Below are 72,089 nucleotides of genomic sequence, written 5' to 3' on the forward strand. Positions count from 1 at the left end.
TTAATTTTTAGAAGGCAGAAAGAAAAATTAAACTGAATCCTTTTTTTAAAATCTTAATTTGATTAAGGTAAACTAAGAATAGATAAGAGAAATTTCAAGATTTAATTGAGAAACTGAAAGTAAAATTCATTAAAAAATTTGAAGAAAAAATTTTAAATTTACGTTTGAAAATGCAATAAAATATTAGTAAACGATTATAATGAAATACGTTCAAATACAATATTTTAATTTTTAAAAAAAGCTAATTCAGTCAAGATATTTTATTTCAACTTTTGATTTTCTTTAATTATGAGCGTGAGAAGCTGTTCTTAAAATGGTGAAATTAAGAATAGATTATAAAAAAATAAAAATAATGAAATAATAAATTTACAACAATGTATTCACTATCGAATTTTGAATTTGAATTTTTTTTTTTTTGATCATGCATTTCACTTGTTCCCTTCAAAACTTGTATTTACAAAATTAGACAAATTGAATTTGTCGTTAAAAAGCGCAGGCGACACCATTTTCAACTGGGATAATAAACTTGCAGCAATGGTACGAAATTTAGACTTTATTCTTTAGTTTAAAATAAAAGTTCAGCTATTCTCCTCAAATTAAGTAAATTCGATGAAAATATTGAAAGGGAATGTAACTGATGAACTCATTTTTGATGATTATTTTGCTAATCGAAGCAATGTAAACAACAACTGAATTCCTTATGAAATTCTCAGATTTTTCTAAATTTACAGGGGGAAAAATAACTCATTTTGCCATTGGGTGAAAATATTCCATTAACTTCTTACTTGTTTTTTGACTCACTGAAATTTATGTATTATTTTGACATAAAAAATTTTTTTTATTACTTTTTACACATCATCAGGGCCGGATTAACCTATAGGCACACTAGGCACGTGCCTAGGGCCTACGAAAAACTTGGGAGAAAAAAATTTGTTGACATAAATAATTTAGCCTTAAAAACAACAAGTGTATTTTGCACAAAATTATGAAGATACAAATAAAAATATAATATTTTTCGGTAATGAATTATTTTGCAGAATCTTATGATCTAATACAGCGGTTCTTAACCTATGGGTCGCGAAGCATATTTCTTGGGTCGCGCTGAGTCGAACCAAAAAGGTTAGTAATACACCAAATAATAAGTAATGCCAACACCTCCTAGAAGAAGTCATTGTGGCTTACTCAGCCTAATTTTGACTTTTTTTTCGGGTCGCGACATGAACATATTTCTCAAATTTGGGTCGCAGCTTGAAAAGGTTAAGAACCACTGATCTAATATATTACTTTTTTGCAATTTTTTATCGATATCGACTGCAATATCGGCAGTATGTCGGTATTGCAGATAAAGTTCGATAAACAAATTTGTAAATTAAAATCCATATTAATAAAAATGTAAAAAAATTTTAGCATATATTTTGAAAAGAGGGAAGGGCCCAAAAACGGCTATGCCTAGGGCCTACGAAAGGTATAATCCGGCTCTGCACATCATGAAAATTACTCGTAAGATAAATGCCAAAACTAATCTAAGAAACTATCGTCCAACACTTCGGCGTTTACCACTGTTTTACCTTCATTTATGCACTTTGCTTAATGTTGTTTTTCGAAGCTCTGTCGTCAAAGAAAATAAAAGAGCTATAGTTTAAGTTTATAATCTCGCCTTGTAGAATTATCTGAACTTTATTAGAAGAGATAAATAACTTAAATATTTTTAAAGTTATTAAAATCGCCAATTCGGCGACATTTATCTACTTAGAGGAAAATTATCTAAGTCACTGCCTTATTCTCAGTTTTTGTAAATTTTTATGAGCCCAGGTAAGGCAGCATTGGAATAAGTTTTTAAATATTATTTGTTGTTGTTAATTTACGTCGCACTAAAGCTGCACAATGGGGTATTGGCGACGGTCTGGAAAACATCCCGGAGGATGATCCGAAGACATGCCATCACAATTTTGATCCTCCGTGGAGGGGATGGTACCCCCGCTTCGGTAGCCTGACGACCTGAGCGCGAAGTCGAGCACTTTACGGTAGCACAGTTTAACGAGGACCAATACCGCACACCCTCGGTCCCTACGCAGACTGATACACTGACCGCAGCCAGTGATGCTTGACTTCGGTGATCTGCTGGGAACCGTGTCTTAACGATCAGTCCACTGCGGGACTTTTAAATATTAAAAAATTAGACCCCAAACGCTTTTCATTTTAACAAAACTGTGGTCTTTCTCCATATTGACGTTTTGCGCCATTTTCAAAATAAGCGTAGACAGCGCTGGCTTAGGCTAAACTGGACTTAACAGTCATGAATAACAGTTACAAACTCCAAGCAGTTATAAAAATAGCATATTATTCGCAAAAAAGCATCATTTTCTATTACGACGGAGCCATTGAAAAGTCGTCAAAAAATGTAGACCTTCTCCAACTGTTTTTTTAAAAAAAATTTTTTTATGTCTTAGTTGGGAAAAAGCTCCTTACATTACTTCTAGCTCACTGCTTTAAATTAATAAATTGTTTTGAATTGGGGAAAAAACATTAAAATTTACAATACTTTTCACCTAACATATCTAATAATTCAACATAAAAAGTAATAACTAATCTAAGACTGAAACTGTTACACATTGAGCCAATTATAGAGTATACAATTAATTTAGAAATAAATTAAAATAAAACTCAATAGAAATGTCAAAGATGACGTCAATTCACATACCTGCACACTGATAATCCATGAAATGATCAGTTAGATTGCAACCAATAGGAATACGTTTCTATTGGAATGGGAATACATTTGCGTTACGTGGAGGATAAAACCATGAAAACCTACCACGGTAAATTCGACGGCAATGGGAATCTAAAAAAAAATTAAAAAAAAAAAATGAACCATCTGCCACTGAGTGTATTTTACGGCAGGACCGTGGTAGGTACAAGTAGAATTTTTATCAATCAGCCACCGCTCGGATTAGAATTAATTAATCATTGATAAATTTTCAGTTGGCAGGTAAGCGAATTAATGTCAGCATTATAGACATTTCTATAGTAGGGGAGAGGGGGGCACATGTGAACATGGTATGTTTTACCAATATGATTTGAAATAAAAAATCTTCAATTGATGGCAGTACTAGTCCTACCTCTCTGCGAAACTTTCAGTACAATGAGACATTTTGTTGTTCTATTCTGACAATTTCTTTGTATCAGCTGGTGTTGTATATATTATAATCACTAGCTTCTTCAAGTGAAAGCATAGTATAAATCAACTAATAAACTAAATTTAACTATTGCAGACCATTATATGAACATTCAGGTAAGTTTATGACAATTAATTTTTTTTTTACTCAATTAAAAGTTCTTTATTTTTCAAGTAATGTTTAAGAAGGATGATGGGGCACTTGTGAACAAATCATCTGATCAATCAAATCAGTTCACATGTGCCCCAACATAGTATTAATATTATTATCCTCATGATATTATAAGTTTAAAAAATATGTATGCATTTAAAATCATTATTATTTAATTTATTCTTTAAAAGAATTTTTTTTTTATTAAATGGTTGATCGCGCATATTAACTGATACACCTGAGAAAGATAGAATTGCTAAACTACAGATGAAAAGATAGAAAAATGAAAAAAAAGCATGAAAGAGTATCAGAGAAGAAAGAAAAATGAAAAAAAAGCATGAAAGAGTATCAGAGAAGAAAGAAAAAGGCCCATTACAACTCCTGAGGAACATGAAGTTGCGAAAAACCCCAAGTGAAAAAATTATTGTACAGCTGAAATTTTTTTTCCTTATTGACAGTACTGTTGTACAGTTTAAATTCGCATAGTAAGCTACAACCCCTTCAGTATAATACGTATCTATATCTGTCATATTAAAGATTTTTTTCCCTTGAAATATGATGATTGCTTTGTGTTTTTAATCTTGTTCATATGTGCCCCCAATAGGGGCACATGTGAACAACTGAAGTCATTTTTCTAAAATATCATAAAGTAAAAAAATATTTTATTAAAAAATCTCAAAAAATTCCATAAGACAAAGAAAAGACTAATTAAACATATGAACTTCCTTACAGTGAGAAATTTATGATATTTTTCGAAAAATGAAGAAATAAAAAAAAATTGTTCACATGTGCCCCCCTCTCCCCTATACATATTTTTTTAACACTGATCATGAAGTGCCATTTAAAGTTTTAAGAAATTTTATTTATTACTATTAACTAATGCTTTTCAAAAAAATAAAATGGGTTGTTATATTAGTTAAGGAAAAATAACGCTTAATATTTTTTAGAATTTTCCTCAAAACTTAAAAGCAATAAAAATGTGTTATTTGTGGCTTTAGGTCAATCAATTAAAACTACAAATATGCTAATTTTTAGATATTTTAAAACTTAAATTTTAATGCATTTCAAACTTATGAATTATGATGATGCTAAACAATTCCTATAATGTAAATGCACAGAAACAGATATTTATCGAAAATTTAAAAACAAATGTATATTTANTTTTTAGAATTTTCCTCAAAACTTAAAAGCAATAAAAATGTGTTATTTGTGGCTTTAGGTCAGTCAACTAAAATATGCTAATTTTTAGATATTTTAAATAATGCATTTCAAACTGATGAAATCCGATTCTGATGATGCTAAAAAATTCCTATAATGTAAATGCACAGAAACAGATATTTATCGAAAATTTAAAAACAAATGTATATTTATTATTAAACTCAGCACTCGTTTTATCATAAGGTCTTAGAAGCGGAAACCCCCTAAACGTTACAAATAATTTATTGTATTTTTCTATTAGAATTAAGAGTTAACAAAAATTGAAATAAATGTAAGCTCAAATTTGCCTAATATATCATAGTTTACTCAAGTTAAAAATAATGCAAAAATACATGCATTGTAATACACATGTAAAAAATACCTATAATTACATAATTAAACATGTAAATTTGGGTCGATGTAACGACCCTCGCATTTCTCGATCAAGTTCTGATTAAACTAATTTTTAAAAAACAGCTGATTGCGGAACTGTATTAGTGCAATTCCGTAAGAAAATTATACCGCACACTTTATACCTCAAATTCAGATTAGGCGACAGCCTTGTGTTCCATATTCCTTCTGTCTGTGGAACCCTAAAAGACAGCATCGGACTAAACAAAATTATGAGAAAAAAAAAAAAATCTTTTTTTAAATGTTTTCCCTGCTTGCATGAACGGTTTACTTTAAATATGAGAGGCAATTTTCAGATTTTAAAATATTTTTATTAACCCTTAAAAATAACTATTTTATTATTTCAGTAAGAAAACCAATGGGAAAAAGTTAGTTTTTCGATAGCGACATCTGTGCCAGACCATGAACAAAAGGCAATTTAAAAATTGTAACACTCACTGGGTCAAATATACAGCATAAGGCTATACTTAGGATTTTTGTAATGTGGCTAAAAATCCCACTTTAATCAAATTTAAATTTCTGATTTTAATGTTGAAAAGTGCTACTAAGTTTCTGGACTTTCAAGAAACAAGCTTTATCACATTTTTTCTTGCACCATTTAGAAACACCTTAAAAATTACTAAAACACTTAGCACTCAAAAAAGAAACAGTGGAATATTACCGAAATTAGCTATTTTAATAATAGATTTCCCCCTTAAATGATGGTTTATTGTTTGGATAAAAATTTAATAATAGGTATAAAATTGTAAACCCCATTAAAGTTGCTGATCTAAGAAATCAACGGTATTACCGATAGCTGACTGTCACTAACTCCAATTTTTTTCCCTTGTGTTCTTATTTTTAGATCCCAAATTAATTCCTTCTATAATTATTTCCTACAATTAAGAAATGAATTTAGTCTTAACAAATAAATTCTATTTTTTTAACAATTAAAATTTGGAATGCATTAACACTAGAAAGACTGATGGGGTTATTCTTGCTTTCTGTTGCTCTGAAATTCAAAAAACATACAGAAACTAGTGTATATTTCCGACGTATCAGAATTTGATCCAGTTAAGGGTTTATTTAATCATTCATGTGTTAGCCTAATAGGAACGTATATATAGAATAAGCCAAGTAATTCGTATGCCTAGAAGGACCCTACAATGGTACCATATAACCAAAGGTAGGTTTGATAGATAGGGTCTCATTACCTAGGCTAATAATAATTAAAAATAGTGTTGTGAGCAGGTGTTTATATAGCTGCATATTTATCCCTAAACTTAAGATTAAAATAACAATTATGAAAAATGCTTAGAAATAAAATAACAATATCTATAAGAATCAACTTTATTTACAAATATCAATACCAGCTAGGTATTTTTTTCTTCTTCCTAGTTCGTGATTCATTGGAAATGACAGCAAACAATACTGTAACCGATAATAAAAAAGTACAATCAAAATATACATTTGTTGGTATAAAGTAATATTTCCTGTTAGAAACAATAGTTCATAAAAAAAAATCAAAATCTAGGTATCATGAAAAAGAGAAAAAAAAGACAGTAAAATTAATGGGGCACCAAATATTTCATTTAGGCAAGCAATGGGAGAGAAAACTTCATAAAATTCGAAAAGGCTGAATAAATAATTAAAGTTGTAATGTGAATGCAAATACTCTAACCTTCATGATTAACACAACAAAAGTAACTAGGTTCAATTAAAAAAGATTTTGTATATTAAAAAAAAAGAAAGGCTAAATAAGTTAGGAAAAAAAACAATATAATTCATCATTAAAAGGATATGAAATGAGTAAGTGCCATTCGTTAATTTAATATAACTACAAATCAACTATATTTAGAGAGAATGTGTACTAGGTAAAATGTTTTACCTAATTTTAACTTAGTACTTAAAAGATCAATGTCTTAAACATTTTTAGTTAACACAACAGGATTGTAGTCATTTCTTAACAATGCAAAAAATGCTCAAAATTAAAGAAAACAATTTTAATTTTTCTTAAATACAAAAACTAAAGATGATGAAAAGGTGGTAGAAAATCATGTTTTGTTGGTTAACAATTCACTTGCAAGCATGAGAGACACAAATTCAAAATAAATACAACCACACATGGTGCAGTTAAAATGAGGTAATTTCTTCAAATAAATCCTGATTTGGACAGATTTGTATACAAATTTTTTCTTTACACTTCTGTACATGCTTATGCTATTTACATATGATTAATTAATCTACTAAAAAAAATTCTAAAGTTATCACATTATCTCCTCTTTTTCTCTCTGGAATGGTGGTTCTCTTTAACCTTTTCTCTACGATTTTTATGAGATTTCTCGTGCAATGAGTTTGTGTGATGATGGTTGCGTTCATGTGACCTGGAACGAGAACGTGCATGATGAGATTTATCAGAATGCTTGTTTTTGTAGGATTTTTTCCCACTACTGCTATGCTTAGTTGGCGAGTATTCAGGAGATAGACTGTGTTTGCGCTTGTGGGATCTGTGCTTTGCCTTCTTTGAACTCCTGGTTTTTGATCTCGATCGGGATCTAGATCGATGAGAATCTTTAAAGCCCCTAGGAGGTGTCTTTTGCTTTCTTTTCGGACTAGAGCTATGACTGCTCCCACCACTACCTGATGAGCTGGTTTTACTGCGTTTCTTATTAGGCTCGGGACTTTGATAATTATCATCCAGGGGTGAAACGCTACGGCGTTTTCTGTGGTTAGAATCTCTGTGGTACCTATAAGTTAACCATAACATTACACTAGAGAATATAATAAAATATTTTTTTCAAATCATAAATTTAAAAATTAATTGAGCAGAGTAAAGAATTAATAGATACCTAGGGCTTGTGTCATTATGTTTTCCATCACTTCTATCTTTTTTGGAATCACTACTGGGAGATTTTACGCCATTTCTAGGTGAACCTAACAAAAAAAAAAGAAAAAATATATATAATTATACTCATTAGGAACTAAAGCCTGGAGCTTCATAGATATCTTTAAATGTAATTCTTTGATAAAAAATAGTGTACTTAAAATAATGGCCTATCCACATAATACCGAAGAGTATTCTTTGTCTTCGGAAATTCACTTAAAATTTATAGCTTGTAAGAAAGACTACTCAAAAAAAGATAGGGAAATAATATTCTTTGCAATTTGTCCTCTTTTCGTGCATCTGTTCCTTGTAATTAGGAATTCAGTTTTTAACTATAATTTTATGTTTTGTATGCATGTTCCATGATATATTTACTGATTATTGCCAATGCTCAACAAAAGGAAAAGTATTTCTCATGACGATGTCCTCCTGGAATTTTTCAAAGTGGATTCAATATAAGCCGGCACCTTCCATATAGCTTTTGAAAACTTAAAAAATTATTGGCTTATACTTAGAAATATATATTAGACAACATTGTAATGACCCTTTGCCTTTTTATTAGGTGCACCATAGAATCCACAACACAGTATAAGAAGTATGCCTGGCAAGTACCAGTTGGGTAAAAGAAAATATATTGTATTTTGAGTAGAAAGGCAGCTTAGTGGTGCAATTAACATTTAGCCAACTAGAGCATGTCCCCCTTATCAGGTATAAATAAAACTCAAATATATTTTTTACAATTGCAAATGTAGTTATTATGCTAAAATACATGTCAAACAGATTTTATTACAGTGAAGCACATATTAAGATTTTTAATTTCTCTCAAGTTGCTACCCGGAAGTTATAGTAATGCTTTTATATTGTTGAAAAAAATTCACAGAATTCTGCAAGTTTTAGTTTTAATTATCAATCTCTTGATCAAACATCAACTTTACATTGTTTAATAGTTGTGGCAATTTTTTTAAACGTGTAATTTCAGTAAGCCATTCTTTACGAACTGGAATATAACTTTATTTTCACATGTTAGCAAATAAAATAAAAAGCTTCCAAAATCACACGTTTCAAAATTTGTGCATGTGACACACGGTTAAATCAAGGCTAATACCAAACAATATTTCCTTTTCACTATTGGTTTTCCAACACCATACTTGGATTTTATAATCCAATTACAGGAGAGGGGTAAATAAGGACAAGATCTTTTTCTAAATTTAGATCCAACTCAAACTTTAAACTACTCTACAATAAAATAAAAAAAGGCTCAAATTTCTAACATTTCACATTAAGCTTTTTTTTTCCGCAAGAAAATCAAAAACTTAACCTTATCATAGAAACCCTGATTTTAGGAAAGCAGGAAAGATTATTTTCTGAAAATTACTCCAAGAAAATCAAAAACTTAACCTTATAGAAACCCTGATTTTTTCTAAAAATATAAAATAAGCTATAGCGCCTAGTGTTTCACACTCCAACCTAAGAGAATTTAGTATAGCTATTAATAAATATAATGGTTGTAATCATTTATGTTTACCCATAAGAGATGCAGCAGGTGAGCTATTTGGCAGGTTGTTTAATTGAGCTAACCCTTTGGCTTTAAGTTTGGCATCCATATGAGACTTTTTCAATTCTTCAACTATTTTCTCTAACTTCTCAGGATCAGGCTGTAAAATAATACATTATTAAAAAAAATAATTCTTACATAAAAAAAATCAACAAAACAATTGATTTAGTTAACTTTTCCTTTGATATTAGTTTATTACCTTCTTTCGAGTGTAGAGAAACAATATAGAGCCGCATATATCACTTATGTTTTCTTCTGAAACTCCAAAGACTAAGTACCAGGCTGGTTTGTTTGGCAATGGAATCTAAAAAATCAAAACAATAAATAATTATAGTAACACAATGCATAATTGAAGACCCATAATTATGCATTGACAAGAGGAAAAAAAAAGATCATGCCTTCCTCCTTCTATTAATGACACGCTCATCTACCAGAACAAGTGATTACAGCTACAGTAAATTAGTTTTACAGATAAAACATGAATTTCTAGGTTTGTATTAAGTTTTTGCAACCACCTTAGCCTTAATTTTAATGTAGCCAGTTCTTTTCTTCTTTTCTTTAAAAAGCAACTTCAGAGATCTTAAAAGAACTAAATTTTTTCCCTTATTGTTAAAAGTTGTTCATATACATACTTAAAATTAACATATTTGTGGAGTTCAAAATTATTAGTTACCAAATTTAAAAACGTTGTTAAATGTATTTTTCAGAATTTTAAATAAAAATGACACATATGCATACAAAATAAACTATTTTTTAAGATTAATAATTTTGATCACACTGAATTAATAAAGTTGAGAATAAGCAAACAAAGATTAATTTCATATTGCAAATATAAATTAGTGAATGGCATTCAAATTATTATTAATCTATAATTCAGTTCTAGGTTCAGCAATTTTTCTTAATCAAATGATGAGTATTGCAGCTAAACATATTTTCCACAAGTACATTAAATCAAATGATTAAGAGATTAATGATTTTTTGATTAGATTAATGAACACAAAATAACTAAAATGTATTTTTAAAATTCATAAAAATACTAAAATATGAAACTTGCTTATGATTCAATAAATAAACCCAAAGAAGTAATGTGTCACTAATTATGCCTTGCTATTTATGAAATATTGACATAAAATGAGAATTTATTAATTACCTGTAATAATCTAGCACTGAGATGAATACAGCTACAGGCTATTGCTTCTGGATCATATCTTAGAAACACATTTGTGCGAAGGCTATCATTCATGTAATTCCTATAAGAAAGAAAAATTAGTAAAAAAAGAAAACAAGAAACTTTAAGAAGTTCACTCAAGACGATAGATTCAGGGGTACTTAGATAGGAGGACACAGGAGGTTGTTCAGATCCCCCAAAGATTTTCACTATTCGGAAAATTCTGATAGGCCATTCGGCATATTTACAAAAATTCCTTTTCTCTTACATTTTATCAGAAAACAAATTAACCTATATATTAACATACAGCAGAAGTATATCAGGCATCCATTTCACGATTCTAAAATTTTTAACAAATTTAACTTCTCCTTGCCATTGAAAAGCCCATTTTTCAAACATAACAATTGTCATGGAGCTCTTATTTTTGAATAAGAATGATCCAGACTCACTCTTTTGAGATGAAAGCTAAAAGGCCTAGTAGCTTTGGTTAGTAATGTTGCATGAAGTTAAAGAAATATATAAAAACAATTGCATAGTGCAGATACTGTTCATTTTTAAATGCATAAAAATTTCTATGATTAAAAGACTGTAAAAAACATAAAGTTGATAGTTAACTTGTGGAAGCACTTGATTATTTCTCGTCAATTAAAAGAAAGTTACTACCACTGTCACTTTTCTATTCCAGAAAATATTCGCCAAATATGCCAGAATATTTCCAGAAAACTCTATTTGTTACCAAAATGTTTTTGATGGATATTTTCCCTTTTTTTGTGTGCAGAAACACTTTTATGTCTTTAATGGACAACTCTTCAATTTTGAATAACTTTTCATTAAGTAAAAAAATTATTTTGTCAGTTATTCAGATTTTAAGAAAAATTTATTCATGTGAAATTATAATTTATAGCTTTGCACTCTTAAGACTGAGGGTAAACAAAAGCGTTGACTCCTTTTTAATATTTCAAATTTAAAAGATGTTAAAAAAAAAAATGCAGAATTCTGAGAGGTTAAAAATAAAATTTTTTTAATACTTATTTTGGACGTATCAACTGTTAAATGCTCTCCTTTCTCTTTACTTATTTCCCAAACGGTTAATTTATTTTACTTATTAACTAGAATAATTAAATGTATAATCATCAAATCAGCAACTTGAAAATATAAGCAACAAAATATTTTTTTAAGTCAATGAATTGCATCCTTACATGTATACTTTATTGTAGAAGCGGTATGCCTTTTTTCACAATGATTATAGCTAATCTATCTCCCTAACTGTTAAACTTGATTTTATTAGAAATTAGACTTTAAGCAAAAAGTAATTTCTTCAGCACCTAAACCACATCATTGATAATGAATAATTGCAAGCACTCATTTAAGAATCGGTTTAACTGGAATTTCATTTGGCAAAATTGGAATGTATCATCCCAATAATATAAGTGTGCGACGGACTCCCTCGCATAGACTATGAGAACTAAAGCTTAATTTAAATTGTCGCATGAGAACACTGCCTTCAAAATGTTTAAATCTGACAAATCTACATGCCTAAAAAATGCAAAATTTAATAATTTTAAGCTGATAAATATATGAAGCATATGCAAAGAAAAACATTTATGATAAAAACTTCATTTACTTCCTAATCCACAGAAAGTGCTATTGTAGATATAAAAACCAGGGTTTGAAAAACTCAGACTTTTAATTTTAAATCTTTAATTCTTTTTACTGCCACTGAAGTAGAAATTTTGGAGTATAATTTGTTGTCTTTATCTGTATGTAATGATTTGAGAAATTGTGATAAGTAATAAATAATAATTTATGTGAAGGCCATCTAAATCCATAATAATAACCAACCAAAATACATTAAGCAATAGATTTCAAAAGGTTATAGAGGACAGAAAATTGCCTCAATTCCATGTTAATTTAATGAAAAATAGAATATGATCAAAATCACTTTATTTAGGTTATTAGGACCAATGGAATATATTGAATAGGAAAGAAATTTATTCACTTAGTAACTAAGAAATGTTGTTCTTATTTTCTTTAAGTTAGCATAAAGAATCCAGATTTGATTGATCTTTGAAAAATTTAAACAATCCATATCCTATGCTTGAAATCATGTTTATTACTCAATATATGCACCAATTGGCAGTACCAAAAAATTTCTAATATGTTAAGATAGTTTATTTTAAACCAGATGTCAATATTCATAAAAACAAGTAAACTTGAAAAATAGGCACTTTTACTTCAAAATGTGCCCATTACAGAGTTAACATGTCCAGATAAATAAAAATCTGACGCTTATTGTTGATGCATTATGTACAAAAAAAATTATGAGACAAAATTTCAACTAAGCCTTTACCACAGTGTAAAAAATGAAATTAGTTGCATTTATGAATAGCTGAAAAGAACTTATACTTACCAAGCAGTTTGCATTAGTTTTCTATTCTTAACCTTCAAAACTTCAAGAAGGGTCACAATGATCTGTAAATATGTAGAAATAAAAATGTAATGAATAGCTCTTATTTCCATGAGCCAGGAAATAAGGGCTGCAGCGATTCAATTGTAAAGAATCCGGGAAATATTTCTAACAGAAAAGCACCCCATTCTGAAACTTGACTTGAAAAATTCCTCTATGATTAAAAGAAGCAACACTTACCTCATCAGGCTTATTAAATATATTCTACAGAGAACAAAAAAACATTTCCTAAAATGAGTTTACATTGTCATAACATTTGCTTTATGTCAATAAACACCAGATGTTTTTCAAATTAACAATTTAGGTGAGATCAGTAAAAAAGTTAACACTTACCATTTGGAATATCATTTTACTATGAATATCTGAGTTCTAGATTTGTAAGCCTGTAGACAAACAGAATAATAAATAACAAATTGTAAAAAGAACAAGATCTTAAATTTCATATAGAAAAAAAGATACCCAATGGTTTTATATACTGACTTAATATATTTAAGCTCTTCTGATACCACATAACAAATAATAAATCAAATAACATTGTAGAACATGAATAATGTTTAGAAGAGAATATTAATTTATTTTCTTGGTTGAAAATAACAAATTTATAATTATTTTTCATTCATAATGCTTGGCAATTTTATGTTTTATGCAACACCACATAAATTACAGGCGAAGAAAAGATGCTTTCATTAACAATGAACTCTTGAAAATGTGGCAACAAAAGCCTTATACACCTTCTTAAAGATTTGAGGTTAGAGATAGATACATCAGGAAGCGAGATAATCTAAGAAGAAATAAGAAGCTAGAAAAATGGTATGCACTGCACTTTTTTGTTATAAGTAAGGCCCGGATTTTGATGACATTTGCATTTTTGGACACTTTTTATCCTTTAGAGCATTCTTTTAGATTCATAGGGCATTTGTTTTTAAATTTAGGGGCGTATTTTGCATTATAAAGCATTTTTTAAGGTGATTGTTATTTTTTTCGAATTTTTATTATTTTTTTGGGTATTTTTATTACATGAAATGCAAGATTTGTCTTATAATTTTGCAATTCATATTGTATCAAAGAATGTTTCAAAACATTTGCTAGAACATACATTTATGCTCTAGAATGTTTCAAAACACTCTAGAACATTATGACTAGGAGAATAAAAATTCTCCTAGTCAGATTTGCNATGGAAGTTGTTATATTCATTAAAGTTTCTATACAAAATGAAAATGTTTTGGAGTCGATATATTTTCCTTTTTTTGTTATTTTTGGATATAAAACATATTTGTCGAACTTAATGAACGTAGAACAAGTATTGCATTGCTTTATATTTTTTTAAACGACTCATAATAATTTTAAAGAGTAAAACATTGTTTTAGTTCAATATTTTTACTTCTATTTAAGTCATGTCATAAGGCATTTTTAGCGAAATTTTCGCACTTTTAAGGGCATTTTTAGCACTTTTTAAGGGCATTAATTGAGATTTTTTAGGTCATCAAAATCCGGGCTCTAGTTATAAGAATCAAGCCCCTATTATTAACACAGAAAACATTAACAATTAATTGTGAGGCAGAGCAAGAAACCCTGAAAATTTTGAGTGCAAGATATTAGTTATCGTGTGAATATGAACCATAATATTGATTTCTAAAAACGCTCTTATAAATAATAAAATCGATGTTTGACATTACAAATGCAAAAATACATATCCGAATACTAGATTTTAAAAGCATGTTAAATTATATCTTTCCATTAGCTGTGTAAAAAATAATAACACGAACTTAGTTTTGTATTTATGAAAATACTAAGCACTATATAGAACTTTGGTTGGTAATTGTTAAAACAAAATCATATTTAAGTAATAGAAAACTAATTTTTGTAATTTTATTGTAAATCAAGATATTAGTCACCCTAGATGACTAATATCTAATAATTCTAGGTGACTAATAATAATTATAGTCACCAAGAATCGAATTGATTGCTTGCATTGGACATTGGTACATACAGTCAACTGGACTAATATTTTAAACTATTTTGAAAGATATATTGAAAATTCCCCATACACAATTTTCTCACAGACGCAAAGGAAAGTTAGTAACAGTTTCAATTAAATATGAAAGACTTTGATAACGAAACCAACTACAGAAATGGCAATTTAACAGATGGCACGTTGAACAAAAATTATTAAGTTATTGATTTAAAAGAGCATAATACAACATTATGGCAGAGCAGTATTACTTATTTTTTTGAAATAGAGAGGGGGAAAAAAACACTACAGGTCTAAATGCGTCACCTTTATTTAGACATTCTGGTATATTTTCATATAAGAGGGCTCCTCATAAATTTCGCTATTGCAAAATTTTATATCTTGTCATTCAATACCAATAGCTTTTGCATTTAGAGAAGAAAACAGCAAAGGTAGTAATATTTTATTATTCTTTAAGGGCTTTATGTTTCCATTTAAACCTACCAGGGAAAACCTGTTTGCTAGATTGAGTAAGTTAAAAACTAATGGATAAATCTCAGATACACTTTATATAGTAACTATTACATTGCATATTAGTGACAACAAAATAAAGCATGCTTACTTTTAGTTTTAATTTGCAATATAAACGTCAATCCTTTTTTCCAACTTCAAAACTCATGACCTATTAGTCAAATAAAAATCCATATCTGGTTAAAAGAATGACTCTAAATAAGATCATTAGGATGTACAAACATAGTTGCTATGGAAACACTGCAACATGTTCCACTAATCATCCCGTTTCAAGCGAAGTTTTGTCTTGCCATCCTAAAAATTGAGTTACAGATGAAACACAGTAAAGATATAAGCTAATCAAAAGAATCCAACATGAAAAGACAATACCTTGTTGAAGCTTGTTCACTGCAAATTCAGCAAAGACAACAATACAATGGGTCCAAGATAGCTGGTGGCTAAAATCTTTGATTATAATAAAAAATTTAGGTTAGTGAAATAGAACAAGCAGCAAAAAGATATCATTAGCATCGATAAGAAAACTTTCTATTAAACTATGTTGTTTTTGAAGATTCTTCAAGCATAAAAATATCTATCAATCACTTAAATTTTATTCTTACTTCAGCAGAAATTTTTCAAAACTGCTATCTTGCGGAACAGCAGATATTTGGAGCAAAACAATTTACATTGTGTTTGTCAATGTCACTCTTTTGTTTAAACTGTGAGGAAAATTTTAATGCAGTTGTCTCCTTATGTAGACATCAATTTAACTAATTTAGACTCGTTATTGACATTTTAGTTTATAAACTAAAATTACAGGTCATAAAAAAAACTTGTATTGTTAATTCTGCTGTTGTGCTTTTAGGTAACAGATTCAAATAACGAATACAATGAAAATTAAATAAATTATCACTTACTAGGTAGTTTAGAACATAGAATACTCACTAACTTTCTATGAAGAAAATTTATCAAATCAAACTAACTTTTTAAAAAAAATTTTCTACAAAAAATAATAATCAAAGGTTAATCTAGGTCTAAACCACAACTACAGCTATAAATCCGTTGGTAAAAAGAAGCGTTTATCCATTACATAATAAATGTATTTTTAATTTAATCTTAAAATTGTCAAAAATGTTATTTTATGTCAAACAACATTTCATCTCATATCAAATATAGAGGCAATTATTACAACTGATTTACAGCAACCTAATAAATCCCACATTTAGAACTGCACTAACGAATTAAAAGAAATCAGAAAAAAAAACTAATTTAAATTATTCCTTAAGTGGATTCATTGATAAATAAAAAATTACATACACATATGTATAAAAGAAATACAAATTTAGACAATACATCAATATAAAAACATCTGGTGTTAAGAAACATAAAACAAAGCACAACACTCAATAATCAGAATTTCTTATTTTTACAAAATTCTTTCTAAAATAAACTTTTCAATACATACCTTTTAATTCCGTTCATTTTGAACAGTGCAATCATCAATCAGAGGACTTATGAGTGCAGCTGTTAAAATACATGTGAATAAAAGATAAGATAGAAAATATGAAATTAAAAAATAAAGTGTAGATTCTTTTAATCTTACGAGGAATTTATTCAACTATTTAATAAAAGCCTTGAAGACTGACCTCTTTTTAGTTTGCTGTTTAGAGATGTGGGTATGCTACAGATCAATATGCCAAAATTATGTCACATGAGCTGTTTGTATGGGACTTCAGGATAAAGGATAGTAGCTAACAGCAAAGAGGAGTCATTTAACGGATGATCTTGAGCTCTGAGTTAAGAACTTCGCTTGGGTCTATACTCTGTCAGCGAGAACCAATTGCAAAAGTAAACAAAGCAACATTACATACGATATTATTATTACCTATTCGGAGCAAAAGTCATAACTAACAGAATTAACCAGAAAGTGGCCAATACAAAGAGAATTGTTGAGGAAAAGTTGGCAATAAGCAGAAATCTTTTACGTAACTTCTGCTATTAATTCTTGCTGAACAGAGTATATTCGCTTTTGATATTTCTATATATTTAATTTAATTAGAAAAAAAAGTTTTATTTTTTAAGCCTTAACAATTAAACCGCTGAAGAAAAACAAAAAACACCCTGTATTTCCTGACTTTAAATTCATAGTATATTTAAAAATAATATAAAACAAAGAAAAAACTATCAGCAATTATCTGTAAGGTGATTCACATTTGTTAGTTAAACAGACTATCTCACTTTACTTTTGTATCCATAACTTTATCAGCAATAAGAAATAAATTTAGTTAGAGTCATAACTGCAATGCAATAACATACTACTTGCACCACTTTCTCATTTGGGATTTTTACTGCTCTTAATAATTAGGCCACATTTTAATTTGCAATACCTCTTACAATACAGTAGCATAGGATTTGTTTTTCTTAACTAAATTACAGCATATTAGCATGAAACAATAGTCATTAAAATTCACTAAATCATTAAAATACTACTATTAATTTGCACAGAAAGCAAGCCACTATAACTGAGTTTGCTCATATTTTTAATATAAAAATAAAACATTTTTATGAAAGAAAACGACTGATTTTTAAAATATATTAGAAATTCTTAATTTAAATATAGGTCATAATTAATGAATTAAAAAAATGACAACTTTCAGAATCTGTTGCATTAACATGAATAGAAGCAAAAGTTCAATAATTTAAAAAAAAAAAATTTTGGCTGATTTTATAGTGATGAATTCTATAATAAAGAAAACAAACTTAACATTAGTGTTTTTACATAATTAAAGAAATAAAATTGAGAAAAATGAACAGACATTTGTCCCAATCTTATACAAACGTCCGCATACTATTATATGTTAATGCACAAAAAGATACTGGAAATACTAAAAAAAAAAAAAAAAATTCGGTAAAAAAAAGAAAGGCCCACTTTAAACACGCTATTAAGTCCAAATTTCAAAACAATATCTTAAACATTTGGGGTAATAGCAAACGAACAGTCAAATCAAAATTTGTGTTAGTATGAGTTTATAGCCATATCTTTGGAGCAAATTGCAGGGATTGATTCTTTTCATGTGGTCATAAAAACACTTTAAAGTTTTTGATAATTTTAAAAAAATTATTCATTGTTTGCAGGTAATTATTTTACAATAAATATGTCTTGTGACCCCTTATAATTAAAGTAAATCTGAAAGATAGAATAAAACTAAATCTGGAAAAAATTCTGAAAGACTATTTTTTCTTCTTTTTACACCTGATTATTACTCCTTAAACTATTGAAAGTGCACACTAATTGGTAATAGCTGGTCAAGGGATCAAATGATATTTCTGGCAATTGCAAACAATGCATTAAATGAATATTTTAAAATAACAGAGCTTGTGTGCGAATGCCACCTATAATTTTAGTCTTCAAGAAAACAAAAATGATATTACACACAGCATAAAATTAGATCTAATTGCATAAGTAAATGTAATGTCGTAGGATAAAAAAAAATGAGGAATTACATTTTAAACTTGCAGATTAAGAATTACCCTTTACCATCATTAAGTGAAAAAAATATTTAATGTATTAACATAATCCTGCGCTTAACTGACATAAGAATAAACTAGAATGCACCTACAAACTTTTTATTCTATTATTATCAAATATTTAGTGCAGTAGAAAAATTTGAATTTAGACATTAGATTCCAGGTTTTATAATTTTGATTTAAAACTAAATGACGATAAATAATTATATATAAAAACTATAACGATGCAGTGATGTCTTGATCCAGCTTACCTGTTTGAAAACTACATTAAATACACACTAGCAGGGTCATTAACAATTGAGGGAAAAAGAATGAAATTTCCCATCAATTATTTTTACATTTAATAAGCAACATAATAAAGATAGAGGTGGCAAAATATTAAGCTTTTAATGCACTTAAAAATGATAAAATCCTAACCATTATTCTATTTCTATAGGATAATTACTATTAATACGTTAATATTTTGAAGAAAATAAAAATACATTTAAATAGTTTTTCTGTAACTGCAGCAAATTCTTTAAAGTAGAAAATTATAAAATAGAGATAATATTTAAAGGAATTGTGTTATAGGAATATAACCAGGGGTCTGTCTAGGTTTTTCTGAGAGGTACCTATTTTGTGAAAATTTAGACATAATTTGTGAAAAATTAAAAATTATATTAAAAAATCAACACAAAAATATGGTAAAAATATGAATTTATCGTGTCTTAAGGGATACAAAAATAAAATTTTAAGAAAAGTATTTTGTGAAACTACCGTTTTTCCTAAAGTTGATTTTGTGAAACTACCGTTCTTCCTAAAATTGAATTTGTGAAGGTACCGCTAAACGGTAGTAAATTCGGCCTGGACAGACCCCTGATAACCCTATATCATATAAATAAAATCAGTTAGTAAAAATAATGTAGTAAAACCAATCAATTTAAAAGCAAATTAGCTTAGTTAAGAAGCTGCAAAACAGTTGGTCTAACAAGTTTACAAATACAAAGAAACTTGATAATGATACACAATTGGAAAATATATACTTACAACACCTAAAACTGCACATTCACAAAAATTGAAGTTTTGAAAATCTTTTAATTTAAAAAAAAGGGGTGTTATCTGAAAATTTTAGCACTTCAAGAGAATTCAGACCACTAGGCAAATCTGGAGTTTAGTAAGAGGCAAAACTTGACAAATAAAAAATAATGGGGTAGCCAGTGCAGAACACCATTCATAGAATTCCCCCAAAATAAAAAATAAATCTTAAAGAAAATAACGCAAAGTCTAAAACTAGGTAAAAATTCACATTGTATGGCTGCAACTGATATAGGCATAACCTTGCAAAAGAGCCAAGGAACTAACACATCAGCAAGTAGCAACCAAAAGATCTGGTGGAATATTTGCATTTCATGGGCAAACATCTGATCTTCCTCACTGTTAGTTAACATACAGATGTTGCCTAGAAAGATATATTTTATTTTTATGATTGAGCTTCGCAAAACTCAACAAAGTAGTTTCATGTTATAAAATATATGAAATTTGGGTTGCTCATTACTTTTTTGCTTTGATATATTTTCCCGTAATAATCTGAGTGATAAAACTATATTAACGTGATTTGTCAGGAATTTTAAACATATCAAGATGGAGAAATTGAATTTTAGAGATTCAATTTATTAGATCAGGTCATAGAAGTTTAACTACCTACTATGTTTAACCATTTACTATACTATTTTAATATTTAAAAGTAAAATCTGAAAACTAATTACAGTAAAGACAAAACAGATTACCCAGCAATTAAGTTAGAATAGACTTAACGTGTGTTTAGCGATGCTAACATCACTGCAGAAACCTTAGAAACTGAAAATAGAGCATCTTAGTGAACTGATTTTATTAAAAAGGAAATTAAACTTAAAGGGAAAAAAAAAAGAGTAAAAACTTCACATGAATGTATATTACTTTATAGAAAAATAACTCCTGGGAACTAGATGTTATAGGTACTTTCACAGCTTAGTTACTCTAAATTAGGTAATTGCATGTTTTTACAGAAAGCAAAGTAAGCATTACAGAAATTTTTTTAAGCCATCAAATATTAAAAAAAATTGTGAGCAAAATGGTTTTTTAAACTTTTTAGACTATCACAGAAAATTTGAGGTATTTTGAATTCATCACACTGCTTTTATTCAACCTTATAAACGAATCCCTTGCAATATTCAACTATAAAAGTATTAAATACAAAAATTTAAATATTAACAACTCAATATCAAATATAAGAACATTAAAATCAATTTTAAATAACAATAATTTTGCCAAAATTAAACAGTTCCTTAAAAGTTATTTTTTTCTTAAATCAGAAATGTGATTCAAACTAAGTTACATACATATATTAAATAAAGAACATATGTATAATAAACACTCAAATCATAATATTAGTAATAATTTCTCTCTTTAAAAGCAACAAACTTAAATTATTCATAAAAAACTCAAAAATGATTTGGTCTATATTTCTAAAAGTTAAATCTTATAAATGCCTAGAAAAATTAACCGAAATCCAAATATTTTTTTGCATTGTCCTTAGATATTTAAAATTTATATCTTATAAGCATTTTAAAAATTGTTAGATTTCAGAGATAATTATCCGAGATACTGTTTCACAGTTAACTAAATTAATTTTTTACATAGGACTTGAGCTTCGTAATTACGGATCAGAAGAAATTAACCGAAGTTATAAAATACAAATTAAACTTCTTTAATTTTTAACCACACTATAATACTAAATTTCTAGACTTATACTTATTACACACAGCATACTTAAATATTCAAAATTGTTTCAAGCACATTTGCCAAGATTGACTAAAGCACACTTTTGAATATGAATATATATGCTATCACTTCTTGCAACCTGTCAAATAAAGCAGTAAAAAAAAAGATAAAGAAATTAAGTAGTGTGGTTTCTGAAGACAATCAGATCTTCGGGAGGCGTGTGAGATTGCAGAACACATTCTTTGTCTGTTGCCTTCATCCCCTGAATGCATCCTGTAGAATAAATAACAATTTGGAATCAGCATTTTTCTAAAAATGAAAGAAATGACCTTACCAGATACAGTTTATTTAGTTCATATACTCCAGTTACTTATAAAGGATAAAAACCTTATTTACATACCACATAGTCATTTCTTCCTGAAGAAAAAGTACATAAAATCCTTCTCACATCTTTATATTCATGCTCATTGAGCAAGTTAACGTAATACTGCATTCGAAAATTCTTTTACTGGCCTTGCTCAATTTCTTGCTACAAACTTAATCTAAAGCTTTTGAACTCTCTGAGAAAAAACTAAGAGTTTAAAAAAACTCTTAGAATTTTACAGAGAGTAATAAAAAGAAATTACAATTTATCTCAATGATATTAGGCGACTAAACTCTCAATTTATAAACGAACTCTTTTGAATTCTATTTTTAAACAATACACAAAAATGTGCGTACACCATAATTTACAGATAATTGCATCAGATTTTTTACAGATAAGAAAATTTGAATCTTTATTATGTAAATTATCTTACCTTATGAGGATGCTTCACATGAACACAAAATCCAAGCTCTTTAAGTACTCTTCTTTCTCCTTTGATTACTTGGTTTTTCAAGTTAATGTAATTTTGATCTAGTATAAGAGGCTGGATAGTTCTATAAATATAGTTTTAATTAGTACACAACACAATGTTTATGACCATGCAGAAAAAGCTGGTAAGGAAATAAACACTCTGTTTTAAAGCGCTTTGTTAAATTTTTGTATCTTATCAAGAACACACAAATCTTAGGTAAAGATTGCAAAAAATATGCACATAATCATTTAATCAAAATATATATATACTACCTATAAATTAACTTTAAGTAAAGCAAAAATTCCTAAAATATAAAAAGATTACAAGTGTTAATTTAAAAAGTCAATCAGTTGTGAATGATATACTTATAAATTTTCAACTATTTGCAATTTGATTAACAATGAATGAATTAAATATCTTTTATTTAGAGAAAAAAAAAAACTAAGCTTTTCCTCCTTTTCATCTATAAAACCAGTGTTTCTGGAAGCATTGAACCCTTATGACAATTTTATTTTCATGTAATAATTATTGCATTTTGATTTTTAAGTTCTTCCTTAATTGTTCTGGTCTCCAAGGTAACATTAAATTTTTTTTTTACTTTTTATGCAAAATTTTAGTTTGGAAATTTGAAATTAGCTGAAATATCAAGACCTCATCTAAATTACAAGTATATACAATCAGCACGAATTTCAATATTTTATAAACATGTGATATGTAATTTATAGAAATAACTATCAAAGTTCACACATATTAAAAAAAAAACAATGATTATGCAAAAACATTTTAAGAAATATATTTATGTTAATACAATCTGCAAGGTTAGTAAAAAATTTTAAATTAAAAATTTACTTATTAATTAATTTAAATTGCTTAAATAATTAAAAATTGCCAATTCAACTACTTTTAATTACAGTGATCAATTCTAAAAATCAAATACATAATGAGGAATGTACTACTGTTTACTTTACTTGCATAATGAAATCATAACTTTAAATAAAGAAAATTAAAAGAGGATTTCAATTTTCGCAAAAGAAATATTGTTTTATTTTTAATATTTTGATTATCTTGAAGTGGTACCTTACCTGTATTTTTAAATTATAATTTCAAACTTTTTTGGATGTTTATTAAATAAGCATGATAAACTAAAGTTTCATACCAATAACAAATTTAGTACTGTATATTTAGTACTATCTTTAGCATGATAGGAATTATATAATTTATATATTTTAAACTTACTTTCCAGCTTTAACTTGTTTAACATGATGAAAAACGTTTGCCACATCTCTTATCCGACGAGGGGCTTCTTCAATTTTTGATGCCAAAGTAATACAAGCCATGGCAATGACCTAAAATAAAAAAGCTGTTAAACAAACAAAAATTCAAAAATAAAAATAATTAAAACAAGCGAGACCTTAATTACCTCCATTGGCTGTCTGACAAATGACTTTGAATAAAAAAACCTCTGAAATAAGACCTGTCCTGTAGCCATGGCAGTCTGAAAATAAAGAGACAAGCTTAAAACATATTTCTTGCAACTAAACTTACTTGTAATATGTTTCATTAAAAATATTATAAGTGTACTGATTAGTGTTATTACAATTTATCCCTGATATGGTAGAGAAAGCGTATATTAAAAGTGAAAAAATTAGCTAACTATAATGTTAAAAAGAATGAATATTTATATTTATAAACACAACATGTAGTACAAAGGTATCTAACAAGAAACTTTTCTGACATTAACTTCTAATGATCTACATCAAATTGCAGGCTTACACTTTAATCCTATAGTAAGTCAGGGTTTATTTTAGGTGGGGCTTGTGAGGCAAGTTACTAAAACTATGAGTTACAAAATTAACAGTATTATTTTTACCAGAAAATCAAACAGCAAGGGATAAAGAATAAAATAGAATATCCTAGTAGATTTAATAACGAAGATTCAGGTCTACATTATAAATCATTGTTACAGGAATATGAACATTTTGTTGGAATTTGTACATATTCAGAATTTTTGTTTTTTGCTTACATTTAGAAAAAGATTAATTTATAAAATGGTTTAAGTTTTTACAAATCTTTCAATTATGCAGTTTTTTCCCACCTTAAGATCACATTTTATTAAAAAAACCTTATCCTGGGATAATTTACATACCTCTATATCACACTAATTTGATGCAACAGAAACATAATTTCGCTTCAACCTCCGCTTTCCACAAAATTGATTTGAAAAAAGAAAAGGAGGCTGAGTTTGACAAGTACTACTTCTGACTAAGCATAAAGCAAAAGCAGACAATATCAGTTTAAATGCCATAAGCAATATAAAAATTAATGTATAAAAAAAAGTTTAGGCAAGCTCATAGCTTACTCAAGGTATCTCTAGACTAACTTATTTTATATTTTAAATTAGTTATTACAGATGAAACAGAATTTGTAATGAAAAGTTTTTCCTGCAGCAAAGCATTCTCTAAATGACAGTGGTAGAGACATCATTAAGCATCATAGGTGCCAGAATGAAAAGGTAAGAGTAGGAAAAAAAAAGAATAGAACAGATTTTACAAAATTATAAATATTATAACTTTAGCATTATAACATATAGGGAATTTTAGGGATTATTATTGTCATCAAAATAAAAAAATTTCATTACATTAATTACAGTAAATGGTCTGGACTATATTCCATGTATAATGGACATTATATAAATTTGAAATGGGGATTCTGAATAAAAATAAACTGAAAATTTTAAAACAAAGACAATGAAAAGCTTTCTAGCAATTAATTCAATTTCAAAAGGGATCATTTTTCGACCAGAGGAATTTTAATTGAACCAGAGGAATTTTAATTATACCAGTAATATACCAGTAATAGAGTAGAAAATTCAATAAAATTACATGAAACAGAATTAATAATTTAAATGGACAAAAATCGCCATTGTTATACTAAAGCATTTTACACTACGTATCAGATAGTTTCTGCATAATCACTTTTCTACATTTAAAATATAGAGCAAGATAAACATAATAGATCATTACTATTACTACGCCATTTGCTTTTCTTAGAATTAGGCTTAACAAACATAAACGTTTGGCATGACCTTTATAATGAATGACGAAATCTCTTTTATTACAATTTGTTTTTGTAAAATAAATGAGTAGAAAATATCATTTACCTGAGGTAATCGGAGTAAAATACCCGATGTTTGAATCCATTCACAGCCTAATATTCGTAATTCCATCTCTGATTCAGGGTCCAATCCATCTACTTGAGAAGGTGATGGAGTTAGTCTTTCTGGTGGCAGGATACAATTTTCTAGCGATAAACTAACTTGCGAGTAATGGTATTTGTTCTTTTCTTCATTATTTTGAGCAACAATTTGTGTTCCTGCCATTTTAATTATTTATCTTACTAAATTAATTAGAGAAGCTGCCACTAAACAATGGCATCCAACCTCGTAGTGGCACGGAAAAGGAGTTGAGTTGCATACACGAAATTTAAACTCAAGACTAAGAAAAATTTTGTAACTTGAACCGTATGAACTACGTTGCAATTTAGATTCTATTTTTTATTCACTTATAAAATAATAAATTAAAATATCATGAAAAAAATTTTGTATTGAGTAATTCAAGGATTAATTACATTTTCTCTAAAATTTAAAGTAAATTGCGGTTTGCAAAAACAAGAAAACCTGTGAATATGAAAACGCAGGCAGCCAAAAGCGTACTAGCTAACTGTTTCAGACGATATTAAACTTAAGATTTGTTATTCTTTAGCAAATAAAGTTAGTACAGTTAAATTTCAAGATAGTTTTACAAAAAATAAAAAAAGGCACGATTCTGTGGTACATATTTAATAATAAAAGTGAAGGAAAAATATTTTACGTTCATTAAATTATAATGCAACTTGATTTAAACTGTTTATTGGAAGAGATTAATATCTGGAAAAATGTAAATTTCAGTTTTTTCATTGGTTCTTCTGGAAGTTTTACTAGTGTAAAATTTTATATGAACTGTTTCAATACTTTTATTTGCATAACTTTTTAGACTGCGGGTTCTGTTTTGCATTATATTTTATTATAAGTATTATATATATTAAAATGTATCTGTGTCGCATCTTCGCTTTATTTATCTTAATCATTTAGTTGAAGTTTATTCTTTCGTATTTAGTTATGCAATTAAATGCTTTTACTTGGAAACGCTACAAATGATTGTTTTTTATGTGAAAAATGAGAAACAAAGATTGGTACCTGCGCCAATGGGATAAGTATTTCAAGGGGAGATATGTATAAGTATTGAGTATGGGATAAGTATTTTAAGGCAATAAAATTTAGTTACAATAAGTAGTGGCATGTGAGACACTGAAAATAAAAATATTGTAGCCGCACCCAGTCACGCTTCATGTATTTGTCTTGTAAAAATTTTTTGCAAGTTTTCAAATGCTTTGATAATAGTAATCGGCACAAACAGGTACCGATGCAGATGAATGAGTATTATATAACCACGTAGTTAATATTTTTGAAGTCTTAGTATATTCATAGAAGTGTTCTTTTGTATGGATACAAAGCAGTAGCTTCCTAATAATAGAACCTTTCTTTCACTGCAAAATTTTAAAAATGTTCTAACTTTATTTACCAGGGGTCTGTTTAGAAGAAATTTGGGTCCGTTAACGGACCATTCACAAAATATCTTTTCATAAAAATGGACCCTTCACAAAATATTTTAACTTAAATTATTTTGTGAAGGGTCCATTTTTATCTTTTAATCAGACCCTTCACAAGAGACACTCGATAGACATTTGCTTATTATTGTAAATGTGCTGGAAAAATTAACTGATACTGAGTGTTCAGCTATTATAGATATTTTCAAATCTACTGGCAATCGACATATATTGCTCTAATGTTTTGTTAATCATGTTTTTCTGCTTTGATTCTGAGGCTAAGTTTGATCTCATTTCATTTATATTATGTACCTTAACCCTCTTTGGAGTCAAAAAAATAATTTATAAATTCCAAATGATTCTAGGAAAATATTTCTACTTCTACAGACATCGTGTGTACATTCTTATTGATATTAAATGATTTTTTTGTATGTAAATAATTGAGTGATATATAATTCATAAAATTAATTGATAAAATATTATACATTTAAGAATTGTTTAAGTTTACTTAATGTGTAATTCATTAGAAATGATACGTATCTAAGTTGCGTAATTTTAAATATGTCAATTGAAATTATTAAAAATGTGAGTGATTTTGTTTCCATTTTTCGTCAGAAATGAATATTCGGTGTTGTGCAGTATAGGCTAAATACCAAATATTTGTATGTTGCATCTCTAATTTAGTAGCAGCAATAACTGTTTATTTTTGAAAATTTAATTTTTTTAATTATAATTTTACAGTGTTGAGCATAATCTTGTATCCGTTTACAATTTAAGAGCTCATTGAAAAGGTTTTTTGCAATAACAGGACCCTAATTGCACAAATTCGCAAAACAGGACCTTGGTTGCAAGAATGTGACTTAATGCTTATTTTATATTCACAAATTACGAGTAGTTTTTTCAAAATTTTACAAAAACAGTACGTTTTGCAAATAGTCTGGACGGAGTCCTGATATATTAAAAAAACTTCTAAATTTAAAGAAATATATGCTGGTACGCATAATAACCTATGTAGAGTTTTATAAAACCTAAATCACATATGAAAAAAAATTATTGATTTTCGCATAAATTTTGTCAAAATTAGGTGAGTGCGAAAGAGCTGAACCTAGTTGCAAGAGTCAATAAATTGCTTGCAGAGTGTTTTTTAGTTGAAAGGATGTGTCCATAAAAAGTTTTTCATTTTATTTAGGCCTGCAGCAGTCGTAAATCCGGTGATCGACTAAGCTTTAATGTTATTATATGTAAATGATTCTGTGCTTGGAAATGAGCGGGTTATTCCACTAACTATTGCTTGACAGATAAAGTATTTCTAAATTTTTGGTATATGTATGGAGTTATTATGTATATTTTTTTCTTACTCTCTTGAATTTAGAATGACGGTTTTAAGAAGGCTTGTTTGTATATTAGCAGTCTGACTCGAACTGTTCTTGAAAATAATTGATGAATATAAACCATTTTTCTTGATTCTTATTTAAGGATAAGTTAGCTTTGTATGGGATTATAGTTTCAAAATTACAAGGATGCAGAATCAGAACATTGAGAGTTCTGATGAATAGTTTCCGATAGACCTGTTAAATATTCTGATTTTAAAGAACTTTATTTGAAAGTATTTGGAGAGGCAAAATACATTTCATATATACATTACAACTTTTAAATATGTGACTTGTTATTGAACTATTTTTCCACACGAATCTTTCCAGCACAACTTGATTAATTTTGAAGGATTGAAAATTTGTATGGTGACATTGGACATTTCAATAAAAATTTTGTTTTCCAGAGTCTTTCTGCATTGATGTACTTTTATCCTTAAACTAATTTTTTAAAAAAGAAAAAAAATGGGGAAAAAGTGACCAGCTGTTTATTTAAGTCTCCACTTTTTTTTTGTTGATTTGCCATGTGGTGAGTAATTATTTTCAGGCCTAGTTCCAGAACATTGAACAGTAAACTGTTATTCCTTCCATTCATATAAATGAAGATTTTTTTTTTATGGACAAGTAGCTATTTTCTTGATACTTCTAAAAAATATTTCAATTTTCAAACTAAATTTTATAATGTTAATCTTTGTTTTATAACAAATTTTGTCACTAGCTGTCAATAAGAAGACAGATTTATTTTTGGCAGAGAGTTTATGCTAAAATTAATTTTTCTATCCATTTATTTTTTAGTTCATGATTTTTCAAAGTTCTGGGTTTTATTCAAATTTAAAGTGTAGATAAGATTTTGTAAATTAATGCAGAGTTTTTGCTATAAACTGATTCTTTTAATACATATTATATTGTCGTTATGCTATTATGTTTATTACTTTTCTTATTTTTACATAAGAAGATTTATTACTTTTTCAAGTCATTATTTTAGGTTGATCCATAATTTTCTTGTACCCATCTCTGCCGTTCGCAATTAATGTTTCCTCTAGAAGCGATCCATTCCTACTATACTTGTAGTTTATGTCATTTTAACATTGAGTTATAAAGTTTTTACTGGTGATACTTATTGTTGATTGTTTTTAATTTCTTATAGATTGTTAAAAAGAAGGATGAAAAAATTAAAAACCTGCAGAACCAAATTAAAGAAAATAGACAACATATTGAAAGTATTGATAATTCAAATAGCACTCTATTGCAAGGTATAAATGTTATTTTTTGACCAACCTTTACCTTTTTAGCTTCAAATTTTTAATTTTTTTTCTTCTTTTGTGTAGAGGTAATTCAGCAAAATAGTATTATTTCTTCAATTTACCAATCCTTATCTGTTGTTGAAAGGACTGAGGGTAGGTATTTTATTGACTTGAATTACTTCAGATGTATATTTAGTTTTTCAATTTGTAATTGAAATTATTTAATTATTTTATGTTTCAACTGTAAATTTCAGCTGATAATAAAGCTTTAGTTGAAGAAATTAAGAAGCTAAAATGCAATTTTAAAGAGCAGGAAAAAGTAAATTACTTTTTCTATTTTTAAATTATTATTTCATTGATTTATCAATGAAGCCAATGAATAAATAAAGAACTTATTGTTTGATTGTATGATTTATATTTCTGTTAAAATTTTTAAATTTATTTTGTTTATTTTAATTATATGTTATTATTATTAAATTTATATGTTATTATTAACATATTATAAATTATGTCACAAAAACCCATTAGTTTTACTTTTTAAAATGGCATTTATCAGTTTGTCTTTTTTGAGTTTGTGCAAAAGATGCAAAGTTATGCAAAGGATATTTGTTTATTAGTTTGTGCAAGCATTTTATTAAAATGTCTCAATGAATTTTTTTAAAAACTCATTTTGTTCCATAACCATGGTTATAAACCGTTAAGGAAAATGGGACAATGCCCTTGGGCCATAGAGTGAAAGAGGCCACCATAATAATTACTACTAGTTAAAAAGATATTTCATTACATATTAAAAGTATCAGATTTTCGTGATTAGAAGGGTTCCACTTTGTGTGTTTGTCCTGGGGTCTTAGAGATTTTTGCTACTCTAATGATTATGAATACCAAATGACAACAGTTGCATCTAGTAATGAAGTGAATAATTAACAATATAATATAATATACGATATAAATCTAGTATAAGAAGCTCCTTCAAAGAATCAACCTCTAAAAATCTTACATGTGATTGAGATGTTTGTAATCAAGTAGTTACTTACATATAAATGCATGTTAAGGAAAAGTAGGACACTCTTCTAAATAAATGTTTTCTGTTATAAGTAATAAGCAATGCATAAAACATTGAAATTCTATGGAATACCTAGAGGCATTTTATAGAATGCCTAGTGAAGAGAATAACTTACAAACTTTATCTAGAGACTGTATGCAATAGTGAAGAAATGTTTTTTTGGTAACGAAGGGAAAAAAAGGGTCACAATAAAGCTATTAATAAATCGATGTTGAATTCTTAAAAATAAAGATTCTAAATTAAAAGAAATTAAAGAGTAGGATTAAGGAGGCCTATATATATGCTACCTGCAATGGATGAAATGCCAGCATATTTCATAGGACATCTAAGCATTTTATAGAATCCTTGATGCCTCTCATACTTTGCCAGTTTGTCATTTAGTGTTCTATAGCAGCAATTCTCAAATAGTGTTCTGCGGGACCAAAAGTTCGGTGGAAAATTTAAAGGGGTTTTGAGTGTTAAGATTTTTTTAAACATTTTCTTTTAACATTTTTGAAATCTGTGATTAAATCCAATCAATAATTTATTATTTACTTATTATTTATTATTTCAATTGCCTTTATTAAATTATATTTAAAGTAAATTGCCAAAGAGAGAAAAAATTAAAATTTGATATATATATATAAATATATAAATAAATAAAATTTTTCTACCAACAATTAAGAAAAATTATAATAAGGGCATGCATTTATAAAAAGTAGTCATAGTATTTCACATTGCGCTTTTGAAATCAAAATAAAATAACTAAATTCTTTAATAATGAAATGTGTTTCCATAATAATGATCTTAAATGTTTATAATGGTTCTTTTTATAGCAATATAAAACAAAAGTTTTCGCCAGACTAGATTCATCTCCAAGATCGCAAATTCAACTGTCAAACGTAAAACGTAATTTGAGATTATTAATGATTAAGCGATGAAAAAATTTCATTCACCTTATAAATTATAAAAAAAATGTCTGAAAGTCAATATAAAGTTGTCTTCTAATAGTTAATACATACACAATTGTCTTTATTTACTTTAATAATAAAATTGAGGTTTGGTCAGAAGAAATGTGATTACTTAGGGTTCCTTAGCCAAAAAAAGTTGGGAACCGCTTTTCAATACATTGTTGGTTTTCAAAAATTTGCTGGTGACATATCTAATTTTCAATGCTTGAGAATTTTCTATTTTTTATAATTTGAGTTTACTCAATAATAATCTCATTTTCAAATATTTTTTTTGAAATCTTTGATTAAAAGAATATTGTCTTGTTTTTCAGTTACATCTAAAACAAAATAATGAGCTCAAAAAAGTAATTGAAAANTTTCAATACATTGTTGGTTTTCAAAAATTTGCTGGTGACATATCTAATTTTCAATACTTGAGAAATTTCTATTTTTTTTTATTAGAGTTTACTCAATAATGATCTCATTTTAAAATGTTTTTTTTTTTTTTTTGAAGTCTTTGATTAAAAGAATATTGTCTTGTTTTTCAGTTACATCTAAGACAAAGTAATGAGCTCAAAAAAGTAATTGAAAAATTGGAAGCCGACCGTAAAGAGGAAATAAAAAGGAAAATATCAGCTATCGAAGACAATGGTAATATATGTTTGATACATTATTTTGGGTATACTGACTAAAGTGACCAACTCAACAATTAGAAGAAAAAAAACAGCAAGTAAATGGACTAGAGTACTTTAGTTGCTTGTCACCTTTTCAGGAAAAAAAGCCCATAAATGAGTATACAGTAGAGTCTCGATGATTCGAGTCTCAGTTGTTCGAGTTTCCCATAAATCCGAGCTAGTGAAAAAAAGTCAGTCTTGCTCCTAAATAATGACAAGTGCACACACAACGCATGGAACAATTGCTACGATTGATTTTAATATAATTACTATGACTGAATGTTGAAAAACGATATTGTGGGGTCAACTCTGAAATATGTGAATAGTGTGTTTAAATAAAAACATTAGATAATTATTTTAAGGTACGATTAACCTGATGCAGTAATATAATGAATATTGTAACTTGGTTTAATGTAGTAAATGCTCCCTGATCCTCTAATGTAAGTTAATTTTCTTTAAATATGATATATTTTTCAATAAATACTGAAATTTAAAAATTGCTTTGTTTCAGTTTATTTAAACATTTATTAAATTTTACATTTTCGATAATTCGAAAGTTCGAGGTAGGCTTAGTCCTGTCTACCTCAAAGGAGAAAAAGCCTCTTATGGAGGCTTTACTGTAATGCAAAAAGCAATGTACATTGAATCAGGCTTTTTTACTTAAAAGGGTGGTGGGCGATTGAATAACTTACTTTGAAAATTCTAAATATTTATTTGTATATTTATGCATCAGTAAACATATGTTGTAAGTTGTAAGCAGTAGTAATATTTTATTCTTTATTATTTTTAAATATACTTCCATATAGGATTGCTTTTGTCAAAATAATAATTGTATATTTTTATAACTCATTAGTTTACATTACTAAATAGTAATGTTAATAGGTATGCATGTTACTCTATTTTTTTGTATTACACTTATTTATTTTTCGAAAATCACATGTTATTATTAAATTTTTTTTTTTAAAAATCTGTACCATTAACAGTGTTGAATAAAAAATATTTTAAATTACTATTATTATTAAAAAGAAAACATTTTTACAGCAGTTTTAGTTTTGGAATTTGTTAGCTGGTAAATTAGCATAATTATGCAGGAAGGAAAAATATTTTGATGAGAATAACAATGAGAACTAAAAAAGAATTAAATATCCTTACATATAAGTGTGTGCATTTTTTAGGCTATTTTATAAATCTTAATTTACATGACTAGATAGTAATACAGTCTCAAACCCCGCTATAGTGAACACGGTTTATAGTGAACTCCCGGATATAGTGAGCGAAATGTTCGGTCCCGCGCCTTGCTACAGGCGCATAATGTTATTTTTCGTGGATATAGTGAACCAAAAAGGAGAGGAAGTTGGATATAATGAACTTTTTTCTGTCTTTGACTGATTTTTTTTTTTTTGTAATAATTTTGAAATTTCTACTTCAAAATAAATACATATACAGATTTTTAAAACCATCTATAGCATGGAATGTAGCGATAAGAATTTTTTCTTGTTTGCTTCTTTTATCTCACTTTCCCATCCTTAAACAAACCAAGCAGATGTTTCCAACCCAGGCAGATGATACACCTGTAAGGTATCAGTGGGATCAATATGCATTTGCTGTCAGAGAGAAATTATTCGTTATTGGTCAAAGGGTTGGACTCTAATATGTGTCGATAAGGCCCTCATTTCAACTCCTTTTTTGCTCTCAGTTCAGTTAAAAAAAGTCTGCAAACAAGTGTCTCAAATTTAACTATGGCGACAAGTAAACGTAAAACGTCCTCCATTGATGATAAAATGGGCATAATCAGAAAAAATTTGAAAATGGATGCAATCAAGTTGATATTTACAGGGAATATAAACTATCTAAATCTGCAGTTTGTAACATATGGAAAATGGGAAATTAATAATTTCTGCTCATGAAAAAAATTTCGATGGCAGAAAAAAATTGAGAAAAGCAGATCACAAGGATGTTGAATAAGTATTACTGAAGTGGTTCACCTATCGAAGAAGCCGCAATCTTCCAGTATCTGGACAAATATCGATGAATTTTCTAAGCGATTTTATGACACTACTTTTATGTGCTCGAATGGCAGGTTAGACGGGTTTAAAAAGCGGAATAACAGAAATTCAGGAAAAATTATCTGAGAGTCAGGAAGTGTTTCCATATCTGATGTTGAGGATTGCTCATCAGCTAAAAATTACTCTTTTTTTTTTTTACACGCAAGACGCAGAGTAATAAAAAATAACACATATTTTGCTACTACATAATATTTTTCAGTGTTTTATTTGAATAATGTGTAAATTTGAATAAAGGGAGGAGTTTAGGAACCATCAGTTAAATTGCCTGCGTAACGGATATAGTGAACTCCGGGTTATAGTGAACCAAAATTTCGGTCCCTTGAAAGTTCACTATAGCGAGGTTTGACTGTATTAATGATTCTATTTATTGCAACACTTTTCCTTCATTTTTAAATTTTTTTTAACAATGCTTGTTTTGTATTTTTTTTCCTTCTTATAGTCAATAATTTTAATAAAAAGTTAAATACAATTAAATTATTACATTTATAAAAATATTTTTGCAAAAGTTTCAATTTTCTTAATATTTTAGTTTTTTTTTTTAACAATGCTTGTTTTATATTTATTTATTTTTTCTTACTCTCAACAATTTTAAGGAATGTTAAATACAGTTAAATTATTAAATTTATAAAAAATTTTTTTGCAAAAGTTTAAATTTTTCTTCTTATTTTTTTTTTAACCAATGCTTGTTTTGTATTTATTTTTTTTCTGACAGTTAACAATTTTAAGAAAATGTTAAATACGATTAAATTAGTGTTAAATTAATAAAAAATATTTTTACAAAGGTTTCAATAATTTTAGACTTAGCATGCTAGTGAATTGTTACACTGTTATAGAAGCTTTGTGATTCTGAGGAAAAAAGAGTATAAATTTACCAACATTATGAAATATATATTTCCTTCCAAAATGCTAATAGAATGAAACCAGTCTTAACTTTCTTCATCACCACTCATTTTGAACATAATAAACATCTGAATTATTCAAATAAATAGTTTAAAAACGCTTTTGTCTTTCATGGCTGAATTTAATTTTTCTTACATTTTATGCTAACCATATTTTTCAGTGTCCTTTTTATGTGAAAAAACTTAAGAAAAAGACATTTAGGTGGCTTGTTTTTTTTATTGCTATTATTAATTATGTTTACTTTTCATGTAGAACCTTTTGTAAAATGTACAATATTTTTTCAAATATCATTTTAATTTTAAGGGGTCATTTAAATATTACATAAGCAATTTTTTGGCAATTCCAGAACTCTTTGTCATCAAAAATGCCTAAATCATATATCTTCCAATGTTTACATAAGAAAGTTCTCTCTGATTTTTGTTTTAACTTTGTCATTTACTGTAGAAATCTAGTTGCGGAATTAAATATCAAATTCAAATAAAAAATTTTAACTTTGCATTAAGTAAAGTTACGTTTTTATTAATTTTAATAAAATTTTGAGACAAATATTATTTTGTGTTCGAAAATAGTGACTTCTAAAATTCTTCGAAAAAAAAATTTTCTGATTTTTTTTTCTCCGTATTCAACTTTTATTCCACTTTGGAAATTTTTCCACATGAAATTTTTTTATTAAGTTTTTTTATTGGTTTTTTAAGAAAATTTTGAAAATAAAATAGATTTTACTGTCTTGCGTAAACATTGCTCATATCCTTCCTCTCTTATCAGTAAAAATAAGCAAATCACAAACCCTTACCTGTTGGATAGCTAATTATTATTACGTAATATTTGATGGGCCATTCATGTTAAAAAAGAAGTATAGATGAATTCTTGCTGGATAATTTTCATCAATTTAAATTATATTTATTAATTACATCTATCTAATTAATTGTAGTATTAAATTGTATTTATCTAAATAAACATTTATTTAATACCTGTCCTAAAACTTTGTTCTCTTTATACTTCAGTATCTTCTGAATTAGAAAAATGTGAAATAAATATAAGAGAAAAAGAAAATTGCATACTCTTATTGAAAGATGAGATTTCAAAAATTGAACATGAAAAAGTTCAAGAAATCTTAAAAATACAAATTGAAGTAAGTTGAAATTTAATTTTTTAAGAAATAATTGTAACTTCATTTCATTTTTCGGTAAATGTTTAGGTGTTGTAATGTACCCAATTTTTGAATTTAAAAGAAAACCAAGTGGCTGACACTGAACATTCCAAAGTCTAATTTCATTTCATTTAGTATACATAAAATTTATTGGAGTACATTTAGAATGTTTTACCGTACTACCATACTCAATTACAAAATGATAGCTTGTGGCAAGATGTAGTTTCTGTGTGAAATTGCCTGTCAACAAAGTGTTATGACGTTTATTTATAATCCCCGTGGCAGAAACATGGCGACACAGCGACATTGTCGCAGAAAGCGACTGAGTTCTTGCAGAAAGATTTTTTTTATTTGGGAAATAAAAATCTTGGTTTGCCTCAAACAAAAGTTCTCAAAATAAATTCTGCAGAAACAGAAGCTGTTTTACCAACAAAAAAAAACATTTTCTTCAGAAACAAAAAATTTCTGCAGAAGCAATAATGGTTCTGCAAAATTTTTTTCTTACAGAATTGTTTTAAATATTTTTTTTTCTAGCGTACCGCGGAAGGAGAAAGCGCTCGTAATTCTCCGTTAATCTCCAACACAAACAGTTACTGGATAAAAAGGGGAGAATTTTTTTCCCCTTTATTAAGCTATTTTTGGAAATTTGCCAACTTCGGCCTCTATCGCTGGCGCAGTAATTTGCTTTGTGTTTTTTTATGAGAACAGAGCATTTTATATTTTTTGCACTTATGTGGAAAATTTCATGCGTAAAAAGATTCTTTTTTTTAAAAAATCATGTCTAGCGAAAAGGTTATTTGTTGCAATTGTGAAGCCACAATAGTTAAAACAAATTTGAAAACTGATTTATCAAGGCGGCATTCCGAAAAAGAAATAAGATGGAAGTCGACAACATCTAAAAATGCCTATATGCTTTGAATTAAATCGTCGATAAAAAAAAAAACGCAATCTAACGATAAATGAAATAAAGCCTGAAAGATATCTCACTATCTACGATTTTTTAGCATGCGAATGAAAACCAGATTGGTGAAAAATATTTACTGGTCACTTTCAAACAGGTTTCCATACGCATGCGAAAAAAATCGCATCCAATGAATATGGCTCTAATACCGATGTTTCAGTACTGATAAAGACTATTTCGTTTCGAGATGTTGAATAGACTTGAGCATATTGAGTCGGAAACTGCTTCTGCATACTTCGTGTGGAATCAGTGCTATATATTTACACAATACAGTGCGAAATCACAAGCGCTGTGTATTTTTTTCGTTCTGAACTTAATCTGATCACGAAAAAAGTTTTATTTACCTCCTTTTTTTTAAAAAAAAAATCTTTCAATAAGTCAGTACAATATTAATCGAATCTAATTAATTAGGTAAAATTAATTAGATGTAGAAAAAATTGAAACAAACATTGCTTTAATTTTTTTGCTTTTAGAATTCGGTTATAGTCAATACTATTTTATTATTTTGATTACTCAACTTCAATATTAATTTTTTCACCTGATTTGTTTCTGTACCTGATATAACTACTATAGTGAAACATTAAATCATACTGTTTTAAACTGATACTTCAAATTCAGTTATCTTGTTTTATAAATTTAATCTTATTGTCCATTCTTAGCTATTTCTATAAGTTCTATCTTATTACAGGTTCTGGGTAATCTTTATTTATGCTCTAGTAAGCATTTTTGTCTGCAGATCTATACATTTATAACTTTTCGTTATTATCGAAGATTATGCAAATTTATACTTAAACAATTTAAACTTATTAAGAAATGTAAACTTATATTATGAAATTAAGAAAAAAAATCCTACACAGTTTTATTCTATGCATGTAGACTTATTTTATAAACACGAATTTCATCTATTATTATAAATTCATTACACATACATTTATAACGATAAAAATATCTTGCAGAAAGATATTGGTTCTAATTAGGTTTGTCGCAGAAAGTCAGAAAAAATTCTGCCACAGGGTTTATAATTTTAAATATTGATTTATAATGTTAAACTGAATGGATAATAATAATTTAAAAATAATTTTTCGAAAATATATTGATTTAAAAAAGATATAGTGAAAACGACATGCATAGTTTGGTCACTAGAGTTTCATGCTGCATTTTTTACATTGTAGTTTTAAGTATGCTTTTACGTTTAATGAGTTTATTAAAGTGTTTTCTTTATAAAGTGACCTAGTTCCAATTAGATTGATTGATGAACTTATACCACTTCAGATTTCCACCAAACATAGAACTAACTTTAAATATTCCCAGTTATAGAGGAAATCATATTTTAGGGTCCCTTTGCTACCAGGCTAACTAAGGTAGGTTTTGGTGGTTTCTCATCTCATTTGAAGCGGGTTGGTTTATATTAATTCTTGAACCAACCCTTGTCTTCTGGGTTACTTTCAAAATTAAAAGACTCCATACAAAGTTGCACATTGATAGCTTCATATTTGATATTGAGCACTTGTCAACTTCAGCTATAAATGTGATTTAAAACAAGTAAACTAATGCTAGTACCACTGTAAAATATTTCTAAAAATATATCTCTTTGTGACCTACTGTATTTTTCTTTTTGAACGCAGGTTAGTTACTGCCTCTAATGTTTATCCACATTGTTATTCAAAAAATATGTTGTAGTCTTTATTTTTCCTCTTTAAAAAACGACTAAAAAAATAGTTTTTGTAGCAAAGGGACTCCAATAGCTGTAAATAATGCTACGATAGATTTTGTTCCAAAAAGTGCCTTATATATTGCTCTGAGTTCACTGGTGAAATTTGAGGCGATGGAACCAGTGCCCAAAGAATGGTTCATTTTGGGTATTTTGAGCCTAGTGATAGAAACCAAACAGCATGACATAGGGCTTTGTAGATTACCATCACATTTAGGTCAGTATAGCCTGATTGGTAGGGCATTAGGCCCATATCCTAGAAGTCATGTGTTGGATTCCCTCTGGCCTATGGCTACCCATGTAGTAAATGGTGACCTGTGCATGTTAAATCTGTCAGGTCACAAAGTCCTTCCTGTTCCCATAACAAATCAATACTTCTGGGGGTACTGAATTGGAGATTGATCGTTCTCTGGTTCAGGTCAAAATTACGATCTGTGGATGTGTGAATTGGTCTGCCCTATAAACTGGTTCTGAAGTCATATTCTTGGCCGTATATGGCTCCCCTGAAAAACAAGAAATGCACCCTCTGCCTTAAAATTCGCTTGTTTTGACCAAGCAGACTTGTTGATAGTGGCAAGTGGCATTAGAAACAACAACAACCATAGCATCTGCAGATAATTTTTGATCTCAGATTACATAATTTTTAAAATTATAGTTTTTGTCTGACTGAGTTAGCAAACAAATTTTAATCTATGAAGATTATGCTGCTGATTGACCTGATAAATTCAGCTACTGGGATTATAGATTATAAAAAAGGAATGCAATGTTTCAAAGGAATGCAATGAATACAATTATAGTTTTTGTCTGACTGAGTTGAAATCGCAAACAAATTTTAATCTATGAAGATCATGCTGCTGATTGACTTGATAAATTCTGCTACTAGGATTATAGATTATACAAAAGGAATGCAATGTTTCGTGTAAGCAATTTTATTAATGACAATTTAAATGTTAACTTCTGTCTTGGTTAAAATACAGTACATCGATACTATCCACTTCTTCAGTTTCAAATTAAGCAGAAATTTTTTAAGGGTTACACCACATTACAGTGCTCATCTTAACATATTTCTGATAAAGTACGTGAGCAGAATTTTCTTATGAACATTTTGGAAACAGTTGACATAACTTAAATTCTGTTTAATAGTGAATTACTGCACTTTTTTTTTAAAGGAAAGTTGATTGCTTTTTTGCTACAAACCTTGTTAACCCCATTTCGTTATTATTCATTAAGAAAAGTAGCTCTCTGAGAGTTACTAAATTTTGTTTTATAATTTTATAAGTTACAAACTTTTAAAAACTGAAAATTTATTTTTCTGAAAAAAGAATCAATTCATTTTTAGTGTGAAGAAAAACTGGGCAGAATGAAGAGTAAAATTAGTAAAAATAAAGGAGTGCATCATCATGATTTTAAATCAAATGATTTCTTTAGACAGGTAATTATTTAATAATTTGTTAGTTGTATAAATTGCACGAGTTTGTTTCTCAGTTGTATTTTCTGACAAATATATAATTGAAGTAATTTCATACTTATTTTAATTTTATACTTGTAAACTTTATATCATACTTATGGTTTTCAAATTTTTAGGTAAATTATTTTTGGATTTTATTGCTGGAATTGGATTTAATACATATTTCTTCTAAATGATCTAAAAAATTGAAATTGACAGAGAGCTTATTGTAAACTTTTACTCCACATATGTAGCTTAAGTTCATCAAAAGTATCTATCAATTTTACTGTAAAAACATTCACTGTTAAAAAAGTTTTTAAAAAAGTAATTATAAGCTACTTTATTTAATGTGGGGCTAAAATTATTTCTACAAGTATAGTTTTTGACAAATAATTCAATAAAAAAATTTTATTGTTTAAAATGCTCATACCATTATTAATGAATTTTAAACAAATTCAGTACGAGAGCAAAGAAAAAAGTATTTTAATTATTTATAAAAATAATTCTATTGGATAAAGCGTAACCATTAATAATCGCTTATCCTTCTGATCTCCGTGTATTGAGAGTTTTAATATAAACATTTTTAAAATATAGTTATACAAGTCTCAGACAAAGTGCAATTGAGTGAAAATTATTTATGTTTTATTAATGTAAAGAGTAGTTTGCCACCTATTTGAAAGTTTAAAACATTTTAAAGACTTGTATTTTTCAATTTTAATCAAATTTTACAGATTTGAATCAAAATCTTGACAAATTAGCTATGATTAGGCAACAAAACTAGACTTTTTCTAATAGTTGACTTAGGGCCGTGCTTATTAAACAATTACCACACCACCTATGTCGACACTGTAGTTTGAAAAAAGACATGATGTATATATTTATAGCATATTTTTTGAAGTAAAAAATATACATTGTTTCACTAAGTGGATCCATAAAATCGTTAAGAAAATAAAATCTTGTCCATTAGGAATATGCAGCATTAACGCTAATAATTTACATTTTGTTAAAAATGCTCGCTGTTATTGCTAATGAAAATGAATCCATTTATTTAATTTTGACAGGCAATATTTTTGTCAACCGTAAATATAATTAATTTCAATAATTCATTTAATGTTACTGAACGAAAAAATTTTTGCACAAAAGTTAAATTATTTTTTGGCATTTAAGTTTTAAAGTATAAAAATTTTGCTTAATTTAATTAAAATATAGTTAGCTTAAAGAAATTCCAGTGTTTTATTATTTCTTTGACTTTTCTTTTTTTTTTAATTTTACCATATGAACATTTAGTTCATCATATGAATGAATTTAAAAATAAAACTTTTGGGCTCAGTCTTGGACTCTTAAAAAAATTAACAACAAATTAAAAAATCTTCATTATTTAAAATTCAAAAATATTTTTTCTTAACTTTTAAAAAAACGAAATATAATTTTTAATTTAATGGATTCCAATGAGTTACCTTTATGTGTATACACTTTTTTATTTTTTTACTTATTTCTTTAAACAAAAATTATAATGTTATAAATTTTTTTCAACTAATTGATTTATTACTCAAATTCCGAAAGTAAAAACAAAATGTTTAAAAATTTGGTTGTTTCAAAATGAACATAATTTAAATTCCATTTTATATGCAAACATTGAATTTCGATTTCTGGTTTGGTTTCTGGATATTTTTAACCTTCACTTCAGTGAATATTGTAATACTTTCATGCATTATAAAGTTTGAAGCATTAAAATTTAATGCATTTTAAATTGAAAAAATAATTGTTCTTACATTTTTTTAATGAAATTTATGGTTACTCTGAATTTTCAATTTTCGCAAAATATACTATAAAATTGTTACTTTTTTTGTTTTATACTTTTTACTTGTTGCATTTCCAAATCAAAACTTCTTATTCATTACTTTTGCTTAAAGTGTTTGTACTTTTACACATTACTTTTTAGAAGTAACATTCCCATGTATGATCTTAATAACTTTTTTACATTTTTTCTAAATTTTTTATCATTTTCAATAAATAAATATGTATTTAATCTATAAATCAAATGCTTATCTGCAGTGTAATTTTGATTTAGGTTCATATATCTAAGGTTAAAACAAATAGAATGATAATTATAATAATGAATATATAAAATAAATATATAAAATAATGACATATATAAAATAATGAATTTACTCCTTTTGATGGCTTATTTTTTTAAAAAAATTAAAAAATATAGAAATTAAAATTGCTTAAAAAACATTTGATTATTTAGAAGCAAATCTTTTAATGTTCAAGGAAAATTTAAGATTGAAATTTATTTACTGTTGTTCTCTTACAGTAAAATAGTTTTCTAATCTTCTATTTTTAATTGTTTAATACTATTTTTTAAATGTTTAAAAATATTTACTAAGCATTTTTAGGTAGTTAATTCAACATAGCGAACCTTTAAAATGTCAAAATTGAAAAAAATATAATTTTTTAATCGATTTAAAAGTACTGTGTTTTTTAAAATTGTGTGAAAATGTCATATTTTTCTAATACTCTCAATTATGATTGAGAGATAGCTTTATATACATTGCGTTGCGAATTAAGAATATTCTTGTAGAATAAGAATATTCTCCAACCCAAGAGAACTAGAGAAAGTTAAAGAATTTTATTTTAAATCTTTTGAATTTTTGGCCTAATGGTGTTGTTTAAATGTATTATAATAAACATATAAGAGCATTCAAAGTAAATACTTTTTGCTGATTATTTTTTTATTTCTTTTATTTTGATTTGATTATTTTTAAATTCATGTAAGTATTAAAGTACTTTTCTTTTTTTTCGCTCAGTTTTCTTAAAGGTTAATTTTTCAGACTAAACTTTAATTTTATTACTGAAATTCAGCACAAATCAAAATAAATTGAAATATTTTGATTCCTCGTTTTATGTACATTTGCAAAAAAAATTTAAAATATCAAAACATTTAAATTTTTTAACAAAGATAACATAAAGATAACATAAAAAAAGTTTATCTTTTCCACTGAGAAATGTTCAAAATAAATATGTTTAGAAAATCTATCCTCCTATTATTTTTTTGTACATTTTTTTTTCAAATTACATTTTTGTGAATAAAAATTATTAATTTAATTACTAAGTTACATATTAATATTTTATGATTAAACTTTGTTTTTTAAAAATTTATTATATTTATATTAAATTGGAGATTTTTTTTTTACTTGCAAATAATTTTCTTTAAACATCAATAAACCCCGTACTAATCTTATAGAAATGAATTTTCAGTTATATTGGCAAAAAATTTTATATGTTGTAGTTCAAAACATTCTGATCATAAAATCTATTGTTTCCGAGATACCAAGCCAGAGAGAGAAACATGAGATATAGACAATGATCACTGTGATGAAAGGTGCTTGAAGCACGCTACATTGTATTCAGATTAAAATTAAAGAGGTAATGCTATTGATTTAGCATTGGGCATTCTGGCGTGCTATCAGTTTGTCCATTACTTATCTAACTTTCAATGCTTATTTAAAAGTTCATTATTAACTTTTTTTTTTAATTTTCTTTATTGATGTCAATGATGATGACTCAGGGGACAGAGCATTCATCCATGAAACGCAAATGTGGGTTAGTTCCATCAAAAAGTCCTTCACAAAAGCAAAATTCTCCCAATACTTGATCCAGGAGTTCCCTTGTCTTCTGGATTGGGTTCAAAACTATAAGACTACAGAGTTGAACATTAGTAGTCCTAAACCCAAAAATTGGGTTGGCTGTTGAGCGTTCGTTATAAATAAAATAATAATGAGATGTAATTACAGAATTACTATTTATGGTTTTAGGCTTTGTATCTCAAAAACTATAAATTTTATTATTTTGTGTCATTGAAAACTTTTAATCAGAATGCTTTGAACTGCAACACATTAAATATTAAGTCGATTTGACAGAGAATTAATTTTCCTAAGATTTGATCAGGGTTTTTTGCCTTGTATCTTGCCCGTAACATCCTAAAAGGTAAAAACTGATAATTATTTAGGTATTATAAATATGAATATTGTTGTTCTGATTATGTAATATTTTTTGTAATGAGCATTGCATATATTTTTATAATATCTAAAAATATTCTAAATTATAATTTTCATTTTAGAATGTTTAACTTAAGTTGTATTGATATGAATTTGACAAAAATTGCATTGATATTATTAAACATGTCTATTATAATTGTACAGAAAAAAGTTATTATATGCACACAAAAGAAAACGCTCTGATCGATTTTAAAAAGTGCAAAATTAACATTTGATGTTTACTATATTAAACTCTGGGAAGATAAAAATAAAGCTGATTTGGTATAATTTCAAAGTATTAATGAAATAGAAAGTGTTTCCAATGAAGACAACTTTTAATCTTTTGTAAATGAAGGTTATTTTTGTTTGAGTTCATACAAAATCCTTAGTATGTAAAAAAAATTTCTAGAAGCATTTAAAAATAAAATTTAGTTTTTCTTGCTTAATTTATATCTATTTCAAAATTCATTTTAAGACATATAATTTATTTAAGAAAGCTTTTTTAATAAAATGTAAAGATTTCTAATCCCTAATATATAAGTTTCTAATATGAAAAAATTTCTTTCACAACTTTCAAGAAGAAGTTCTTGACAATTCTGGAAAAGAATACTCTCAAGAATATTTTCCTGGCAATTTTGCAACACTAAGCATATATTTGAATGTTGCTAAAAAAAGAAATATTTAAGTAAAAAAAGCACAAGTACATAAATTAACATAGCAATTCTTTATTTCCCTTGATTTTTTTAATCTTTTCTAAGTATAAAATTGCTTTTAAATTAAATAATATTAATAAAAATGAACAATTGTCACAATTACAGTAATTGAAGTAAATGTTTTATTCTATGACTGATAATTTAATCTTTTATTAGAAATACATGGAGAAGGAAAAAGAAGCCAAAGAAGAATCAATGAAATTGAAAAAAGAAATCAACGATTTAAAAGGAGAAGTTGCTTCATTGAAATCTAATAGCATATTAAGTTTTCAGCAGGAAAACATGAGAGAACAATTTCATGTAACAGAAAAACCGAGCCATTGCAGTGAAGAAAATCACCCTACTAAAAGAATAAAAATTAACGGAGAAAGCCCACACAACGATACAACAAATGGCTCTCACAATGACTTTAATATGTGTAATTTCACTAATAATAATACCGAAAAGCAACCCACTGCAACTACACTATTTAAGAAAAAATTATTTAATCTTGATATGAATTATTTCAATAAATAAAAAGATTTATCTAAAAGTAAAAGATTCATTTATTAAAAGCGAAATTAAGTTTTATCACGTTTTTTTTTTGTTGCAGTAAATCCAGTTTAGTACAAAGTGAATATATGAAGTAATCATTGGTTATAGATTTACAAGGAAAGGAATAATATCGGTGAATTATACTCGGTGATAAAAAAAATTTCCTGGGGAAGGTAGAATCAGAATGTTGATCAAAAACTGTAAAATCAAATTTTTAATTAACCATCGTCTTTTATCAACTACAAATTTTTGCTATCAGTAAACTCAGAAATCTTTGTGCAAACATAAGCATTGATTTTTAGTAATCTGAATAATAAAACCCAATTTCATTTTATGAACAAAATATTTTTATCAGTTATCTAGAAATGCAGTTACTCAAATTAAGTACAGCCATAACCGATTTCTATTGTATACTTAAAAAGTGATAAAGCACTCCAGGGGCGCTGTCGGTTAAGGAGTCACTTACACCGCTGTTTGGAGAGCTGGGGGAAGTAAGTTCGATCCTGGTGGCGACGGCTAAACGACCGGCGTGTATACACAGCAAGGTGCATGTTAAATCTGTTGGCTAAAATTCCTCCAAATAGTTATAGCGAGGAAATTTTTAGAGGGGAAGGAGTCCATGTCGTTCGCCCAGCAACATTCCTACCATGGCTGTTAAAAGATTAAGCCCTAAAAATGGAAATAGGTGCTTGGTCATGGCTGGGTGGTTTGTGATTCATAGAAATAATTATATTCTCTTCCACTGTTATTTTATTATATGGATACTTGCGAGATCTAGTGTTTACTTAAAATAATAACTTACTTCTTAGAACAATAGAATGGATTAGAAATAACAGAACTCCCACGGGTTAGGGAAAAACTGGAATTTTCAGGAAATTTTATTTTAACACCAAAAAGCAGGGGAAGTTGCATTTTTTTTTACAAAAAAAACTGGAAAATTCCTATATTATATCTCGAAAACAGCCAGTCAAATATTGTTAGCAACAGTAATCAGTTTTTGATATTAGAGTTAAATAGTTCTAACTTCGATTGCAATTATTTTATAAAATTCCACTTTTAAGTGAAACTTTTTCGTTTCTATTCTCATTCTATAATATGTTTTTGCCGACAAAATCTAATATTTGACATTATAAGTTTTAAAAAAATCAAATTTTGTTGACGAAAAATTGCATGATATAGATAAAATATGGTATACATTTCTATTGAAATGTACATAAAATACATGGAAAGGTCAGGATTTTTTTTCTTTTTTTTGAAATTGAGTAGGAACCCTGAAATAAATATTTTTATCTTAATAAATGTAATTAAAAAACATATGACTTTAAGCATTTCACAAAAATTTTATAATGTGTTATTTTCCCAGCTCTAGTACCAGAAGGCCATTTTAGAACTATGATTTAAAAAAAAAAATATTGATTCTCATTATATCAATTAATAAAACAAGACACAATCAAATGTAAAAGTTTCTTTTATTGGAAAGTGAAAATGTATGATACAGCTTTGACCTATTTGATGTTATGTATATTTGAAATATGTGATAGAGGTGGATGGAAATATAATATTTTGTGTCAAAGTTTTTATGGTAAATTTTTAAATTTGAAGCACATGTTACGTTTAAAAATTATTTTCTAGCATATGACATTCAATTAATGTATTTACAAAATGCAAGATAGCAGTATTAACAGCTAAAAGTAAAGACATTGTCACATGTGGAAGAAGTAAAATGATTTAGGTCAGCAAGTATGTATGATAAAAAAAATTCTGATTGTGGCATTTGGTAACATCCAACTATAAACTTCATCGAGTTGGTGGTCATGAGTCCAAAGATAACAGGAAAAAACAGTTTCTATCAATCACCTAATGTCAAACAGCCACAGGTGCAGTTTCTTTCTTTTCATACTCATCAATGTACCATTGTTGATTGATGTGTATGAACTTGACTAGTAATTGATACAAAGTATCGTGTGATTTTGCTTCCACATAGATAGCAACAAAGAAGGCCACAAAAAACAACACTCCACACACTAAGTTCCCAATTTCTGAGTGAGTGAGTTCTGTTCTTTCGAGGTCTACCTTGGTCCCTTTGTCGTGCTTAAAAAAGAGGACAGTCAGTGATGCGCACGCAACCATTAAAAGAACAGAGAATATAAAAAGTAGATGTAATATTTTATCCTTTCTGGAACAGCGTGGAAATTGCCAATGTCGTATCTAAAACGGAAAAAAAAAGATCAATGAATAAAAATCAAACATTTATATTAACTTTTACATAATTGAGGAGTTGAGTGAATGAAGGTCATAAGTAATATTTTATTTAATAAATTTGAGTAAATATGTATGCAAGGGTTTGTCCAGATATTTTGTGAAAGGTCCAGTTTTTGCGAAATTGTCAAAAAATTACTCACATTCTTTCAACCAGGGTACAGCTTTTATGAATTTGTGCAAATAGGGTCCGGTTATTGCAAAAAACTTTTTCAAGGAGTTTTTAAATTGTAAATAGATACAAGTTTATGCTCAGCACTGTAAAATTATAATTAAAAAAAATTAAATTTTCAAAAATTAGTAATTGTTGCTTCTAAATTAGAGATGCAACATACAAACATTTGGTATTTAGCCTATACTGCTGAATGCAGAATATTAATTTCAGACGAATAATGGAAGAATCCTCTGAAGAAGACAAAACTTAATTCGTTTACATATATCTTTCTCGTTTTCTACCCTGGGAAGGGTTTATTCAATTAGCAAAACAATAATGAAGGTAAAAAAATGAAAAATTAAAAGAAAAATCATTTTGTGAAGGTTCCGTTTTTAAGTTGAAATATTTTATGAAGGGTCCGTTTTTATGAAAAGATATTTTGTGAAGGGTCCGTTAACGGACCCAAATTTCTTCTAAACAGCTTTTTATGTTCACAATAAGGAAATATAAATAATGCCTTTATTTCTTATCCCTTAAACATCCGGCTGATAAATCTAAAAAATACTTAAGATTATCTCAAACGCTATAGACACAGCTGTTGGGTCTCTCAGAATTTAAATTTGTTGCTATAGAAGATTTTAAGTTACCGTACATCTCTGTGTATAAGTTGACCTGCTATTCTTGAATATGAGATAGCAAATTTTTGGTATTTTGAGTGTATAAGTCAACCACTGTTCATAAGTTGATTTCTATTGCTCTAGACATTATGTGTTAAATGGTACTAAATGCATGGTGAAAGGGACATTTAAATATTATTGTAAAGTATTTTAAAAAATGTGGAATTACGAATTTTTTGGATGGGGATGATGATTATTTTTTGTAGGACTCAGCAGATAAAGATGAATCCATCCTAGAGTGGGGATCTGCATGACAACACTGCTAACGCTAATGAATCTGACACGGATGATGTTCAGGAATGTTTAAATTAGGAGATATATAGTATGTTTACAAATTTTCATTGTGCTATATTTTTTGAAACACTCTTGAATAAATTATGCTATTTTTTCTTAATCTTAATTTTTCTTTGAATATAATTCAAAGTATTGCTTCTAAAAAGCATTTATGTGATGAGAGACTTTTCTATAAGAATTGCATATAACATATTAAAAAATTATTTTTGAAAAGGGTAAATTGATACAGAGTAATTCATATCTATTTCATTGTTTATAATGCATCTATATTTCAGGATCAACTTTATTACTAGTGTATAAGTTGACCCCGTCTTTTCGTAAAAATTTTTGGGGTTTGAAAAGTCGGCTTATACACCTATATACGATGATGTGATGAGACAAAATTCCTTACGAGTAAACAAGGCAAGAGGATCAAAAGGCACTGGCAAATGTTGTAAAATAAACCAACTGTGAATTTCTAATGTTAGGAAGAGTCACTTTTCCCTTAAATAAATCTTTTGATATATAAAAAGCTTATTAAAGTTTATGTTGGATCAGTGTGGTCTCTTTATCTTCAGTGCCATAGAAATCAAATTAAATGTTGAATTTCTGAAATACATAATTAAAATTTTAGGTGAGTTGTTACTTTGTCAAGAAAAAAGGATTTTTTTTATTGATAAACAGGGATTCATTGTTTTAATGTGAGGACTAAGAGTGTGCACATAAACGAAATTATAGATGATTCGAAAATTGCTATGATCTAATCTGTTCATGATGTCACTCTCTGCATCTTGAAAACTGCTTTAAAAAGCATGCAGGGGCAGATTAAGCATACACGGGGCCCTAGGCCATTCAAATTTTTGGGGCCCTTAAGATTAAATCTTTTTCTCGTATATTTTTTATTAGTTCAAATATAAAAGTAGTTATATATCTTTCCATTTAAAAAAGCATATTTAAAATAAAATAAATAATAATAAATTAAATTTTACTTTATTTTATTAAATTAGAACTAAAAAATAATCATAATATTTTGAAAAATCATTGTTTTTCTTAATTTATTTTCAAAAAATCCATTTTAAGGGGGCCCCTAATTATTGGGGGCCATGTCCTAGTCTGACCTAATGGGTAATCCGGCCCTGAAGGCATGCCTAAAGTAATGTAGTTTTGCCTAGAGAAATTTGTACATTATACGTCAAGTTCAAAAATTTTTTCTATATTATGTGAAAAGTGCTATTAACCATTAGACTAAAAACAATTGTCATTTTTGTACAATATATTGATGAATCCACAGTACTGAAGAAACTTTTAAGAAATGTTGTAGAAAAAAAAAGTCAGAGTTTTCCTTTGTTTTAACACCATGTGCCAACAAACTATTAATGTGTAATCAAGATACATTAGGTAAAAAATAAACAACTGATTAAATCTACTTACTTTAAATTTTTTATGCCAATGATATTGATACTGACAAAGCTCACAACTGGCTGGTCTACGACCTCTTTTATGGCAGACTTCTAACCATCTCTGAAATAGAAGAGTGAAAAATGAAGTTCCATAATTTTAATAATAAAGATTAAAGCCAACTTCAAAATTCACAAATCAATATAATTCGATAGTGAAATTTATTTTTGATTTTCAACATTGGTTTTGATCTTAATTATCTTCTTCACAAAGTTTTTATTCTTAACACATGTTTTAATATTACATTACAAATAATTTGTAATTTTGAAAATCAACACATCATTGCATAATTGAAATTGAATAATATGAACTGAAATTGAATAATATGAACAAACTAAAGGGCTATCTAGAGAGACCGACCACTCATTTGTTTGGCTGGACAGCGTTGAAAAAGAATGCCTAGTGATCGGCGATGAAAGATGGCGAAAACTTATTGTGACGTGCTTGGTCTGTCCCAGGCTGTAGTGTTAAGAAGAAGAAAGGGCTATTGAAATATTTAGCTAAAATTAATTATTCCTTATTATTATTACTTATTCAATTATTTGCCATTTGGTTAGTTGATAGTTATTTGAATCATTCACTATTTGAATAGAACAATCCCTACATAGTCCTATATTGTTTAACATTTGTAGGCGAAAATATAATTTAAATATGAATGTCATGTATATTTTATATTGAATTATACGAGGAACACATATTAACAAAAAGAATTCAATGCAACAAAATAGTTCAAACTACAATTTACCATCTAAAATTTTTAGCAAATTTATAAGGTCGTAAGCGCTTATTTTCTGTTATTCCACTATTATATTTTTGTTTAATTTTACAAGACTTCACTAAATTTTCTAAATCCAAATAAATCCATTTCTGATTTTTTTTTCTAAATTTTACTTAAAATATTTTTACAAAAAAGCATTAAATTAATTTAAAACTAGTTAAAATGCATTTTTTATCATCAAACTTTTGAAAGGTTTTTATGCTAAAGAGTTTTTTCGTTATTTTTTATATTCATTTTTGTAATGTAATATAAATAAATCCAACTACTAATTATTTATAGTTAGTTAAAAACTAAATATTTTAAAAATTATATATTTAGTATGCATTTTTAATAACTAAAATTGAAAAATATTTAATGCTTTTGTATGACATAAAATGTTAAATGGACAAGCAAACTAACTTGCGTTGCTATGATGCTTATAGATTTCCTTTCAAGTTTTATTGTTCTAATTTAATTATGATGCCATTTGAATAAATAAAATAATTTTTTTCTATAATATTATAACTATTGCTTTATCAGTTACTCGTTTTTTATATTTTATTAAAAATGTTTTATAATTAAATTATATGATGCAATTAACAGGGTATCTGCTACATTTTAGATTTTCAAATTCATGACTAATTCCAATAATTTTTTATGACTTAACGAAGTTACTATTTTCTCTGACAGAAACACAATAAATTTATAAAAGCATTATACAGTGAATTCGCGATAACTCGAATGTGATAGGACTGACGAAAAACTTTGACACATCGGAAGTTCGACTTACCGTTAGTTTCGGTTTTGGACTTTCAAAATATTGTCTGATTATTTAATTAATGCTTATTAATTACAAATCTTCTAATTGCTTACAATATTTAAGATAATTTTTCTGACAAGTCATTTAGGATAAGACTGTTTGAAGCACTTTATGATACCCTGGTCCATCGGCTGCAACTTTGCTGTTGTGTTTGGCGGGAGAAACTGCAAGTTTACTGCTTTCAAATTAGGAAGATCACTATGTGCTGTGCATTTATCCATAAAGAGTATCACTTTTCTTTTTTGTGTGAAGAATTTCCGATCCAATTTTCTTACATAGTCTTCAAATAAAACTAATGTCATCCAAAACTTTTTGTAATCCAAAGGATACGTTTTTACATTCTTGAAACATCGGGGATTTCGGTATTTCCGATAACAAGTAAGGGCAATTTCTCTGTCCCAGACGCATTTCCTCCAACTAGGACAGTCAAACGTTCCTTGCTCATTTTACCCCCCCGAGCAGTTTTCATCCATAAACATCATAGTCTTATTTGGAAGACATTTAAAAAATAAACCCATTTCATCAATATTCAAAACATCATTTTAACTGTATCCTTGAAGTAAATTTGGTAACGTTTCATTCAACCACTGTTCACATACTTCAAGAGGGACAGCCTTAGCTTTTTCATGAAGAGTGCGAAAGACATTGTGTGTGTGTTGCAAAGGAAGGGGCAAGATATCAGCTCCTAGGTTTTTTTTCTTTCTTTAAAAGATCAAAAAAAAATCGAGTTAAAGGGAGTAAAATTCGGTTAATCGAGAATAATTAACAAGAAATTGAAGATGAAAGGGTCGAGACCTCATAAAAAAAATCGAGTTATAGTAATATTCGAGTTATCGTACTTCGAGTTATAGCGAATTGACTGTAATAACACTAATTGAAATGATAGGTATAACCAAAACTGTTATACTCTGCATCTTCATATTTATAGATTATAAATTTGAAAAACAGAGTAAAGAAAGTTGAAGCAATAAAATAGCTGAAAAAAATACAAAAGCAAATAATTTTTCTTCTTCTTTCTTTCTGCAGAATTATATTCGAAAGCTACTTTTCTTGTTCATCAGAAAGGAAAGAAACACTCCTGATTTTCTGTTCTCATTTTCGAATAAAAAAAACTTGCCAATGACTGAAGGGAAGGATTGATTTTTCGTAGACCTAAATCTAAATCCATGACTTTCCATAATTTTTTTTAAAAAATAGTTAAAATCATGACATTTCATGACAAATTTTGTTCAATACCGAAATTTATGATTTTCCAGGTGTGCAGATACCCTGAATTAATGTATAATTTATTAATAATTACTTTTCACTCTATCAACTTCACGGAATTGCGTAATCTTATTGGGAGAAAATATTTCAATGTATTTAAATAAAAAAAGAAAGAACGTGACAATTTTAAGATAGAGATTTGTTTTTCGTAAGAAATTTTTCTATGAATAAAATATTCACTAAGAGAAAAAAAAAGATTAATTCTCCCACCTCCTAATTGCCTATATTTTATTTGTCTACCTCCTAATTGCCTATATTTTATTTGTCTATGTCAATTGATCTTATTATGTTTAAACTTTGATAATAAAAATAATGAAAAAAAGTAAGATAAATAAAAGTTGCTTGATAAAATAGTGATAGCTTTTGAATTAATTTTTAATCTTAAATCAGAAATAATTTTATTCTTTTAATCAACATTTTTTTCTGATACTTAGTACTTTAAGTAATATTAAACTTTCAATCCTGATTATACACAATTTACTGTTTTAAATTTCATAATAAATTTTTTTTACCGAGATAAGTAAAGGTACTTTACCTTTACTTTAGTTATTTGTCTTCTCACCTCACTTCCGACTTTGACATAATCATGAATTTCATTTTGATTTCACCAATCTCAAAACCTATCTCATCTGCTTTTCCTATAAGATCTTTATTAGTCGTATAATAAATTTAAAAAATTCAGAAAATGAATTTTTTTAAAAATTTTATTGAATGAAGCTGCTTAAACTTGAATTAGATATTGCCTGGCTTTGCAATTTATTTTTCAACTTTGTAATTAATGATGTTTTAAATTAAGGTACTTCTTAATTTATGTATGCATTTGTGATAAATATTATGTGGTTCATGTAATCTGGTATTGAATTATCTTGAATAATTTTATCGATTCAAACATTTCTATTAATATATCTATACACAGATTTGCTTCGATTATTAGTATTAGTTGTAGTTTTTTTAATATATTTTATTTGTGAATTGTGGTCCTGAGGCCAAAAAGTTGGAAGACCCTTGATTAAGACCTTAAATTGTGTGCAAGTTAAAATTACTTGTTTTACTTACCATTAAGCAACCACAGTGAATGTATTGCATAGTCCCAGAACATCTGCAAGGTGAAATCAGAGGATCATTTTCCCTAGCTGTCATATGGCAAATCTTACAAATAGGTGATCCATTATCTCCATAGCTACTGGCAATACTGAGTTGAGCTGCAGATGGTGACATGGGGATTACTTTTCCTAAAGTTATATCAGGCAGTTCAAATGGATCATCTATTGCTTTTGTTTTAGGTTCAATAATATTAGGCACATCATTAATTTTAGGTACCATAGGGTCTTGTGCGTCTTCAGCATCACTTGAAGATTCAGACTCAAACACGGCAAAATTAACTGTCGGTGTTAAACTGTAACTTCTACTCCGAAACTCACTGTCTAAGTTGCTAGCACCAGTATCCCAATTGATGCTGCTTGGTCGTTGTAATCCAGATGGACCGGCAATCGGGTCACCGTTACTTAAAAATAAAGGTTTCGAATACGAGTTACATCCATTATCGTGAGCTCCGAGGATATTTGTACTTTGATTCTGAATGTAATTGTAACTGGGTGGAAATAGGCCACGTTTACATACAGATGTAATTCCACCGTCACAAGGGTCTGGTTCACTATCAGCACTTTTGCATTTCTGGTTTAGTAACCATTTCTTTTTAGGTTTGCTTAAATAATTACTTTCCCTTAAGGCTGGAGGTTGTGTATCCTCGAAATTGTTTGTGTTGTCAAAATAGCCACAACATTGCATTGATTCTGGATATGGTGCAGGTATGAATGATACTGGTTGCTGAAATAAGTTGAGAGACTGAAAATTATGGTACAATGGAAAATTATCACAGTTAGTAGCTTTCTCCCTTCCTTCAGACACTGAACACGAATTTAAATCACGAGAGTTGTATTCCACCATTTCAGACATATTTCCATTATATCTTAAATCTTGATTCATGCTTGGATCCCAAAGCTGAGATGATGGATCATAATATCCACTACATACTTCATTAACTAGCATTGGGGATTGTTCTGTGTCGTCATCAGAATCTATAGATTCTGCATAGCCGTGTTGGCTTTCAGGAATATTTGGTATGAAAGACATATTTTGTTCTAAGTTATATTCTGAGCGATCATTTGGAAGAAAACTATAGGTATCACAGGATCTGCTAGAAGTTTGAGGATGCATGCGAAGATTAGGTGCCACTACATAGTCCCTGGCATGACTGTTGTAACCAGGGTCAAGATTAGGAGCCATAGAATTGAGCTGTTGAGAGCTGGCTATTTCACTTGAGGCTTCTGGGCAATCATGACTAGTAACTGAGGCAGATGTTGTTCTTTCGGAATTTCCATCTTGAGAACCTGCTCCTGATGGTTTAGCCATTCCACCTGATTTATGTTTGCACATAGTCTAAAAAATTAAAAATATTTAAACATCATCGCCAACTAATTATTATATGTTGCAAAAAAAAGTGGGAAAAAGTATTATTTAGGGAAGATTTCCGTATTGGTATCTACTCTAAATTTTGAATTAAGCTAAAAGAAAGAGAAACTATAATAAAAAAAAATTAAGAAGTGGAACAACTTGAAGAATATAACTCGTAGGCAAACTTAATTTATTTTTCTACTTCATGCAGCCACACATTTTTTACAATTATATCATTGCATTTGACTTTATTTATAATAATCAGTATGGAATTTTTTGCATAAATAAAAATATTGTTTTAAAAATGTATGGTTTTCAAACAAATTTCACCAAAATAGGTGGAATATATACATGACTAATTTCACGAAATTTCATTGAAACTAATTACAAGAGTTAATTAATATTGCAATCCTCAATAGTTGATTATAATTGCTTGCAGAAAGTTTTTTATTTTATCTAAGTCCTTTCCATCCTTCCTTTCAACATTTGAAAGGAAATTTCTTTCTTTTAAAAGTTCAAATCCCTCTAAAGTTGAAAATCTAATTTTAAAAAAAAAGACAATTGAATTAAATCCCATTTAATTCTTTTGAAAGAGAGGAAAATAGGAAAGATAATTTCCAAGCATAAATTTTTGTACCACATTAATGAAAAATAATTCACAGTATAAAAATATAAAATCTAAAGAATTCTGTAAAAAGTGAAAATTGTTTTCCTTAGGTATGAATACCAAAGAATCTTAAATAAAGTGAAAAAAATAAATAAATAGAAAATATATAAATAGAAAATATATAAATAGCAAAAACATATAAAAAGAAAAAAAAAAATTGAAAAAAAAAATTGAAAGAAATAAGAAAGAAGTTTTGTAATTTAAATACTACTAAGTGAACTACAGGCAACTAATCAGGTTGGAAAAAAAATGTCATGTAAATGAATTTATTATACAGTGTAGAAAAACAAATGAAAGTTCAGTGACTTACAGTCTAAACAACACTATTGAACAGGCAACAAATCAGGTTGCAGAAAATGTCATGTAAATGAGTTTATTATCCTCCAGATGTGTAGACAGTTCTTGACACCATTCATATCCAAGATTTCTGAAAATAAAATAAATTAAAAATTGTCATCATAAATTTTTTAATAAATTTAAAAAGTGGGAAGTTAGAGAAAAATTGATTAAAATGAAGTTTTTTTTGCTACAAAATAAAAAAAATCTTTCTCTTTACTCTTAATTTTTGTCTTTTTTTAAACTATTTCGAAAATTAATTTAAAACTACTGATTTCCTTAAATTTAAATTGAGAATCTCTTTCACAGTCAGCTTCTTCAATGCTTCAAAATAAATTCTTAAAATATTAAATTATACAATTAATAATTACAGATAGATAAGATACAGATGATAAGGATATAATTTGTATTTATAGTTTAATAAAATATTAAATTTCTTTTAATTGAAAACTTGAAATGTAAATTAAGTTGCAGTATTTAATTCAATTTCCTACTGCAGTTATCTTTGCCTTGTACTAATAAAAAATTTCATTGAAAATTGGCAATTGATCAATCTAGTTTTAAAAAAAAATTAAAGAATAAATTTCAATAAAAATATACACTATAGTTATTTAATAACTACCTAAAAAGTTACTTATATTTGAAAATATTTAAAATTTTATACTTGAATATGGTTTGCAGGATAACGTGTGATTAAAAAATAAAACTTTCATAAAATATAGCTATAGGACAATTTCATATTTTTTTCTTTATAAAAATATCTACTTTGTTTACATTGAAAAGAATGGGATCAATTTTAAACAAACAAAAGAAAATCAACAAAAATTAACTGTGATAAATAAATTATAAAATCTTCGTATACTAGATTATACTCTTTTCACTTTCTTCACACTATATAATAAATGACTGGACATAACTACCGTTAAGAATGTAAACAAAATAAAAGGAAACTTCCTATTTCTACCTTCCATTTAAATGAAGGACAGGCCACGGAGTTGCGCTTTTCTGTCAAAGCGAAAACGAAACAACTTCCGAAAAATTATAAAACTAAGAATCATTATAAAATAGAGTGACCAAATTAATTATAGAACATCAATGAGCACTTAGATATCAGCAAACCATTTTAAAATTATAACTTTTTCATATTTTTTAACGATAATAAGAATAACGCAACGCAATACACGCACTGCGGCAGTGTATGTCCTTATCTTAAGATAAAAATAACGTCCGAAGAAAAAAAACATACAACCCTAATAAAATAATAACTTAAACCGAAAATGAGAAATATTTTTTTTAATTTATTAATAAAAAACTTGTTTATAAATAAGCTTATAAAAAGAAAAACACAAATACACACCATTTTCTATATAAAAATAAACTAAATTATCAATAAATAGATTAACACTCACCTTAATAACTTATCGGTTGGTGGTGATTTTATCTTTACTTAAACCAATGTCGTTTGAGGAAAGGCATAAAAAACTATTTGAGGTTTTCAAATATATTTCTTTTTATCTAAAACAAAGAATTAGCAGACGATTTCTACTATCAACTGCCCTATCCTCTCGTACGCACAGCTGGAAGGTATAAAGTAATGCTACTAGACCCTGACAACAAGCAAGATTTTGACGAAATGTGGCCATCGACCAATCATAGCACAGCTCGGCTGTGAACGGTTCTTACGTCTTTCCCCCCATTGCCGTTGTTATGAGTAGAACCAGCCAGCTTGGTAACAACTTTTCCACGGGAGGGTTTATAAAGGTCTATAACAGGAGTCAATGAATTAATTCTTAAATTTTAATTACGAATTTTCTTTTAGTAGGAATATTTCTTCTAGATTATGGATCGAATCTTTTTTTGTGATTCATCGCATTCCAAGCTTAAATAATTTTTTTGCATTTTCTGTTTATCGTTTGCTTAGAGTGATTAGTATTATTTATTCCTTTGTTTACGTCTTGAAAAGAAGATTTCTAGCGTAACTTTTTGCCAAGAGTCTTCTTTGCTGTGAGTCACTGGGTGCTAGTCGGGGAGGGTATAATATAGCATAGTTCAACATCCTCATAACTGGATTTTTTTTAAAAATTATATATAAGTACGTTATAATTAATCAATTTTATAAAAAATTCACACAACTCGTATAGAATACTGTTTTCTTAGTTTGTTATTTTAGAATATACTAATTAAAATTTTAAAAAAATTGTTCACTAAAATATTGAAGTTTAAAACATTGCATAGTTCAGAAGTTTTTTAACGTGTAAGTTCATAAATGTCAATCAATTTTAAATATTCATATAATCATTAAAAAAAAAAATTACATAAATTCGAGTGGTTATTTCCACTTTTTGACACTATATTATTGTTTATAATTTGCAAGCATATAATTTTTAAAATGTGAACATACGAGTATAAAATATTGCATATAAAATATAGTATGAGGTATTGCCCATTCTTCTAATTAGATAATTATTTTTTTTGAAATTTAGTTATTTCTTTGTTGATTTTTTTTCGTTCTTGCAAGTTTTTTATTATCTGTTGGGGAAATACGTGGGTACTGCTAGGAAGTCCACACACTTTGACTAGATCGACTAGAAACTCCATCGACAACATAATCACAAATAAAGAAGTGTAAAAGTTTAAAATTCGGGTTAGCATAAGCATTAATTAAAAGAAAGCGCAACATAATCAAGTGGGGAAAAAAGAAAAGCAAACGATAATTTTGGAATGTCTTGAGATAATTGTTTTTTTTTTTCACCAGTGTTCATTTTTAATGGTTTTACATGATTTTGATTTAAAATATTTTTATGTTCTCTTTATGATTGACTTATTCACAACTATTTATTGGCGGCAATTTCAATACATAATGAATACTGAAGAAGGAAAAGAATTCAGTAATGGCTGGAGTTGAAAACCAAACCAGCCCATTGGGAGGACACAATAAGACAATCATCATCAATTCATGCAGTTTTAGCAACCCATGACTTGAAAGGTTGTGGCGCTTATAAAAGTTTATACAGAAGAAGAATTTGCCTATAGGGTAACTAGTGATCGCAATATGCAATCTCAATTTTCTCTTTTTTGTGATTAATCTCATCATATTTATTACTATTGATTAACTTATATACATTTTTGTATTTAACCCTCTGTACTCCGAGTACTTAAAAATGCTGTTTGAACTAATATAAGCACAAATTTTTTTTAAATTATATAATGCAGAATTTTTTATATAATTTTTAATATTCTTAAAACATTGTGGTTACTAATTATCACGGTATAAAAAAAATATTTTTATAGTGGTGACTGACTGGCACCTCAGCGGCGACATCGGAGTGCTAAGGGATAAATTTATGGCAAACAAATTGCGTTCATTTTTTAGTCACCACGGAAAATAAAAATTCTTAATACAGTAAATTGTCAAAATTATATGTAAATATTCAAGAGAAAACTACAAATATTCGAAAATTAACACTTTCCAGTAATTAAAAATGATTGTTCCTTATATTTTATGGCCACTTATTTAAGTACTTTAATTTAAAACCAAACCAGAAAAAAAAAATTTGACTTATATATAAGTTATAGTATTTATTTTGGTAGTTGTGTAAAATTTTAGTTCAAGCTTATATTCCTTTATCCAAAATTCGTCATTCCATGCAAAAAAAANAAAAAAAAAAAAAAAAACTTTTAGTAAATATTTGTTATTTTATTTAATAATCGAAAAATTTCGAAATTGTAAGGTATACAAAATTTTGCATCATTTTAAAGAATGTATATATACATAGGTTTTTCTTTTTCTTTTTTTTTTTTTTTAAGAAAATTTTCTTTTAAAAAAAATTTGAGTTTAAAAAAAATCCTTTTCAAATATAATAACATTTGTCCATTAAATTTCGATTTATCATTTGATCATTTCTGGAAAAATTAATGCCTGAGATATTTTTTGACAAAAAGCTTTAATTTTTTGAAAAAGTCGCATCCTCTCCCCCCCCTTTTTTTATTTTTGTTGCTATAATTACTGAACTACATTTGGAAAATATAAGTAATTAAATCCGTAGTTTAAATACTTTCATTCATTCAGTTGATAAAAAATTAATTATTTCGTGGAAAATATTCAAATTTTTTCTTGCTTTGTAGGTGATCTTTCTCTTCAGTATTTTAAAATCTTAAAATTTCATTATTAGAGAATTTTTTCTTTACGTTAACGGTAACTTTAACGTAAGGATTTAAAATATTGAGACCAAGAAACGGTAACTTTAACGTAAGGATTTAAAAAATTGAGACCAAGAAACACCTAAATTGGTGTATAACCAACGAAATGTTTCTCCTCAGTGAAGTTACAGCTTCGGATTCTTAAGAAGATCCGGAGCGTTGGAAGGATGTATATATAAAAATAAAGTCAATGTTACTAAAAAAAAATCTTATTGCGAAACATACGTGTGAACTACATCTGATCTGGCGATTTTTTTACGTTTCTCTTAATCGAACCAGTAACATTTCTCCGTTAGTTTTGCTTTTAAGTATATAGCTTTTTATTATTTTTTTTAAATTCAATTAGTACCTATTAACGAGTTCTATTCCAATTTTAACATCTATTAGCTTTAATTTAAAAAGTTACACAATGAGCTAGTGAGTAAAAGGATATTTAAGTAGTTAATATTAATGTTTAACATAAAGTTTATTACCACATAACATATTACATGTTAATAAGAAATTATTTTTACGCAAACGTACATTTCTTACTTTTCATTCTAATATTATTCAGAAATCATATAAAAAATAATAAAATGAGAAGAAATAAAAAACGAACTGTAGTTAAAGTAAAATTGTAGAATTTGTAAAACTGTTCTTCCATATCAATGAAGATCCACTCTTACCTATTTCGTTGATCTGAAGTATATTTCTTACCGAAATTGGGATAATTTCAGCAAAAGTATTTTCTCTATTTATCGCTCTTTAATACCATTGTACCAATCACGTAACAATATTCAGTTGTTTGTAATTATTTCAAGTGTTATAAATTACCAAACTTATAAACATTAAAAGAATTGAAGACTTCTTACCACTTAAAGAATCTATATGGATTGTTCGTGGCAAATTTGTAAATTATTGTAAGAATTCAAGAGTCTTTTTACTTATCGAATCTATATGAATTTTACTTGACAAATATTTAAAGATTGAAAGAATTTGAGACTGCCTACAACTTATCGAAACTGTATGAATTTTTTTTTTGGACAATGCGTAAAATATTGAAAGAATTTGAGAGTGTCTACCACTTAAAGAATCCATATGGATTATTCTTGGTATATTTATTAAGTATTGAAATAATTCAAGAATCTACTTACAACTTATCGAATCTGTATGAATTTTTCTTGACAAATATGTTAAAGATTGAAAAAATTCTAGACTACCTACAAGTTTTCGGATCTATATGAATTTTTCCTAAAAAATATGTATAACATTAAAAGAATTCTAGAATGCTTAAAATTTATCGAATCTACATGATTTTTTCTTGGAAAATGTGTAAAATATTGAAATAATTTGAGAGTGCTTACAACTTATTGAATTCATATAAAGAAATTTTGAAAAATGTGCAAAATATTAATGGAATTCTTGACTTTCTACAACTTGTCGGATCTGTATGTTTTTTTTTTCCTTCCTGGAAAATATGTAAATTATGGAAAGAATTCGAGATTGCTTCCAACTAAACGAATCTATATAGATTGTTTTTGACAATTATGTTTGTATTAAAAGAATTCAAGGTTTCATTTTTACAACTCGTCATATTTCACGTTCTTCATAAAAACCAATAAATAAATTATAGATTATAAATATTAGTAAAAAGAACGAGCCAACATCCGTAGTACATACTCCTTTGAGTTACATAATCCGGATTCTTAACGTTTGTATTGCATACAGCATTTTCTTCGAAATAGAAAATTTTTTTATTCCACAAATAAGATATTCACATAAAAGCTACCATTTACGATGGCATAAAAACAAAAAGGGCGAAATACTGGATGCAGACGGACGCAAATATAGTGCACTTAACTTTTATAAGTGTAATCTGTCACTTTTTTCCGTGAAGAATTTTCTTCTCCGTGAGATCGTTTTTCAGAAAAATATTTCAGGAATTCAAAATGTGTCTCTTTTAGTCTGTTTTATATTTAAACACCAGTAAAATTTATTATTTATGATATAAAGCATGTCATATAAGTAATTGCAATTATGTGCTTAAAAGCGTTTACAATAGATCACTATAAACTATTAAAAATTTTGATACGGTTAGAAAATCGAATTTAAAAAATTTAAACCATAATATAGCGCGAATTTCTTCAATCTTAATATGAGGCTTAAAGTTTAACCACATAATCATACTTTTTAAACTTAATTTACAAGATATTATAGTTTAATTCGAAAAGCCGCGTGAATTAAATTAACACCTTATTTAGGTTGCAGCGAATTGGCTCCATATTATGGTTCATGGTGGACCTGAAAATAACCACTCGCTACATGGAGAGTTAACTGAAAAAATAAGTAGCGACTTAAATTAACTCAGCAACCGACCTCTTTTTTTATATAGTTTTTTTTCTTTGAAAATAGTTTAATAATAAAAGCACATCAATGCGGAAAACCGCTGGAAAACAGAATTTTCATTAAAATGTCCAATGTCCCCATTCAAAATTTTGATCCTTCAGAATCCATCTATTTGTGAAGGAAAGATTCATTGTGGAAGGAAAGTTCTTTAAAAATTCACAATTCAAAGTTGTAATGTATACATATATTCTTCCCCAAATATTTTTAAATAAAGTTCTTTAAAGTCAGTATGTTTAATTAAATTTTGTCACATATTTACATTATTCTTATTATTGAATTAACTTTTTATAGCCGTTGATTATTTCCAACGTGAATTTTTTTGAAAAATACAATTTAGTCTAAGTCAAAAAAGGAAAAAAAAGTTGTAAAAAGTAGCTTAATGAATGATAAAAACCTATCGATATTGGTCATCGACTCATTAGGTTTGAGGAAAAGTGGCTACTAAGTTATTAGAGTCTGCCGACCGCTGACTACTAACAGAAAATTTAAATTTTCAGGTATAGTTTATGGTGTCAATATTATGGTTCAAGTTTGAACCGAATTTTCAGAAAAAAATGAACACAGCAATCGAATTTATGCTTTTCAATATAAGTAATTAAATCCGTAGNTGAAAAAAGTTGTTATTTTGGCGATCGTATGACAAAAATATTTATTTCGCAATCTTTATGTACATTTTTTTAACATTAAATATTTCATAAATCAGATGATATTTCTCTCTTTTGAGTGAATAGTTTGTCCTTTTTAAAACATTTTGCTAGGCACACAGACGTTTTTGAATTTAAAATATATTTAATTAGATAGAGTAATGAAAGGTATAATAGCAGATGATAAAGCGAAGTAGGTGACTTAAAAAGAATTCACTGTTAGTGTTCGGCGTGTATTAACGGGGTCTACTAGGGTCTTTGTTTTTGCTTCATCAAGGGGTACGAATGGCCAATGTGAAAATTATATAAATAACCATTTAAATAATACACATGCTTTAAAACATTTGTAATATAACAAGTATTTTTCCGAATTAGAATTTTTATAGAAGTTTGCTGCCTTCTAATATAAGAGTTCACTCTTGAAACTACTGATCATGCATGAAATATCCTATTACCCTACACCTGAGCTCAAGAATTTGCACTTCATATGATTTGCGAATGATACTAAGCAAACTTGATTTCTAGTTAAACGAATGGATATTATTTACCTACTCATTTCGTTAGTTTATTAATATATTAATTCAAAAAGTTAGAAGAAAGGAAAATTTAGGTTTATAATACCCTAAATTAAACAAGAGTAACACTAGTTACAGTTTTTAACTCTGACATTCTTTTCATGAGATAACTTCTTTTGCCGACGAATTTGTCCGTTTTTTATTATTAATTAAAGCCAGCTTACGCATTCTTGTTATTTTTGCATTTTATATTTAAAATTTTAAAGTCGAATGACATGTATGAATCGACCCCTAGTTCAAAGAGTTAAAGTTAAATAGTTGCAAGGCCGATTTCTTCGAAAAGAATTAACTACTCCGGTGCAATGAAACAATTATCATTTATTAATATTCTTTTTTCCTTATTACGAAATATTAGATCCAAATTTATATTCATTATTTCTTCAAAACGTGTATTAAAACTATTATTATAGGTTATTTAAGTAGAAAAAATCCTAATGTTAGAAAAAGAACAATTTTTGAGATGATTCTAAAAATAGCACGTTTTTCGAATCTTTTTTACAGTTTTTTATTTTAGTAGTTGTTTAACAAAACAAGGCATATCGAACATTTTCCTGATATAGCAGTATTTTTTTGAACTGTGCAAAAGTTGAGAAATCATATAAACAACTTTTTAAGCTAATATTTTCAACTTTTCAAAACAAAAGGGTAACTTTCTTTAAGTTAGGGCACAAGAATAACTTAGAATGTCGAAATAAAATTGTATGTCCATAGTCTTTCGTTCATTTAAAAAACAAAACAATCTGTTGTATTTTTTCGCTGCGCACACATGCGCATTTACTTTTGATTACTCGAATAAATAAGAAACAATAAAAAAAAGAAAATTAATAATTTATCTTCATTTTTCGTTCGTATTCTTAGTAAATAGTCTGCATAGTTCTGCATCGAATGATATTGTGTGTGATCAGTGGAATATTTTTAATTTCTTAACAAGATTTAATTCTCAGATAGCTGGCAATAATTCTAAGTTTTCTTTCAATAAGAACTTAGCAATAATTTAAAAAGTAATTTTATTTTAAAGGAAAACATAAAATAAAGTACTGAAACGATTGATTAGTATATTATTGGAAAATAATATATATGGTAGAATAAAAAATAAGATTTTGCGTTAAAATTTAGTAAGAAAGTTAGAAAAATAATTCTGCGAAACAAGCGCAGACAGATAATTTACAAATTTATTTTAAGATTAAGGCGATATATAGGATGTAAAGAAGTTTTAAGAACATTAAAAATGCTGACTACGTATTTTTAATAATATTTATAAAATATATATTCAAGAAATTGATAAATATACAGTACCGCTCAAAAGTATCAGTACAACTAGAATGTGATTATTTTTTATTTCTTGATTTTGTTTTTCAATAACTGATACAATTTCAATAATATACATACGTATGCATAGATTTGGAATAATACAGTTCCGCTCAAAAGTATCAGTACACCTAGAAACTTATAAAAAAATGGCAAAATTCAAAGTGTCATAACTTCTTTAAAAATGATCAAAAATGCTTCTGCTTTAGCTCATTTTGAAGCTTAAAATCTCTACNAATTAGAGTACATAAAAGTAGAGATTTTAAGCTTCAAAATGAGCTAAAGCAGAAGCATTTTTGATCATTTTTAAAGAAGTTATGACACTTTGAATTTTGCCATTTTTTTTATAAGTTTCTAGGTGTACTGATACTTTTGAGCGGTACTGTATTATTCCAAATCTATGCATACGTATGTATATTATTGAAATTGTATCAGTTATTGAAAAACAAAATCAAGAAATAAAAAATAATCACATTAAATAAGCACAATCTGGTGTATAATCATATTCTATCAGAAGCACGCTTTTAAAAAACTAGACATTCGTTGAATAAAGTGTTTTTTATTCAAAATGTTTTATTCAAATTACTAAATTGCAAATAAATTATTAAATGACTAAAAAAGAAACATCGTATTTTATAGTCAAAAATAAAAAGATTAGCAAACGATTTTAGCGAAAAAAATATGAATGAAATTTTAAGTTACGCGCGCAAAGTCAAGTTCCTCGCAAGTTTATCACATTTTAATATTAATCGTCCATTTAATTATTTCTTTATTGTCGCCTTATTATTTTTTCAAAAATAATTAATTTTAATTTTTCTCAGCTTCTAATTAATAAAAACAATTGAAACTTTAAATTTTTCAATTGAAAAATATGTAGATTAATATGGTATAAAAAAATTCATACCTCATAATTAAAAAATTTTTCATCCTCAGTTTAATTAAATAATAAAAAATAATTAATAATTATTAAAAATTATTTTTTTCATGAAATTATCTTTGGGTAAATGAGTTTTATGTGTGGGTGCAATTTTCTTTGAATTGCTTTATTATTTTTAAAAATATGACTAAAAACGTAAAATTAACGTTAAGGGGTACGAAATTTGGATCGCTCTCTTGACCTACTATGAGGACCATATTTCCCAGATTGCCACTACCCCTAATATTTTGAAGGTTAAGAATCCAAGTATGTAAAAAAAAATTTATGTTTATTCAGAGAAAGAACGTTTTTGTGTCTGATTTCGTAACTTAATTAATAGTTAGCACTAATTAATTAGCATATTTGTAAGCACCCCCATGAACCATTAAGATTGACACTTAGTTCGTGAAAATCCGATCATTAGAACGAAAGTTATTCAGGGTGTTCGTTTTTTTTCCTCCTTTTTGCAGACTGTACATATATAAATAAAAGGGACACCAGTGTCCCATCTGTGTCAACGAGTTAAGCAGGCGCAATAGGTTTCAACAACAAGAGGGGAAAAAAACCTTCAAATATTGAGTCAGTGTTAAATGATAAGCTGTTGAACATAACGACGCAAAATATCGATTATTTATTAATAATTTGTTATTGTATTTATAAGATATTCAAATAATAGGAGGTGAAGCAAAAAAATTTTCCTAGAATAAGCATCCTCTTTTTCTTTTTTTGTGGATTCAGGTTTGTGACACTTAAAATATGAAGATTATACGCAAGCTAGAAAATATGATCACAAATCCCAGTAAAACGAAATTTCGTCAACATGTTCGTAATTATTAAACTCATTTCTCACAAAGAAGTAATTTTCTTTTATAACTATTTAGTTTTATAAGGATCAAAAGTTTTAAAGGATACGAATTTTTTTTTATTTTTCAAAATATGTAATTTTAAATAATGAAATCCAAGATTTATAAGAGAATTGGTTAAAAAGAGGTTTTAAATTGGAAAACTTTAAAATAAATAAATAAATTAATAAAATAAAAATGATTATGAAGATATCGGTAAGAAAAACGAAACTGAGAGGGAAAAAAACGTTATTTGGATGCGCTGAAGTTTGCGGATCGCGGGAGGTTTCTCTTCGGTTTTTGCACATTTTTTGTTTTTTGGAAAAATCATGTTTTTCAAATTATATTTAAACTCAAAATACTCTATCTAATTCTCTGAAATATTGCTTGGTTATCGCCGCATCGTGCGATGACCGGACGCCACGCCACTGAATGGAGTGCTACATAAAATTGATGTCAAGACCCAAACTTATACTGAATAACTTAAAAACAAGGAAAATATCGAAATTGCCTTTGATGGAATACCGTTGAAAGGTTGCAGTGAAACAAAGTATTTTCGTTATGGAGTGCCACATAAAATTGATGGTAAGACCCAAACTAAACATACTGAGCAATTTGAAAACATGGAAAAAATCGAAATTTTCTTTGGCACACCGTAGAAAGGTTATGGTGAAACATATTCAAAACATTTTGGTGTTCCACTTAGAAGAGTGCCCCATAGATAAGTTGTAACAAAACAAAACATTATGGAGTGCCACTTAAAATAGGATTTCCAAAGCTAAACTAACATTTTAAATAGAAAGTTTGGTTCGATCAGAGCCGGATTATACCTTTCGTAGGCCCTAGGCATAGCCGTTTTTGGGCCCTCCCCTCCTTCCCCTCCTCCTCCCCTCTTTTCAAAACATATGCTAAAATTTTCTTGCATATTTTTTTTTTACATTTTTATTAATATGGATTTTAATTTACGAATTTGTTTATTGAACTTTATCTGCAATACCGACATACTGCCGATATTGCATTTGATATCGATAATACCATTATGATTAGTTCGATCGATAACTATGTAAACACTACATAGTTATTGAACATATNATCTTCATAATTTTGTGCAAAATACACTTGTTGTTTTTAAAGCTAAATTATTTTTGTCAACAAATTTTTTTCTCCCAAGTTTTTCGTAGGCCCTAGGCACGTGCCTAGTGTGCCTATAGGTTAATCCGGCCCTGGGTTCGATGATTCATGAAGTTGGGTGCTTCAAACAATAAAAAAAATAAAATAAAAACCACTTTATAAAGAAGAAATTGATTCAAAATAAACTTCTTTCTTTTAGCATGTATCAGTCAGTATCTGTTTTATTCGCATAATTTTTCATGCTAATTTCATGCTACAAATTTTTTGTAATGTAATTTTCTTTTATTAATTTAAGTTTTTCTTTTGACAGTATTTAAAACTTATTTAAATTTTGATAATTAATGTAAGAGTGCTGTTGATTTTTTTGTAGTGCAATTTATGAAGTATGTTTTCAATTAAGCTTTTAATCAATTTTTAATTAAGTCAGTTTTCTCATTAAATTTTCTACAAATAAACTGAGCTAATCTGACCATAATAAAATTTTAAATGTCTATCAATGAAAATTTGAATTATTTTTCGACTGTTTGAAATCCTCAATTCTCGATTAGAGTTCTGGGTGTCATCAATATTGTTTCTTGATCACAACAAGTAAAATCCATCATAATATATTATGGCCAAAAGGACTTTCTTGTCGATCGATATTTTGACTTCTGTCCAATTGACCAAAACTCATACATTTTATTTGGAACAAACAGTACTGTATGACAATGTAAGTTTCAATGGCTTCTTGGCCGCAGAAATCGGAATTATGTCCCCAATTTATCACCAAAACAAAAAATTATTGTTAATCGAAATTTCGAACACCTTCCGAGTAGCTAGAGGTCTCAGACACATTTTAGCACAGCTGAAGGCGACCACAAATTTCATTATTGTTTTTAAATTTATTATTTTACCATAATGATGTTCGATGGTTAATGATGTACCGTAATGACACGATGTTCGCGAAATATTTAAAAACATAATAGGTGTTTCTATAGAACAAACAAGGTACTAAAATGTTCCAAAAATCAATTATTCATCAAACATAATTCATAGAAAATGAATTCTCAGAAAGGGTAAAATCGTTTAAAGTCCCATCTCGGGTAAATATACAGTTTAAAACGAAGTAGGAGTAAATTCTTGGAATCGTGTAAAGGCGGGTAAATCGATTTTTCTTATGAAACTCTGAATTCATGGAATCAGGAATGTTCTAGTAACCCACCTGGAATTGGTCACGAAGAAACAGATTATACAGTTAACAGCTAATATTTTTTTCTTTGTAAGAAAATGAATTATTTTTATTGGATTAAAGTCGTGTTTAAATAAGTGGAATAGATGTGGTCAGAAAATTTAAAATCTTTGTTTATTTGTTTTTATGTTTAAAACATTCATCGCGAAAAGTATGTTTTTATTTTAAGTATGGTTTAACGTCTTCGAATATATTGTAACATATTTTGCTTATATGTGATTCATCTTTTAAATGTACAGGGCGGAAAAAAACCCGGACCACTCTGCATAACTTTTGATCTAATGATTGGATTTTCACGTTCTAGGACTCAATCTTAATGACTCGAGGGGGTTACTTCAAATATGCGAATTAATAAGTGCAGACGATATTACGATATGAGACACAAAAACGTACTTTTTTTTCTCGACGGATTCAGATTTCTGCCCTCAAAAATATAGGGGGTAGCCGTAATCTGGGAAATATGGTCCCGATAGTTTGGTCAGGAGAAAGCTCTACAGTCTGGACTTTTTAATGTTAGTTTTATTCTTTCCGTATTTCACTATATCTCGAAAACTTTTAAAGCGAATTGAAAAACTTTGGTACAAATTATAAAATCCGTTTTTTAATTTTAATTACAAATTATAAAATGCGTTTTTTAAATTATAAAATCCATGCAAAAATATTTTTTACTAAATATTTATTATTTTTTATTATTTTACTTAATAATGGTCCAAAACATTTTGAATCATATGGTATAAAAATTTTTACATCATTTTAACGAGAACATAATTTTACGTTTCAAAAAATTTGAGCAAAATTGGTCGACTAGTTCCTGAGAAATCGATTTTTAAGAATCTGACTTTTTTGAAATTCAATTTCTCAGTTCTACCAATTTTGTTCAAGTTTTATATTTTGGTTTATAAAATTACATTCTTTGAAATTATGCAAAATATTGTAGACCTTACACTTCACAATTTTTTCGATCATTCTTAAATAAAATAATAAATATTTTCCAAAAATTATTTTTTGTATGGAATTATCCTTGGATGAATGAATTTTATAATTGTGAGTGAAAAATTTTCAATTCGCTTGAAAAGATCTCGAGATATAGCGAAATACATAAAAAGTAAAATTAACATTAAGGGGTCCAAATTTTTGAGCTCTTTCCTGACCAAACAATTAAGACCATACTTCCCAGATTGTGGCTACCCCCTATATATTTTTTGGGGGAGGAGGATGTAGAAATCCAAATCCATCGAAAAAAAAAAGTATGTTTATTCAGAGAAAGTACGTTTTTGCATCTGTTCAATATCTCAGAAATATAGCGCCAACTTGGCATCTTTGTCTCAGCATCCTCGCCACCGTTTGTTGTAACCCTAATCAGTTGAAAATTAGTTGTTGATCTTATAGCATGAGCGTGCTCGTAGCACCAATCATAATAAAAATCTTTAATACAGTCCATTTCATTTGTTATCAAACGAACCAGCGTAGAAATCAATCAATTGGTATCGAACAGCATCTGATTTCGTAAATTAAAATATCGTCTGCGTTTATTAATTACCAAGTTTGGGTCAGCCTGTAGATCTGTTCAGATTAAGCCCTAGAACGTAAAGATCCGATTAGTAGATCAAAAGTTTTTCAGGGTGGTCCGTTTTTTTTCCTTTCCGCACACTGTACGTCTCACATATAATTCTTCAAATTGAAGTGAACAAAGTTTCGATAGTAGAAATACAAAAAACCTTTCACAAAGATAAAAATTATAT

The 72,089-nt window shown here is 27.7% G+C and overlaps 3 protein-coding genes across 4 annotated transcripts; 1 reads left to right on the forward strand and 2 right to left on the reverse strand.

Moving 5' to 3' along the window:
* Window positions 1–6,247: 6,247 nt before the first annotated feature.
* LOC107439009 (cyclin-L1) lies at window positions 6,248–26,041 on the reverse strand. Its single transcript, XM_016051501.3, has 10 exons — window positions 25,712–26,041; window positions 23,972–24,046; window positions 23,788–23,897; window positions 22,513–22,633; window positions 12,931–12,992; window positions 10,503–10,602; window positions 9,552–9,656; window positions 9,323–9,452; window positions 7,763–7,847; window positions 6,248–7,660 (listed from the first exon to the last, which is right to left on the reverse strand). Exons 1-10 carry the CDS (start codon window positions 25,928–25,930, stop codon window positions 7,186–7,188), a joined length of 1,482 nt encoding a protein of 493 aa, XP_015906987.1. The 5' UTR covers window positions 25,931–26,041; the 3' UTR covers window positions 6,248–7,185.
* Window positions 26,042–26,071: 30 nt separating this feature from the next.
* LOC107439231 (coiled-coil domain-containing protein 152) lies at window positions 26,072–45,995 on the forward strand. Its single transcript, XM_043043586.2, has 8 exons — window positions 26,072–26,486; window positions 29,713–29,818; window positions 29,894–29,962; window positions 30,064–30,128; window positions 32,350–32,452; window positions 36,446–36,573; window positions 40,603–40,695; window positions 45,620–45,995. Exons 1-8 carry the CDS (start codon window positions 26,436–26,438, stop codon window positions 45,977–45,979), a joined length of 975 nt encoding a protein of 324 aa, XP_042899520.1. The 5' UTR covers window positions 26,072–26,435; the 3' UTR covers window positions 45,980–45,995.
* Window positions 45,996–47,447: 1,452 nt separating this feature from the next.
* On the reverse strand, window positions 47,448–58,826 carry LOC107439095 (uncharacterized). Of its 2 annotated transcripts, none has more exons than XM_016051612.3 (5): window positions 58,528–58,826; window positions 57,093–57,209; window positions 54,718–56,100; window positions 50,792–50,881; window positions 47,448–48,205 (listed from the first exon to the last, which is right to left on the reverse strand). In XM_016051612.3, the coding sequence occupies exons 3-5, from the start codon at window positions 56,095–56,097 to the stop codon at window positions 47,861–47,863; spliced, it is 1,815 nt and encodes a 604-aa protein (XP_015907098.1). In that variant the 5' UTR covers window positions 56,098–56,100; window positions 57,093–57,209; window positions 58,528–58,826; the 3' UTR covers window positions 47,448–47,860. The 2 variants fall into 2 exon arrangements, with proteins under 2 accessions (XP_015907098.1, XP_015907162.1); XM_016051676.3 differs by lacking the exon at window positions 58,528–58,826 and adding an exon at window positions 58,083–58,324.
* Window positions 58,827–72,089: the final 13,263 nt, after the last annotated feature.

The sequence above is a fragment of the Parasteatoda tepidariorum genome, chromosome 8 (assembly GCF_043381705.1).
Source record: "Parasteatoda tepidariorum isolate YZ-2023 chromosome 8, CAS_Ptep_4.0, whole genome shotgun sequence".
NCBI lineage: Eukaryota > Metazoa > Arthropoda > Arachnida > Araneae > Theridiidae > Parasteatoda > Parasteatoda tepidariorum.

Excerpts from the sequence above, each read along its gene's own strand:
- LOC107439009 (XM_016051501.3), bottom strand. The coding sequence starts at position 25,930 with ATGGCAGGAACACAAATTGTTGCTCAAAATAATGAAGAAAAGAACAAA. Across the intron at positions 10,603-12,930 it reads AAACTAATGCAAACTGCTTG|GAATTACATGAATGATAGCC; the intron begins GTAAGTATAAGT and ends TCTTTCTTATAG. Across the intron at positions 9,453-9,551 it reads TTCTCTACACTCGAAAGAAG|CCTGATCCTGAGAAGTTAGA; the intron begins GTAATAAACTAA and ends ATTATTTTACAG.
- LOC107439231 (XM_043043586.2), top strand. The coding sequence starts at position 26,436 with ATGCAACTTGATTTAAACTGTTTATTGGAAGAGATTAATATCTGGAAA. Across the intron at positions 30,129-32,349 it reads ATTTTAAAGAGCAGGAAAAA|TTACATCTAAGACAAAGTAA; the intron begins GTAAATTACTTT and ends CTTGTTTTTCAG. Across the intron at positions 32,453-36,445 it reads ATCAGCTATCGAAGACAATG|TATCTTCTGAATTAGAAAAA; the intron begins GTAATATATGTT and ends TTTATACTTCAG.
- LOC107439095 (XM_016051612.3), bottom strand. The coding sequence starts at position 56,097 with ATGTGCAAACATAAATCAGGTGGAATGGCTAAACCATCAGGAGCAGGT. Across the intron at positions 50,882-54,717 it reads TTCACTGTGGTTGCTTAATG|AGATGGTTAGAAGTCTGCCA; the intron begins GTAAGTAAAACA and ends CTTCTATTTCAG. Across the intron at positions 48,206-50,791 it reads ATTGGCATAAAAAATTTAAA|ATACGACATTGGCAATTTCC; the intron begins GTAAGTAGATTT and ends TTTCCGTTTTAG.